Source organism: Mytilus trossulus, chromosome 6, assembly GCF_036588685.1.
Source record: "Mytilus trossulus isolate FHL-02 chromosome 6, PNRI_Mtr1.1.1.hap1, whole genome shotgun sequence".
NCBI lineage: Eukaryota > Metazoa > Mollusca > Bivalvia > Mytilida > Mytilidae > Mytilus > Mytilus trossulus.
Genome location: NC_086378.1, coordinates 847,006 through 919,094, shown reverse-complemented (window position 1 = coordinate 919,094; position 72,089 = coordinate 847,006). Strand labels below are relative to the sequence as shown.

At 32.1% G+C, this 72,089-nt stretch overlaps 2 protein-coding genes across 2 annotated transcripts in view; both read right to left on the bottom strand.

Annotated features, from left to right (window-relative positions):
* Positions 1 to 2,544, bottom strand: part of LOC134722248 (uncharacterized) — an 8,511-nt gene extending 5,967 nt beyond the window's left edge. The window contains exon 1 of the mRNA XM_063585858.1: positions 2,437 to 2,544. Within this exon, the coding sequence (XP_063441928.1) occupies positions 2,437 to 2,544 (108 nt within the window). The remainder of the gene's footprint in view (positions 1 to 2,436) is intronic.
* An 11,608-nt stretch (positions 2,545 to 14,152) lies between these two features.
* On the bottom strand, positions 14,153 to 70,550 carry LOC134722247 (synaptogenesis protein syg-2-like). The gene is made up of 22 exons (XM_063585856.1): positions 70,386 to 70,550; positions 67,840 to 67,974; positions 59,275 to 59,406; positions 40,525 to 40,710; positions 39,552 to 39,884; positions 38,649 to 38,939; positions 37,747 to 38,037; positions 37,208 to 37,333; positions 35,724 to 35,891; positions 33,776 to 34,081; positions 33,181 to 33,450; positions 23,789 to 24,070; positions 23,430 to 23,548; positions 21,865 to 22,240; positions 21,033 to 21,131; positions 20,083 to 20,241; positions 19,637 to 19,794; positions 18,405 to 18,530; positions 16,605 to 16,764; positions 16,071 to 16,153; positions 15,231 to 15,444; positions 14,153 to 14,372 (listed from the first exon to the last, which is right to left on the bottom strand). The coding sequence occupies exons 2-22, from the start codon at positions 67,886 to 67,888 to the stop codon at positions 14,260 to 14,262; spliced, it is 4,041 nt and encodes a 1,346-aa protein (XP_063441926.1). The 5' UTR covers positions 67,889 to 67,974; positions 70,386 to 70,550; the 3' UTR covers positions 14,153 to 14,259.
* Between the last annotated feature and the right edge of the window lie 1,539 nt (positions 70,551 to 72,089).

The window sequence follows — 72,089 nt, the reverse complement described above, 5'->3', positions numbered from 1 at the left end:
GATGAGACAATTGATTAAAAAGATGCTAACAATATGAAGAAATCATAGTCTACAGAATTCTTATTTCTACAGGAAAATTATGTAGCATTCTTAACGAAGGTTAACGAAAAATCTGGTATAGTTTTTGACGGTCAACTTGGTTGCTTTCCAATCACAAATAAAATAGACAACAGAGGAAAGCGACAGAAGCAACCCCATAATAGACCTTTGCTACGTCACACTGAAACAAAATTCAAACCCATGATATAAATTTGTCGTGCAATGCATTTTTTATAACAATTTTCGTATAATTGTTGGAATGAACTGAAATACAGTTTCTTAGGAGAAGAAGTATTTTCCGCTATCGTGATTGGAATAATTATACGTTTGAGATATATGACAACATATGGAGAACAATATTGATTATTATACACGAAGTTGTAGTAAAATAGAAACTGACAATAGCGTAAAAAGATACTTCGATGAATGGTTATGATCTGTCTCCTGAAGAAAAAAAAAATGCCAAGCTCTATGCGTTTTCCTCAGTTTTAGTTTGTAACCCGGATTTTTTTTCTCTATCAATTTTTGAGTTTCGAACATCGGTATACTACTGTTGCCTTTATCTAACAAAACTTCGAATGAATTCAACTTGGGGAATACTTCATGCCGATTATTTAATGCAGATATCATATTGTATAAGGAAACATTCATGGATTTATTTGTTTCATTTATATCGGTATCAAAGTTGAGGTAACGAATGATAATGGTGACATTTGTCACATTGACGAGAAAAGATAAAGACTGATGCACAGTTACCTCAATATATAGACAAGATATTTTTTGATGGAAAGAAGTAAATTACACAAGAACAGATCGACATAGTGTGGACAATGTTATCACATGATGAAACACTTATCAAAGAACCCCAAGAAGAGAACCCTTACTTTAGAAGCATATTTTTAAAAGTAAAGTAGAGTAACTATAACCGAATAATTTAGTCTTTCCTCGTAATCAATCTCTTACTTGTGAGGTAAATGAAGTTATTGTAGATCAGTAGAATATTACGACTGGATTTTTCGGGTAAGAGCATTAGAGTCCACTACCAACGTCTTACACCAACAACAAAAAATCATAATTGCGGATATGTGTAGATTACCGAAAATTTAACGAAAAAATCATGAAAGATGTGTATCCGATACCGAGAGTTCAAAATGCGTAGATCTCAGTGATTTATTACTGTTGACTTATATATTGATTATCAATCAAACTCTATCTAGTGACAAGGAACAGAGTGCGTTAAAACATCAAATAGTTGACTTTTTGGTATACATCAAACCATTCGGGTCTCTATAATGTCGTTTGCGTAGGTACCATTTATTATTTTGAAACGAGACTTTCAAGTGATTAGCAGTGGTAATTGTAATAATTTTATCAGAGTAAGTCTTTGGAATACTTATAAAAGAGGGACGAAAGATACCGAAGGGACAGTCAAACTCGTAAATCTAAAACAAACTGACAACGCCATGGCTAAAAATGAAAAAGACAAACAGAAAAACAATAGGACACATGACACAACATAGAAAACTAAAGAATAAACAACACGAACCCCACCAAAAACTAGGGGTGATCTCAGGTGCTCCGGAAGGGTAAGCAGATCCTGCTCCACATGCGGCACCCGTCGTGTTGCTTATGTGATTACAAATCCGGTAAATAGTCTAATTCGGTAGGTCAAATTCATGAAAGGGAAGGGGATTGTAGTTACGACGTAAGGAACATATCCGATATCATTTGTGAAACGGTTATTCCATAACGGTCAACCAACTCGTGATGGCGTCCGTAAAATTTACGAAGGGATGACTGATCTTAATTGTTTTTTCTTGAATTGAGCTGAAGACAAGTATTAGGTGGATAGAAGCATTGAAATCGAAGGAATACACAAATACTGCTCAACAAAAGTAATGATGCACAATTTTGAACTCCAATTCATAATAAAATACAATGAATAGAAAAAACTGTAAAATTATCTAATGAAAAACATTCATTTGCAAATGCATATGATTAAATAATCTGATCAAATTAGAAAGTATCGTGTTATTTAATACAGGCGTCAAACTTATTTTGCGGAAAATGATGACAAAAGTGGGCACTTAATTTTGAAGATGAAAATTAAGTATTCAAATATCTATACAGGCATTTAAAATTTTGAGCAACGTTTAAAGTTCGTTTAAAACTAATCTTTCATATTTGGTTGAAAAAACGATTTGTGAAATAATCGCGCTCTTGCCTTGAATTAATGGTTTTCATTAGTGAATGACAATCTGCAAATCTTAGACCAATTGGGCGATTCTTAACCTTGGCACAGTGTAACCAATTTCCTCAAAGACGGCAAATACATTGCTTACATCGTTTCGTTTGTTGACTAGTATATGATTTGAGAACAAATTAATCATGTCTTACCGATAATTCATCTTCTTCACTTTCAGAGCTACTACTATCATCAAAATCGTTACCATTAAGTTTATGTATGAAAATAATCAGGTATGTGAGTAAAATTCTTCCTTTCATCTTTATATAATGGACCTGCAAAAAAATCAAATTCATGAAACGGAAAACCTAAACAAAAGAGCAGATATAGTGATAACCCTTATTTGGTCTATTTTTAATCAAACATTTCAATTCTTCCAGATTAATGTACATTTTAAGATAAATTGATATGATGATCTATACTTATTTATATATACTGAAGAGGCGCCATCCTTGTTGTCGGTGTAATAAATATGTCAAAATTGATAAAAACAAAATAATCATTATACGCATAAAAAATAATTAATACAAAAAATCAAATCAATTGATGTGTACATTGTCAACATCTTAGCATTACGATATGACAAAATAAAAGTGAACAAGAACAAACAGTGACGAAAATCATGACAATATAACATAAGGCAAAAACTGACGAAAACCATGACAATATAAGGCAACTAGTGACGAAAACTATGACAATATAACATAAGTCAACTACTAACGAAAATCATGACAATATTAAATAAGGCTACTTCTGACGAAAATCATTTACATATTACATAAGGCAATGATTTAGATATAACATAAGGCAACTACTGAAGAACATGATTTAGATTTAACAAAAGGCAACTACTGACAAAATCATTTAGATATAACATAAGGAAACTACAGACGAAAATCAGTTAGATATAACATAAGGCAACTACTGACGAAAATAATTTAGATATAACATAAGGCAACTACTGACAAAATCATTTAGATATAACATAAGGCAACTACTAACGAAAATCAGTTAGATATAACATGAGGCAACTACTGACGAAAAACAGTTACAAATTACATAAGGCAACTACTGACAAAAATCATATACATATGACACAAGGCAATCACTGACGAAAATCATAATGATTTGTTCTTTCTTCTTAGACTTGTAATGTCGCTATCTGCAATGAAAAGCAGTCGTCGATTTAGAGTTCGTGAAGATACGTAGTTAACAGAAGTTAATTGAAACTTATTCCTTATAAGTTAAATAAACTAAAAGATTTTTTTAATAAAATGTAGTCTTTGTACAAAAATCCTTTAGATATTTCATAAGGCAGCCACTAACAAAAGGTCATTACGATTTTTCTGACTAAATCTAAATCAGTGGACAACTGGAGGACTAACAGAACAGACAATGATGACCACAGGAAAAACACCCAACTTTAAAAAAAAATTGTATACATTTCTACAAAACCAAAAGTATAATCATGTTTGGTTTGAACTTTTCATGAACATGGTTCCTTTAAATGGTCCAAATTCTGAAATATTTTTGAAGAAATTTCATAAAATGTATTTTTAACGTTGTCATTTCTAGTTCGAGGTTTTGAGTTACCAAATACCGGTGGTCGACAATTGGTCTACTGCTTAAATAAACTCATCATAGAAACCAGGATTTAATTTTATATTTACTCCATACACGCGTTTCGTCTACACAAGACTCATTCGTGACGCTCGATCTAAAAATGTTAAATAGGCCACAAAAAGAACGAAGTTGAAAAGCATTGAAGACCAAAATTCCTAAAAGTTTTATCAAATAAAACTAAGGTATTATATTCCTTAAGTATAAAAGTCTTAGTATTTCAAGAATTCAAAAGTTTTTTAAACAGTTAATTTAAAAATATGACCACAAAAGTGCTGACTACTCGGCTGGTGATGCCCTCGGGGAATTAAAACTCTACCAGCAATGGCATCGACCCAGTGGTTGCATATAAACTCATTATATATATATCAGTATTTTATGTTATATTTACGCCAGACGCGCGTTTTGCCTACAAAAAGTTAAATAGGCTAAAGTACGAAGTTGAAAAGCAGTGAGGATCTAAATTCTTAAAAGTTTTGCCACATACAGGTAATCTATTCCTTAGGTAAAAAAGCCTTAGTATTTCAAGAATTCAAAAGTGTTGTAAACAGTTAATTTATAAATATTACCATATCAATCACAATTCATCTGAATTAGGGTTTTCATTTCTAAACTGATTCTTTCAAATTTTTCTGCATTCTTTGATTATAATTTTTCAATTATGATTATCTATACTGAAGCATCCATTCTGTTATCTGTTATTTTTGGTCGATTTCTACCTTTTCTTCATTTTTTTGGTGCCTTTCTTTTTATTCTTTCTTTTTTTATTCCAGTCTGTATTTATTGTTTTCACATTTCTCTACTCGGTAAACCCCGTCTAGATCCTTCTTCATTTGGAAAAGCAATTTTGTTTGATGCAAGTGGCAATTTTATTCAAGTGGCATTGGATACAAATAGTAAATGTCCAAATACGACAGCAAAATAATAATGAAGAACTGAATATAACGGTAGAGAAATATAAAATATGAAATGCTAATAATATTCAAATTATATTACGTGTTTAGGAACACGAGGACAGTGTTAGAATAAAACTAACTTTCAAAATATCTAGTGTTCCGAACCTTTAAAGGCTTGAAAAACGAATTACATTGTATTTAATTAATTTTTGTTTTAAAACTTTTTCATCCGACAAACTAATTATTAGTAACACATTGACTTTGAAAAAAAATCATCCGCAGCCTACAGAGATGCCTATATATAATAATTGCAAAAACTATTTCAGAAAACATAAATTAATACATTAGAAACAAAATAAGTATCTTAACTACTTCTGGTAGTAACCTAGACTGTTGGTAGTGGTATCGACCTGCTGGTAAAAAAAAATAAAAGAGTTTTTACCCTAGGTTTTAATCTCTGTATTTACTTTTATAAGGAAGATATCAAGGATGTCCCTTTCACGAGGAGTTCACTTCCACATCGTGGCACAAATAGTAAACTACTAAATCAATGCCTCAGCTATATTGTTTAGTTATTTTGTTTAAAACATCTATAAATTGATATTTTTAACCAGAAAATTTTGAAACATTTTAAAATAAATTTTAGGAGAAAGTGTTTAGATCTACTTACATATGGTTACAACGATCTTTACAGGGTTTATGAAATAAAACTAAAATTGTCGATCCGTCATCTATAAAATACTGAAATAATTAGAGAATTTACAATCAATAATTACCTATTATGATGACACTATGATGCATTATAACTTTAATACCTGTTATTTGTATCAAAGACTATTTAAAGATGTATCGGTATAATAAATAATAAGATGTAAATTATAACCTACTAAACTACTTATTACGTCTTTACATTACATTCTTTTTACTATTTTAATAGTAAAATAGCCACTAGAATTGTAACATAATCTGTTGTCGATGCCACTGCTGGTGGAATTTATATCCCCGAGGGTATCACCAGCCCATTAGTCAGCACTTCTGGGCTGAAATGATTTATCATTGATATGGTCATATCTATATATTAACTGTTACAAAACTTTAAAATTTTTGAAATACTAAGGCTTTAATACATCAGGAAAAGAATACCTTATCTGTATTTGGCAAAACTTTTAGGAATTTTGTACTTTATTTTTTGGATTCTAGCATCACTGATGAGTCTTTTGTAAACAAAACGCGCATCTAGCGTTAATACAAAACTTTATCCTGATATCTATGATGAGTTTATTTTTACATTTTTTTTAGGAAAAAAATGGATTTTCAATCTCTAAAATAAACAACATAGTCGTAATATGTGATTAGTATATCAAGATAAATAAGAGTTAATCATATAACTATAGCGCGACAGTACTCAAATTGCAACGAGTTCCCAGTTTGCACCCGTTATGCATATAAAGTAGCGGATATTTTGGAGGTTTTCTTTATCAATCATCATTATGCATGCTAAATATCGAACTTGTCGAACAGCTGATATTTTGCAGATCTATACATACAAATACCGATAATGGGAACTTCGCTGATATCAGTGGAGTCCGGAGTCTTATTAACAGCGGCGGGTGCCCTATTGTTAGAACCCGGACCCAACATATTTTGTAAAAAGAACCCGAGCGAAAAGATATCATAAAAGATGTCTTCTTAAAGGAGACTGGAGTCCATTATGTGGAAAAAGAAAAAAGGTGCTTGTCTATTGCAATAAATTGTTTTGTTGACCTATACGGATGTCATTTTGAGTTTTGGGTTGGATAATTTCATTCTTCGTTAACTAAATCCATGAAAAGGAGAACGATATACGTTTGTTTTATTCAGGACAACTGAAAGCAGGTAACATAAAATATAAATCTGACACTAGCTCCATCGCATAATTGATACTGACAGTTAGGTTTATAACGTGGCAGATGCTTTCGTCATTCTTTTGTTTTGACGAGGATAAGTTAACGTGTAGATAATTTGTTGTTCTCTCTGGCACTACGGCTTCCACCAGTAATATAAACTGACAGTCACTGAAATTAGCTTTTAACCCCACCAATCCATAAATAAAACCATTTCATCAAGGTTTGCTTTGGTTGTAAACTCTCCAATGTATTTAATGTTGTTTCGCTACGTTTTGGGTCTTTGTTGAAGTTAGTTTTTTGTTCTTGTTTTATAATATTGGAGGTATTTTCACAATGTGCTCACTAGCTCCAAAATAAACGTGATTCTCGTATGATAATGTTGGATTTTTGTTATTTCATATAGGTTATTCTATACCTCTGTTTCATAGTGAAGAATATTCACAAGTTTTGTTTCTATTTTTTCAACGTGCCTTTTGTTAAGTGTCTGTACTTTCTGAAGATATATTTTTAAAATCGTTAACTAGATATAGGAAGATGTGGTGTGAGTGCCAATGAGACAACTCTCCATCCAATTAACACGGCCTTCAACACGGAGCCTTGGCTCACACCGAACAACAAGCTATAAAGGGCCACAAAATTACTAGTGTAAAACCATTCAAACGGGAAAACCAACGGTCTAACTGTTTATACATACTAAGTAGTAGTTTTACTCTTTGAACTTAAAAACAGAAAAAAAACTGAAATATAAAGATAAAAAACAAACCATGTACAAGTATGAATAGAAAGACATAAGTTTGATCAGTTAAAGACGAAATATTCAAAATGAGTCAATCAGATATTGTTTAGTTTCCTGGTTCAAAGTTTTATGCATCTATTTTGTTTTAAGAAAACAATATTTACATTGTAAAGAACCACACTAAAAACACCAGTAGATACATCAAAGGTGTCATCAACAAAATGCTAAACTTTTTTTTTATGTACCTAATATACTAGTTAACAAAAGAAACGATACAAAAGTTTTAACTCCAATTTATCCTAAGATATAATAAATAGGAAAAACTGTTCAATGATCCAATGAAAAACATTCATTTACAAAGCAAATGCATATGAAGAATAGAATCTGTCCAAATAGGAAAATATCGAGTTAATGAACACAGGGTCAAATTCAACACTCTCAGTATACAAAAAGAAGACTACCGGATTCGACAATTTCGAAATGCTAAATCATATGGTTGCCATGACTCAATTGATGGTATTGATAGGTATTCTGACTATTCTTTTATGTACCTCGGTGAACGTGATTTACATTTACATCGCTACTCATCGAGGTAGACGCAGTCATTGTCATCGTCATTATACACCATCTTCTATCTATACCTGTTGCCATTTATAAAAAAAAAAAACGTTCAATATTAATTACATAAGCACGAATCTGTAATCACTACACCTTTACAAACTCAATTCTCGGTATAACTTATGTTTGGAAATAATTATTACAAAACCTCATTCAAACTAATATAAATATTACAACTATGATCATCTAGGATATTGCAAGTCATAGAATTTTCAAACCAATTCACGCTAACATATTTTTTTTTTCTTCGCCAACAAAAGTATCGATACCATTAACTTGGGCAACATCCTTCATCATAAATCAGTTCACTCGAAAATACTTCTGTATTTTAAAGACCAGTCGGTACATATCATTTCTTATACCTATACCAAACAAATTGCCACTAAAATGTTGAATTATTAACACGTGTTGCAGGATCTCAATATTGGCGACATCAAGTCTTAACCTCAAGATTGTACCTGTTTTTGCTTGTTCTCAGTTCATGCATAATCCAGCTTGCCACGTTATTACTGGTGACCTTTACATTGTCAACAACACTTTTCTGCGAAATGAGCAAACCAAAGGCCGGAAAAATCGTGAGCCAAAATCTATCAATTGGAAACGCAACTTCAAAATATTGATGGATTCAGTCATGGATTAGACTTGTCAATGGGATAAACGTAGATACTCTTTACGAAGGGATTAAGGCTGTGAGGTCGTAAATACAAATTAGAATTAGAAAATCAGAATTGTTCTATGAATACCCATGATGCACCAATCTTTACATACCTAAATGTTGTAAAACACCTGTACGTCCTACCTCTATGGCAAATATAAAGTGCCTGCAGACAAAGCCCAAAACAACATCGTTTTGTGTGTATATCACATCACATAAACGGCTTAAAATGGTAAATGAATTCGGTATTAACAATTCACTTAGAAATACAACATACTTTAACCTATAATGGTTTACTTTTTAAATTGTTATTTGGATGGAGAGTCACATCTTCCTATATCTATATACCCCCACGACAATTATCAAGGAGGAAACGTAGTCAAAATCCGCGTCTTGCGTATTAAATTATAAACCTGGAACATTTGTTCTATATGTTCTCCCATGTATTTGTATTATACTTCTGTCATGTAAAGTTGTCATTTTAATGCTATATTTAACATTACCATAAAAGCGGGAGGTTTGGCTAGCCACAAAACCAGGTTCAACCCACCATTTTTTTCTTCTTAAAATGTCCTGTACCAAGTCAGGAAAATTGCCATTGTTATATTATAGTTCGTTTCTGTGTGTTACATTTTGGTGTTGTGTCGTAGTTCTCTTATATTTGATGTGTTTCCCTCAGTTTTAGTTTGTAACCCGGATTTGCTTTGTTTTTTCTTAATCTATTTATGAATTTCGAACAGCGGTATACTACTGTGACCTTTATTGGATACATAAACTTCACCATTATCCTTACAAACATCGTTATTTTACTTGGTCTTCCGAGTGTTCAATGAAATCTCTATCAAATTATTACCATCAATTTTATCAGCTATCAAAGCCAGGTTTCAAAGTTATTGTGAAGTTATCTGATCTAGAGGTGGCGTGAATCTGATGTGGATACTATTAATAAAAGAATCCAAAAATCGTCAAGAGTACATACAATCTAGGACTTACGTCTTGCAATAATATTAAAACAATAAATTGTTCTACACTTTACAAAAGTATTCCTCATTCCCCATTGAAAAGGTTTGACCTGCTTTGTTTCATATAAAGAATGGTCAACGTGGATACAAGTATTAAGTCAAAAGAAGGGACAAACCTCTGATAAAAAAAAGTCACTGAAACTGAGATTATCTAGACGATTGATTTCTTGATCGACATTCCTATTTGAATCAACTGTGCTCCACTTCTTACTGACTTTTTTCTTTATTCATATCAGGCTGATTTTATACAGGAAGATATCCAACAAATCTTATGTGACATTAGATTACTAAAAAGAAACTGATCATCATGTCCAGTTGAAGTTAAACTCTTAGAATATAAAGGCATGTCCTTGAATATGTGAGCACTGCCTGGGAACCACATCAAATATTTCTTCAAGACCAGCTGGAAAATGTACAAAAAAGAGCAGCACGTTCCTAACATGAAACGACAACTACGAATAAGGATGCATGTCTGCAATTTTAGACCAGCTGAAATTACCATCACTAAAAGAACGCTGTACCCAAGACTGGCTGATCATGTTCTGCAAAAGTATACACGGTAAAGCAAACTTACCTTCTAACTTACTGAAAATACACTGAGACTTTAAACAAATCAGACAAATTAAAAGAAAATCAGTTTTATACCAAACCCTATTATAGATTGGAACGAACTACTACCCGATATTTTCATCAAAATTCAGAACCAGCTAAAGCTTTCAGTGAAATTGTCAGTAGATTGCTTTGCGCACTCATGGTTTTTTGATATCCTTGGATGTATCGCAATATACCTATAAAGATCAAGATGTAGAACCGGATCCGATTATTCTTCTGGAGCAGATGTTTTTAAATATTCAACATTTCAAAAGGAAAACCAACCATCTCAATTTTGCTAAATTCATAAATCAAAATCAGTGTAGCAGAGACTCTTGTCTTGGCATAGGAGAATACAGAATGTGGCAGGGTAAAACAATGATTGGAAAAATTGAGAATAGAAATGAAAATGTGTCAAAGAGACAACAACCCAACCATAGAATAGACAACAGCAGAAGGCTACCAACAGGTCATCAATGCAGCGAGATATTCCTGCACCCGGAGTTGTCCTACGGCTGGCTTAACAAATGGAATCTTTTTTCAACTCTGATAATTAAAAGGACAAACTTCATGGAAAGTGACTGTTAAGATCTGAATTGAATTCTTGTGAGATGTCTTAACATTGACCCATTTGGAAATGACTATGAAAATTGACCTATCTGGATGATGACTGTGGAGATCTGAAAGTGAGTGTACCAAGTATCTACTGAATTTGTTGTTATTATGTATTAAAACTAACCATAAAATTTCAACAAGACTTAAAATACATAAATCTTCTGACATTTCATATCTCATTAAGGCCAAATTTCTTCAATAATTGCAATTCTTTTACCAGTGAAGCCTAACATTTTACAGAAAATGGATGGAAGACTTTTAAACAATAACTTGTCCTCATAAATAAACTCATCATAGATACCAGGACTAAATTAAGTATATACGCCAGACGTGCATTTCGTCTACAAAAGATTCATCAGTGAATCTTGAATCCAAAAAAGTTAAAAAGACCAAATAAAGTATGAATTTGAAGAGCACTATAAACACACCAACCTAACAACCAAAACTAAAAGACACTTGTATTAATAAGAAATATTTTATCATTTCAAGAACTTTAATATTAATTTGTAAAATGTTAACACTTTGTTGAAATCTCGTACATTCAATCAGCTTTCAACCTAAAAAAATGAAAATAAATATAAATATTCTATTATTGTCTTTAACTGTCAAATAAAAATATTTCTTTCCCCATATAATTCCAGTTTCTTAACTTTATCAATAACATAGATATAATAATGCACCTTTGTAAAGCTAAAAATAAAAAGAAATTTTGCTAACACAGGAACCCTAAATATTCCAATCAGACATTTTTTACACTTATAAAAAGCCTGACATAAAGCCAACCCATTCTATTGATCATTCTGACTCACATAAACAACTGCTACTCTTAAAACATGTAAATTATATCATTCATTTTGATGCACTTTAGCAACAGCTACTCATACAACACATTTAAAAACTATTAAAAATATGAAAGTTTAGTTATACATTGTATTTGCCAGATACTAAAAGTACATTGAATATGGGTAGGGAAATGCTCACATTAATCTGTACCCATACAGAGAGCCAAATTTTTAATCATTACACCATTGCTTAATATGCTGCTCCTTATTAAGTAGAAATATTCAGTACTATAATATCAGGGTTTCAACAATAAAATAAAGCTAGGATCAAAATGGGGGAAAAAACTCAAAACTTTAACAGAAATTTCAAGAAGTTGACTTTTTTATTTCTTTTTAAAAAAACGGTAATACTTTATGAATAAATCATCATAAACTATAAATAACCTTTACCTTCACGCATGTAAACACGATAAACTTCTCTCAAAAGAAGTAGGTTCAGTAAGACCCCTTTTTGGCCCCAAAATATAGCAGTTTTACAAATTTGTTAAAATGTAAACTTTAAGTTATTTATTGGACAGTAGAATGCTTCTGCTACATGAATATGGGCTGTATTCGCGCGTCTGGCGTATAAAATTATAATCCTGGTACTTTTGATAACTATTTGAAATAACAATGCACATATATCAGGTACTAGCACCACGAAGTCATGCTAAATTATTGAATTCTACACAATTATAGCATTTTAGTTAAATTTAAGACGGTTTTCATGTAAAACGAAAGTGGCCACATTCGTGTTCATCCTTGATATTGAAATGTAAGTTGTATATTATGATAATACATAATATATATAAAGGTTTAGGATGAACACGGATGCGGCCACTTTAATTTTTGACAAAAAACATCTGAAAAGTGAACTTTTTTGGCATATTTGGTTGATTTTTCATATTTAGAGCGTGAATCGGATTGTTTTTATTGTCTTAATCAGTTAAAATCTTTCACATAAACCTCAAGTTTGAAGCCAAAATCGATCCTTACCAGACCTACTCCTTTTATCATTTTATTATCTAAGATTTCAAAAAATATAAAAATGTAAAATAAATGGTCTGATGATAATTTGGGGATCACCAAAAGATATGACTATGAAATGATATGTGTTGAATATAAGATTTAAAAATTAAATTAAAAAATAAGCTTAAATATGGAAAATTGCACTAAAACCTTGCTGTAAATTAAAGCTTCAAATTAAATGATACTGTTTAATAAAAAAAACTTATATTGTTGATAAAAAATAACAAAATATGTACTAAAAATAAACATACAAAAACTGAAGAAAGATTAATCCTTTCATCTTTCGGAATTATTTCAATGACTGAATCATCAAACCATGATAAAATATATATATGCTTAAAAAGAATTCAAGGAAAAAAGATGGGATGTATCATTAAAACCATTTAAAGAATTCAAATAAGGAAAAGGTAGCAGTTTTTTCCAAATTTTGTCTTAAATTTAAAAATAAGCCAGTATGAAACAAATTATGCATCCAAACATTAACAAATCTGATATACTTAAAAAACAATTCAACATACAAAGCAATCAAGTGAACAAATTGTTTTAATAATGATACTTAACAAACAACCAACAGAATCTACTAAGCAATGATCAACAGATCTATGATATGTTATACACATGATTGACTAAGGTAAATAATAAGGTATACACATGACAAGGTGGGTGTAAACAGGACAAGGTGAGTGTAAACAGGACAAGGTGGGTTTAAACAGGACAAGGTGGGTGTAAAGAGGACAGGGTTGGTGTAAACAGGACAAAAATCTCATCACTTTATAAGAAATATACACAGTTTGTATAAAGGAGACAATTTCATAGCATATCAATGAAATAATAGTTTTATTGCTACTCTTAATCAAGAGGGTAACCTTAGGGGTGACAGCAAGTTTATTAACTAAGTGCTTGGTAATATTTATAGAAATCTAATGGACAGTAGGATATGAAGTGATAAACTGCTAATTACACAAAACATAATAAACAATGCATAATAAACTCTTCATCACAAAGATACAAAAATAAATGTAATGCATAGCACCATAACAATGTTGATAATGGTGATGATTATACTGACGAGGGCAGTGATAGTTCAGTATAATAACTGTAGTACCCATATAATAATACAGGAATTATTGGCAATCTGATGAGATGGTGAACATATGTCACAGTACTTATAGAACACTATAATCACAGTCCATAGTCTTTAATACTGGTCAAAATATTGTTTTCTCTGTAATTATCATCCACTAATTGTTTGGACAAAAAAGATCTCTTTACAATCGACTCACAACTTTATACTGTTTCTTGATATCATTTTCAAACTAGTTCTATCGAAAAAAAACAAGATCTGTATATAAGCGCCTCAGATTTTACATTAAATATAAATCCAAGATTTGAAGATAATATTGAGATATTTTTGGAATGATTCTTGTACATAATACGCTGGTTCTACCAGAACTAAATCACAAAGGCAAGAATCACAGACAGACTGCTACACAAGATGGCCCCTCATGTCATCTTCTTGGTATGTCCGAGAGGGGGCTCGAGATATTGGTCCATTATAGGAAGGATTTGGTATAATGTTTGTGGAATAATTTTCTCCTCCTGCAAACAGAAACAGATAATTTCAAATATCAAACAATCTAAAGGAATTACTATGTTTAATATTCAATGAATAATTCTCTCCAGAAAACAGAAATATGGTACATAATAATAAATACATGTTTTAATTGTTCTACTAGAAAAGTTATGTGATATTATCTATACTAAAGCTAATTTATTGTTAATGACGCACATAAAGGATTTTCCCACTGAAGTTTTGAAGTTGTCTTGTTTACAATGAAAAGTGTAAGATATACCTGACACACATGATTTTCCTTATAAAGAAACTACTGTTACTGTTGTGTAGCTTTACTTTTTTTGTGGATACCAATGTTTTAGTCTTAGAAAAAAAATTCATGGATACTCAAATCAAAGGTTTGACATAGTCTGAATATTATTTTTTAAAGATGTGTACTTTTTGGAACATTAAAATTTGTGCTTTACATATTACAAAGAAATTCACAAAAATTGGTATCCCAAAGATAAAAATTAATCTATGGAAGGTTAAAAATATGGATAAAACCAACAAACAAATGTTCATAGCAAAGATTATTGTATAATTTATCTCACAAGGCAACATGCCTGTTAAACAGATGACCTTCATTGGGAACCAAATGAAAGTTCAAACTTTTCCAAAAATTATCAAAACTAAACCCAAAGAAATATTTGCCACTTGACTTGGTATCATTCAGTGAGTGTTCAATGTGTAGTTATAAGTTCTGCTAAGTGTCTCATGATTGTTTTTAATGCTATCCACTATGAGTTATATCCTGATATGAAAAGGTATAACTGAAAGGATACATCATTACACTTTAACCAGTGTTTTGATTTTAAACGTGACATGGGTTAATATTAACTTACCTGGTGGACGAACATATCGTTCATCCTCAAAAGGTGGAGGTAACTCCTCCAAGTCATAGTTTCTGGCAGGTAGAGGTGGGACTGGTGATTGAGAATAATGATTTGTAGCCCCTTTACTGGATGATCTGACAGGAGGCTGAGGGGGTGGAGTTTTACCGCCCAGTCTACTACTGGATGTTGTCCGACTTGATCTGTCAGAAAAATCTGTTGTACTCTACAAAAAGAAAATAATGAAGTCATCATTAGACAACCAAGTTTATCAAATATTTTTTTATAATATTATCAAGTCTAGTCAATGTTAACAATAAACAATACATGCACCACTTATATGGTATATTTAACTACTCATTATTTAGGCTGTTTTCTGCATCATATGGGGCACTAGGAGTAAAAAAAGACATTTGTAAAGGTGCATAAATAAAACAGTTAATGTGTCACCACCAAAATTCAAATTTATCTCTATTTTGTGGTAACAAGCATTGTGTATAAGTTTCAAAGCATTTGGTTAAGGCACACTAGTTAGAGAACAGAAAATAAAAATTCCGTAATTTTCACTTTGTAAAGGGGCATTACTCTAGAATGGTTAAGTGACTGCACTTAAATTTAAACTTGATATGAGTTTTGTGGTAGTAAGCATTGGGTTTAAGTTTCATAACATTTGGTAAAGGCAAATTAAAGTTAGATAACGCACTAATATTTAAACTTGATCTGTGTTTTATGGATATAAGCATTATGTATGAAATTCATAACATTTTCATAACCAATTTCGGGACGTACAGACAGACAAGGGTAAAAATTATTGCCCCCTCTGCTATGGTGGAGGTATAAAACCATACTTACTTTTGGTCGTGTATCATCATCATAGCCATTGTCTATGAAGTCATCAAACGAACCTTTACCTCGACTATTATTCTTATATGGATCTGCAATATCAAAATGGTTAATTGTTTTAGAGCATAATTATATAGATCTGGAATATCAAAATAATTGATTGTTTTAGGACAATACTATATAGATCTTGAATATCAAAAAAGTTTTTTGTTTTAGAACAATATCATATAAATATAAGAAGATGTGGTATTAGTGCCAATGAGAAAACTCTCCATCCAAGTCACAATTTATAAACAATTCAGAAAAACAAAAATTACATTGAACAAAAATCCACCATTTACAATAATATTATACACAGGTAAATGAAAATAACTTTGTAAAAAAGATCTGGAATATCAAAATGGTTGATTATTTTAGTAAATTATCAAATATAACTCATCTGGAATAGTTGATTTTAAGAACAGTATTCAATGGTTGATCTCTTGATGTGTCATGTCTTAAGTAGAATTTCGTATGTTTGTCTGTATGTATTTATAAACTGACCTTCATATCTCCATTGTTGTCTATCTGGCTCATCTAAATAAGTTCTAGAATCAGAAAGGAATGTTTTATGGTTCATAATTGGAGATTCAGATTTACTGGGTGTGTACTGCCTACTCTGATACGCTGGTGGAGGCAGGAACACACGCTTAACATCTTCGTCCTGATAAACACAAAATATTGATCAATGATTGTTCTCTGATTCTAATTGTACTCCACAGCATATAAAGACAAAGATCTACCCTATAATCTTAGCTTAAAGGCAAAGTGCAGAATTTGGTATAAAAGAAATATTTAAGCTAGGTGCAGACTTTCTATAAAAATATACTTTACTAGTGCATTATATATGTTTATATATGTATAAATATATTCTTTTTAAAATTATTTCATTTCAAATAGGAAAATCATTTATATTTATAAGACTTTTCACTTGATTACGTATTTCAGTCTCCAAAAATGATAAATTTATGCTCCTTTAAAAATGAATCCTATATGTAATATATAAGGGAAAGATATCAATGGACTAGATGGAAAGAAAGGGATACAGTGTTTTAATTCATGTCACCTTTAAAATATCAGTGTGTCCCTGAAAACATTTGTGTCATACTGTATTCATCTCAGAGAATTGAGATGAACAGAATGGACACATTTTTGTATGATATAGATGCTGACTTGATGTATTAGTTGTTTATTTTAATTATAGGTTACAGACTTGTAGGGTGCCATCTCCATGTTTTACCCCCATGTCTGAATTGGCCTTAAAACATCTGTATATATGAATCTTTCAACTGATAATCTTTTCTCCTGTAAATCTCAGAACATAAACAAACAAGTATCTATCCCTAAATAACCTTCACCCAGTGACCTTCACCTAGTGCTGCCGTGCCACCTTTCCTGCTAATGCAGTTATTTATTATCTAAACAAGAGAGGACTTTTAGGGTGCTGAAGCCAACTTATGTCAAGTAATTACTTTTAACTAATCATTTAAAACAAACATTATTTATAATTTATTGTTTTTTTTTACCCTACCTACAACTTTTCTAAACTTTAAAATGATATACTGATACTTTTGTATTTAAAATATAATTTTAATTCCTATCCAACAAGCATTAGAGATACAAAAAGGCATAATGGTAAAAATATCCTTTAAAGAGTCCTTAAAACCAGTGATTAAGGAGAAGCCTTTAAAGAGTCCTTGAAACCAGTGATTCAGGAGAAGCGTTGATGATAGTTAAAGTAATGGGTACAAATTATGGTAAACAATGAAGTTACTTCAAGATTTTCACAAAAGATCTAATGCAATTTACTCTTGTGTTGTATTTGAAGCTAGGATGACTTTGTTTATTGTTAAGAGTGGATAAAAGAACACAAACTCTGCTATAGTTACCATTAAGATAATTTATTCTCAATTTGAGGGATTTTTTTTCTTCAGAAAACCTTTTAAAACAGTATACTATTGAAAATGAAGGTTAAGTGATGGCAAAAGCTGGAATTGCCTTTTACTTTTAGGCTGGGTGAACAAAAAAGTGAAACATGAAATGCTTTTGATAAAAAAATAATAAAAAAAATAAAAATAAAAGCATCAACCTAAAGTATTCATTCCCGATGAATATTATGGATCATTTACAATACCACAAGTGAATAGAGAGATATATCAAAGAAGTGGAGAAAGTGGTGCCCTGTATATGCTGACAAAGATCAGACAACTCAATGGAGAAACTGGTCCCTTGTATACAGTGCCAAAGATCAGATTACTCAACTGAGAACTGGCACCCTACATTAGATAATATAGTAAAGTTTACCCCTGATGAGTCGTGTGGAAGACAACAGTTTCCCTTTATCCCTCGTACACTTGATCTTACTCCGACCTTGATCTGGTAACAATTACAATGAGAACTGTTTGTACTTGTACTTTTACCATCATTTTGCTATGGAAACAAAAAGTTCAAGGTCATGCAAGTCATGCTGAACTACATGCAGGTAAAACATTTAACAGTGCTGTTTGATAAACCTGCCAAATTCTTTGTCATTTGGGCTTTCCCTCAAAATTACAATTAATAAAAAGTTGTGAAACCATTCCTTCATTTCTTGATGTTAATGTACAAAAAGCTGTTAAGCCAAAGCTATACTACTGATAAAATTGTGCAATGAAAGCATATAATCCAGATCACTTGAAAAAATCTTTTGTTTATTTCAAACATTTTACATATTGTTTAAAGTTTTAAACTTAAAAAAATTACTAAAATATTTGATAAATTTAATATTCACTTTAAATATGAAATAAAACCCCTTTATTTTAAATAAACAATCAAACAACACTGTAAATTTAGAATATTAACAATTTTGTTAAAAAACAGAAAACAGGGGAGATAATTATCCAAGGGAGATAAATTAAATTGACCCATGCTAGGTATAAAATTGGAATTAAAATTTATATCTCAAATATAATGGCTTCAGATATATCATCTATCAACCTTATTGAAATATAATTTTATAAAACTGTTGTATGAAGTTTTAAGCTAGACAATTATGAAGTCAACAGTGTATTTGACAATACATGAACATGATGAACCAAATACTGTAAGGATCTTTAAGATGGACCTATTACCCTCAGGGTCTCCAACACAGAAATCTTTGTAAACAAATAAAGAAGATAACAAAATTAAAACACTCAGTACCTTTCTCTTCCTCTAAATAACAGAAACACAAAATTAATAACAATATGTAAACATGCTTGAAAATTATCTTTTCTAATTCTGAAACAATTCTGATGCAAATATTTTTTTCTCTCCCACAAATATCTATAACAACTAGCATGTCATTCATGCAACAATTATGGAAACTTATAATGCATTGTCATGCAAAATATATGGTTACTTTCAGACGGGGAACAGGTAACAAGATTCACAATAATTATAAAAAGACTGGACAATGGGGATATTAGATCAAAACTGACACAATCCATTATTATAAACACAGGAAAATCTCACACCAGGCTAACGTCTAAAAAAGAGTTAAAACAGGAATAACCTACCTCATAATTACTGTAGTCATCAGAAAAGCCATCCATATTCTTCTCATAAGTTCCATAACTCCTACCGTCATCTGATGGAGTCATGGGATACATATTGGCTTCCTTATTTGGTCCATATAACTCTATAGTATTGGTATGACTAGTTGTATCACTGTTACCTAGAATTATAAAGTCACAACACTAACATGTAGTTATATGATTGTGATACAGATGTATAGTATTCAAATAAAGTATAGATATGACAAGAGCATCCACCTTAAAACAATTCTCTATAATATATATGTTCGGCTGTAAAGGATTCACATATCTGCACAGTATTAATGTTATCTATATAGTTATTATTTTCTTCCTAACAAAGAACATAACCAGTCTACTGTTAAGAGCTAGGAAAAAGATCCCAATGATACAGACAACCAGTTCAGCTAAAACTGGTACTCTATACTTACTTTCTAATCTCTTTTTTCTCTTCCTAACAAAGAACAGTATCAGTCCAATATTAAGAGCCAGTAAAAAGATCCCAACGATACAGACAACCAGTATAATTATCACTGGCATGTCATCGTCATCTGACTGGGCTAGCTGATTATCTCCTTCCTGTGCGGACACTGAAATGTAAATAACATGTCCATTATAAAGAATAAGAATACATTACGTGATTGATTAACACCTTAATGGTTTTATTTTTTTAATGATGAATTATGGTCACCTAGAAGTGGTATTCCCTTATTAATAAGGATACACAAAATTAGTATCTTGTTTGTGGGAATTGTAGATCTATGCAAAATTTCTGTTGTTTTTTTTAGCTCAGAATTTATTTTCAGCACATTTAATAATGTCAGTTTTACAAGGAGGTTTTTGATTTGTATTGAAATGAGAAATTCAGGTTGATAATTTACAAACTATGTTGTTTTGATTTGATTATGTTCAATTATTACCAAAGGATTTGTATATCTAAGTTTTTCCTTGTAAGGTCTTTTCTAAAATCAAACTTTGCTTTATCAAATAATATATAATAGATATTTCTTGGTACATCTTATTAATCTTAAATGTACTTAAAGTTTGAAGAACTCTACAGTCACTATAACACTTACAGAGTAAAATATTTATAAATGACAAACAAGAATACCCTAGAATCTTACCAATGCTGCTTTAAATGCATAATGCCTTCTGATATTTGTACACCCTTCAATGACCTGTCATAAAGTTCAGTAGGATCTAATGTGGAAGATTATGTCTAATTAGTTCTAGTCTATTCTATGATTCTGTGAAAATTTTTACCGTCCATAGAATCTATACAAATATTGACTTTTATTGGTCCAGAAAATATGAGAAAGTCTTAACTCAGGTAGTCTTTAATTCAATTTAACAATGACTTAGCTTTACGACGTCTACTTACACAAAGTCTTAGCTTGTATAGGTACAGGAGAAGATGAGGCTGGACCATGGTCATTCTTGGCCTTCACTGCAATGGTGTATTCTGTAGCTCTTTCTAAACCTGAAAATAGTCCAACATGTAAATAAAGATTAGTCCTAAAATAATAACAAGACTTCCAATGTCTTCAGCATTGTACATATCTGTCCAAAGGTAATAACTAATAAAACTTTTTCCTTTTTTATGAAAAATTCTTATAAATTTTTAAAGAAAATAAAGCTTGAGAGCAAATACAATGCAATTTCTGACATATATCATTATTTCAAAGAGGCATATCTCTTTTTAAAATATGGGATTGGCACTGATTTTCAAACTTCTTCTTCTTCTCCTTCTTTATATACAGAAAAACATCAACTGGTTGATGATTACTTTCCAGCGCATGCCTGGATTAACAATATTGTTATTATGATTTTAAACTTGTTCGAGACAATGATTGCATAAACCTATGATATAAGTTTCATAAAAATCTTTGTGACCCTTTTTGATATAAACATTGGTCCAAGACATTGGTGATATAAACCTTTGATATTTCATAAATATATGGCAAGCATACATGAGACTGCACTGATTTTTGAACTAGTCTGAGATGATGTTGATATAAAGCAATTATAGTTTGATAAAAAAACTGTCCAGAATTGTACACGTAAGAATGCTAACAAGACTGGATAGGTGGCTGGTATGTCTAAGCCTCCTGAACCACATCACAAGGGGGATAATTAAATAGTTTACCATAATTATTGAGATGAGTACTAAAATAATTTGAAAGTTCCTTGATGACTTTTGATTGATTGCCTACCTTTGATAGAATAGATAGTACCATCTTCCTCTTTAAGCTCTATGGTTGTCTTGGTATTCATGTTAGATTTACGTATTATGACAATAAAAGTCTGTGTTAATCCACCATTAAATCCCGGTTTCCATGCGACCGTTATACTGTCGTGTGTAGAGTTGATGAACTTTAAGTCGTACGGAGCATCAGGAATACTGGTTCCATCCACATTTATTGTAAACATGTCTGTGACTGTCATATTTTTATTGGCCACTTCACATATGTAACTTCCATAGTTAGCTTTCACTACATTTACTATCTTCAGTTCTCCTTGATAGAGGTTACCCTCTAGAAATTTACTGTAAACTTGAAACTGGCCTCCATTAGAAATCTCTCCATTATCCTGTAACATATCAATATTCACTCAGATTATAGAAGTCTTAAATTTAACAAAAACAGTAAAGTTCACAATTTTTTTTTAATAGACAAAGTAATATTTCCGATTAATACAAGGTCTTTAAAAACAATGTTTGTAGCTATGCCGCCCCTTCGTGTTTCTAGAAAGGCTGCCCCTTTGTGCTTATAGTAGTGCTGCCCCCTTTGTTTTTAGTAGTGCCGACCTTTTTGTTTGTAGGAAAGCTGCCTTCTTTGTTCTTGTAGGAGAACCGCCCCTTTGTTTGTAGCAGTGCTGACTTTTTTGTTTGTAGGAGTGCTGGCCCCTTTGTTTGTAGGAGTGCTGCCCCTTTGTTTGTAGCAGTGCTGACTTTTTTGTTTGTAGCAGTGATGCCCCCTTTTGTTTGTAGCAGTGCTGACTTCTTTGTTTGTAGCAGTGATGCCCCCTTTTGTTTGTAGCAGTGCTGACTTCTTTGTTTGTAGCAGTGATGCCCCCTTTTGTTTGTAGCAGTGCTGACTTCTTTGTTTGTAGCAGTGATGGCCCCTTTGTTTGTAGGAGAACAGCCTATTTGTTTGTAGGAGTGCTGCCCCTTTGTTTGTAGAAGTGCTGTCCCCTTTGTTTGTAGCAGTGCTGCCCCTTTTGTTTGTAGCAGTGCTGGTCCCCTTTGTTTTTATAGTGCTGCCCTCTTTGTTTGTAGCAGTGCTGTCCCTTTGTTTTTATAGTGCTTGCCCCTTTGTTTTTAGCAGTTCTGCCCCTTTTGTTTGTAGCAGTCCTGCCCCTTTTGTTTGTAGCAGTGCTGGTCCCCTTTGTTTTTATAGTGCTGCCCTCTTTGTTTGTAGCAGTGCTGTCCCTTTGTTTTTATAGTGCTTGCCCCTTTGTTTTTAGCAGTTCTGCCCCTTTTGTTTGTAGCAGTGCTGCCCCTTTTGTTTGTAGCAGTGCTGCCCTCTGTTTGTAGCAGTGCTGCCCCTTTGTTTTTATAGTGCTTGTCCCTTTGTTTTTAGCACTTCCGCACCTTTTGTTTGTAGGAGTGCTGACCCCTTTGTTTTTATAGTGCTGCCCTCTTTGTTTGTATGAGTGCTAACCCCTTTGTTTGTAGCAATGCTGACCCCCTTTGCTTTTAGTAGTGCTGGCCCTTTGTTTGCAATGGGGATGACTCCTTTGAATTTGTTACAATACTGACACTTATTTTTGGACTGACCTTTTTCCATTTGAAATGGACTTCTGGTGATCCTTCAGCTTTACACATCAATTCAATTGTGTCACCTTGGTCCCCTGCAGCCTTGGCATACTGTGGTGACTTATCTATCTTGGGGTCAACTGAAATTGAGAGAAAAGTTGTCTTCTTCATTGATCCCTTGCTGTCTAAGTATTATTTGGTTAAAACTATTTTTTAAATAATTGTATTTTTTAGAACAACATGAGAGTGTGGTAACAAGAGTATTCATTTCTTTTATAAATTATTTCTCTGTTAACTTTACAAACTAAAATAAGTTTATGGTAACAAGAGTGTTCATCCTATATCATATCTTTTTATAAATTATTTCTCTGTTAACTTACAAACAACAATAAGTTTGGCCTCTTTGGTTGATGGAGAACCTATTCTGTTGTCTGCTGTACATGTAAACATCCCAGAATCCTCTTTGGCTAGCTCGGTCACGGTAAGGTAACTTTTACCAGAGGAATCATATGTCTGCTTAGTTTTAGTCATATCAAAGCCTTGTCTAGACCATGTGATCATGTTAGGGACCAATGGATTGGCTTCAGCCTCACATTCAAAATAAGCTATTCCACCAACACCTTTACTGACTTCTTCTGTAATAGTGGTAATAGAGGCAGGATCTGAAAACAAAATGACAACTTAGAGCTTCACACCTTATAACAAGTAAAAGGGAGGTAAATAGTGGTAATAGAGCCAGGATCTGAAAACAAAATGACAACTTAGAGCTTCACACCTTATAACAAGTTAAAGGGAGGTAAATAGTGGTAATAGAGGCAGGATCTGAAAACAAAATGACAACTTAGAGCTTCACACCTTATAACAAGTTAAAGGGAGGTAAATAGTGGTAATATAGGCAGGATCTGAAAACAAAATGACAACTTAGAGCTTTACACCTTATAAAAAGTTAAAGGGAGGTAAATAGTGGTAATATAGGCAGGATCTGAAAACAAAATGACAACTTAGAGCTTCATACCTTATAACAAGTTAAAGGGAGGTAAATAGTGGTAATATAGGCAGGATCTGAAAACAAAATGACAACTTAGAGCTTCACACCTTATAACAAGTTAAGGGGAGGTAAATAGTGGTAATAGAGGCAAGATCTGAAAACAAAATGACAACTTAGAGCTTCACACCTTATAACAAGTTAAAGGGAGGTAAATAGTGGTAATATAGGCAGGATCTGAAAACAAAATGACAACTTAGAGCTTTACACCTTATAAAAAGTTAAAGGGAGGTAAATAGTGGTAATATAGGCAGGATCTGAAAACAAAATGACAACTTAGAGCTTCATACCTTATAACAAGTAAAAGGGAGGTAACTAGTGGTAATAGAGCCAGGAACCAAAAACAAAATGACAACTTAGAGCTTCACACCTTATAACAAGTTAAAGGGAGGTAACTAGTGGTAATAGAGCCAGGAACCGAAAACAAAATGACAACTTAGAGCTTCACACCTTATAACAAGTTAAGGGGAGGTAAATAGTGGTAATATAGGCAGAATCTGAAAAAAAAATGACAACTTAGAGCTTCATACCTTATAACAAGTTAAAGGGAGGTAAATAGTGGTAATATAGGCAGGATCTGAAAACAAAATGACAACTTAGAGCTTCACACCTTATAACAAGTTAAGGGGAGGTAAATAGTGGTAATAGAGGCAAGATCTGAAAACAAAATGACAACTTAGAGCTTCACACCTTATAACAAGTTAAAGGGAGGTAAATAGTGGTAATAGAGGCAGGATCTGTAAATAAAATGACAACTTAGAGCTTCACACCTTATAACAAGTTAAGGGAGGTAAATAATGGTAATAGAGGCAGGATCTGAAAACAAAATGACAACTTAGAGCTTCACACCTTATAACAAGTAAAAGGGAGGTAAATAGTGGTAATAGAGGCAGGATCTGAAAACAAAATGACAACTTAGAGCTTCACACCTTATAACAAGTAAAAGGGAGGTAAATAGAGGTAATAGAGGCAGGATCTGAAAACAAAATGACAACTTAAAGCTTCACACCTTAAAACAAGTTAAGGGAGGTAAATAGTGGTAATAGAGGCAGGATCTGTAAATAAAATGACAACTTAGAGCTTCACACCTTATAACAAGTAAAAGGGAGGTAAATAGAGGTAACAGAGCCAGAATCTGAAAACAAAATGACAACTTAGAGCTTCACACCTTATAACAAGTTAAGGGAGGTAAATAGTGGTAATAGAGGCAAGATCTGAAAACAAAATGACAACTTAGAGCTTCACACCTTATAACAAGTTAAAGGGAGGTAAAAAGTGGTAATAGAGGCAGGATCTGAAAACAAAATGACAACTTAGAGCTTCATACCTTATAACAAGTAAAAGGGAGGTAACTAGTGGTAATAGAGCCAGGAACCGAAAACAAAATGACAACTTAGAGCTTCACACCTTATAACAAGTTAAAGGGAGGTAACTAGTGGTAATAGAGCCAGGAACCGAAAACAAAATGACAACTTAGAGCTTCATATCTTATAACAAGTTAAAGGGAGGTAAATAGTGGTAATATAGGCAGGATCTGAAAACAAAATGACATCTTAGAGCTTCACACCTTATAACAAGTTAAGGGGAGGTAAATAGTGGTAATAGAGGCAAGATCTGAAAACAAAATGACAACTTAGAGCTTCACACCTTATAACAAGTTAAAGGGAGGTAAATAGTGGTAATAGAGGCAGGATCTGTAAATAAAATGACAACTTAGAGCTTCACACCTTATAACAAGTTAAGGGAGGTAAATAATGGTAATAGAGGCAGGATCTGTAAATAAAATGACAACTTAGAGCTTCACTCCTTATAACAAGTTAAGGGAGGTAACTAGTGGTAATAGAGCCAGGAACTGAAAACAAAATGACAACTTAGAGCTTCACACCTTATAACAAGTTAAGGGAGGTAAATAGTGGTAATAGAGGCAGGATCTGTAAATAAAATGACAACTTAGAGCTTCACACCTTATAACAATTTAAGGGAGGTAACTAGTGGTAATAGAGCCAGGAACTGAAAACAAAATGACAACTTAGAGCTTCTCACCTTATAACAAGTTAAGGGAGGTAACTAGTGGTAATAGAGGCAGGATCTGTAAATAAAATGACAACTTAGAGCTTCACACCTTATAACAAGTAAAAGGGAGGTAACTAGTGGTAATAGACGCAGGATCTGAAAACAAAATGACAACTTAGAGCTTCACACCTTATAACAAGTTAAGGGAGGTAAATAATGGTAATAGAGGCAGGATCTGAAAACAAAATGACAACTTAGAGCTTCACACCTTATAACAAGTTAAGGGAGGTAAATATTGGTAATAGAGGCAGGATCTGAAAACAAAATGACAACTTAGAGCTTCACACCTTATAACAAGTTAAGGGAGGTAAATAATGGTAATAGAGGCAAGATCTGAAAACAAAATGACAACTTGGAGCTTCACACCTTATAACAAGTTAAGGGAGGTAAATAATGGTAATAGAGGCAGGATCTGTAAACAAAATGACAACTTAGAGCTTCACACCTTATAACAAGTTAAGGGAGGTAAAAAGTGGTAATATAGGCAGGATCTGAAAACAAAATGACAACTTAGAGCTTTACACCTTATAACAAGTTAAAGGGAGGTAAATAGTGGTAATATAGGCAGGATCTGAAAACAAAATGACAACTTAGAGCTTCATACCTTATAACAAGTAAAAGGGAGGTAAATAGTGGTAATAGAGCCAGGAACCGAAAACAAAATGACAACTTAGAGCTTCACACCTTATAACAAGTTAAAGGGAGGTAACTAGTGGTAATAGAGCCAGGAACCGAAAACGAAATGACAACTTAGAGCTTCACACCTTATAACAAGTTAAGGGGAGGTAAATAGTGGTAATATAGGCAGAATCTGAAAACAAAATGACAACTTAGAGCTTCACACCTTATAACAAGTAAAAGGGAGGTAAATAGTGGTAATAGAGGCAGGATCTGAAAACAAAATGACAACTTAGAGCTTCACACCTTATAACAAGTAAAAGGGAGGTAAATAGAGGTAATAGAGGCAGGATCTGAAAACAAAATGACAACTTAGAGCTTCACACCTTATAACAAGTTAAGGGAGGTAAATAGTGGTAATAGAGGCAGGATCTGTAAATAAAATGACAACTTAGAGCTTCACACCTTATAACAAGTTAAAGGGAGGTAAATAGAGGTAACAGAGCCAGAATCTGAAAACAAAATGACAACTTAGAGCTTCACACCTTATAATAAGTTAAGGGAGGTAAATAGTGGTAATAGAGGCAAGATCTGAAAACAAAATGACAACTTAGAGCTTCACACCTTATAACAAGTTAAAGGGAGGTAAAAAGTGGTAATAGAGGCAGGATCTGAAAACAAAATGACAACTTAGAGCTTCATACCTTATAACAAGTAAAAGGGAGGTAACTAGTGGTAATAGAGCCAGGAACCGAAAACAAAATGACAACTTAGAGCTTCACACCTTATAACAAGTTAAAGGGAGGTAACTAGTGGTAATAGAGCCAGGAACCGAAAACAAAATGACAACTTAGAGCTTCACACCTTATAACAAGTTAAGGGGAGGTAAATAGTGGTAATATAGGCAGGATCTGTAAACAAAATGACAACTTAGAGCTTCACACCTTATAACAAGTTAAGGGAGGTAAAAAGTGGTAATATAGGCAGGATCTGAAAACAAAATGACAACTTAGAGCTTTACACCTTATAAAAAGTTAAAGGGAGGTAAATAGTGGTAATATAGGCAGGATCTGAAAACAAAATGACAACTTAGAGCTTCATACCTTATAACAAGTTAAAGGGAGGTAAATAGTGGTAATATAGGCAGGATCTGAAAACAAAATGACAACTTAGAGCTTCACACCTTATAACAAGTTAAGGGGAGGTAAATAGTGGTAATAGAGGCAAGATCTGAAAACAAAATGACAACTTAGAGCTTCACACCTTATAACAAGTTAAAGGGAGGTAAATAGTGGTAATATAGGCAGGATCTGAAAACAAAATGACAACTTAGAGCTTTACACCTTATAAAAAGTTAAAGGGAGGTAAATAGTGGTAATATAGGCAGGATCTGAAAACAAAATGACAACTTAGAGCTTCATACCTTATAACAAGTAAAAGGGAGGTAACTAGTGGTAATAGAGCCAGGAACCAAAAACAAAATGACAACTTAGAGCTTCACACCTTATAACAAGTTAAAGGGAGGTAACTAGTGGTAATAGAGCCAGGAACCGAAAACAAAATGACAACTTAGAGCTTCACACCTTATAACAAGTTAAGGGGAGGTAAATAGTGGTAATATAGGCAGAATCTGAAAAAAAAATGACAACTTAGAGCTTCATACCTTATAACAAGTTAAAGGGAGGTAAATAGTGGTAATATAGGCAGGATCTGAAAACAAAATGACAACTTAGAGCTTCACACCTTATAACAAGTTAAGGGGAGGTAAATAGTGGTAATAGAGGCAAGATCTGAAAACAAAATGACAACTTAGAGCTTCACACCTTATAACAAGTTAAAGGGAGGTAAATAGTGGTAATAGAGGCAGGATCTGTAAATAAAATGACAACTTAGAGCTTCACACCTTATAACAAGTTAAGGGAGGTAAATAATGGTAATAGAGGCAGGATCTGAAAACAAAATGACAACTTAGAGCTTCACACCTTATAACAAGTAAAAGGGAGGTAAATAGTGGTAATAGAGGCAGGATCTGAAAACAAAATGACAACTTAGAGCTTCACACCTTATAACAAGTAAAAGGGAGGTAAATAGAGGTAATAGAGGCAGGATCTGAAAACAAAATGACAACTTAGAGCTTCACACCTTAAAACAAGTTAAGGGAGGTAAATAGTGGTAATAGAGGCAGGATCTGTAAATAAAATGACAACTTAGAGCTTCACACCTTATAACAAGTAAAAGGGAGGTAAATAGAGGTAACAGAGCCAGAATCTGAAAACAAAATGACAACTTAGAGCTTCACACCTTATAACAAGTTAAGGGAGGTAAATAGTGGTAATAGAGGCAAGATCTGAAAACAAAATGACAACTTAGAGCTTCACACCTTATAACAAGTTAAAGGGAGGTAAAAAGTGGTAATAGAGGCAGGATCTGAAAACAAAATGACAACTTAGAGCTTCATACCTTATAACAAGTAAAAGGGAGGTAACTAGTGGTAATAGAGCCAGGAACCGAAAACAAAATGACAACTTAGAGCTTCACACCTTATAACAAGTTAAAGGGAGGTAACTAGTGGTAATAGAGCCAGGAACCGAAAACAAAATGACAACTTAGAGCTTCATATCTTATAACAAGTTAAAGGGAGGTAAATAGTGGTAATATAGGCAGGATCTGAAAACAAAATGACATCTTAGAGCTTCACACCTTATAACAAGTTAAGGGGAGGTAAATAGTGGTAATAGAGGCAAGATCTGAAAACAAAATGACAACTTAGAGCTTCACACCTTATAACAAGTTAAAGGGAGGTAAATAGTGGTAATAGAGGCAGGATCTGTAAATAAAATGACAACTTAGAGCTTCACACCTTATAACAAGTTAAGGGAGGTAAATAATGGTAATAGAGGCAGGATCTGTAAATAAAATGACAACTTAGAGCTTCACTCCTTATAACAAGTTAAGGGAGGTAACTAGTGGTAATAGAGCCAGGAACTGAAAACAAAATGACAACTTAGAGCTTCACACCTTATAACAAGTTAAGGGAGGTAAATAGTGGTAATAGAGGCAGGATCTGTAAATAAAATGACAACTTAGAGCTTCACACCTTATAACAATTTAAGGGAGGTAACTAGTGGTAATAGAGCCAGGAACTGAAAACAAAATGACAACTTAGAGCTTCTCACCTTATAACAAGTTAAGGGAGGTAACTAGTGGTAATAGAGGCAGGATCTGTAAATAAAATGACAACTTAGAGCTTCACACCTTATAACAAGTAAAAGGGAGGTAACTAGTGGTAATAGACGCAGGATCTGAAAACAAAATGACAACTTAGAGCTTCACACCTTATAACAAGTTAAGGGAGGTAAATAATGGTAATAGAGGCAGGATCTGAAAACAAAATGACAACTTAGAGCTTCACACCTTATAACAAGTTAAGGGAGGTAAATATTGGTAATAGAGGCAGGATCTGAAAACAAAATGACAACTTAGAGCTTCACACCTTATAACAAGTTAAGGGAGGTAAATAATGGTAATAGAGGCAAGATCTGAAAACAAAATGACAACTTGGAGCTTCACACCTTATAACAAGTTAAGGGAGGTAAATAATGGTAATAGAGGCAGGATCTGTAAACAAAATGACAACTTAGAGCTTCACACCTTATAACAAGTTAAGGGAGGTAAAAAGTGGTAATATAGGCAGGATCTGAAAACAAAATGACAACTTAGAGCTTTACACCTTATAACAAGTTAAAGGGAGGTAAATAGTGGTAATATAGGCAGGATCTGAAAACAAAATGACAACTTAGAGCTTCATACCTTATAACAAGTAAAAGGGAGGTAAATAGTGGTAATAGAGCCAGGAACCGAAAACAAAATGACAACTTAGAGCTTCACACCTTATAACAAGTTAAAGGGAGGTAACTAGTGGTAATAGAGCCAGGAACCGAAAACGAAATGACAACTTAGAGCTTCACACCTTATAACAAGTTAAGGGGAGGTAAATAGTGGTAATATAGGCAGAATCTGAAAACAAAATGACAACTTAGAGCTTCACACCTTATAACAAGTAAAAGGGAGGTAAATAGTGGTAATAGAGGCAGGATCTGAAAACAAAATGACAACTTAGAGCTTCACACCTTATAACAAGTAAAAGGGAGGTAAATAGAGGTAATAGAGGCAGGATCTGAAAACAAAATGACAACTTAGAGCTTCACACCTTATAACAAGTTAAGGGAGGTAAATAGTGGTAATAGAGGCAGGATCTGTAAATAAAATGACAACTTAGAGCTTCACACCTTATAACAAGTTAAAGGGAGGTAAATAGAGGTAACAGAGCCAGAATCTGAAAACAAAATGACAACTTAGAGCTTCACACCTTATAACAAGTTAAGGGAGGTAAATAGTGGTAATAGAGGCAAGATCTGAAAACAAAATGACAACTTAGAGCTTCACACCTTATAACAAGTTAAAGGGAGGTAAAAAGTGGTAATAGAGGCAGGATCTGAAAACAAAATGACAACTTAGAGCTTCATACCTTATAACAAGTAAAAGGGAGGTAACTAGTGGTAATAGAGCCAGGAACCGAAAACAAAATGACAACTTAGAGCTTCACACCTTATAACAAGTTAAAGGGAGGTAACTAGTGGTAATAGAGCCAGGAACCGAAAACAAAATGACAACTTAGAGCTTCACACCTTATAACAAGTTAAGGGGAGGTAAATAGTGGTAATATAGGCAGAATCTGAAAACAAAATGACAACTTAGAGCTTCATACCTTATAACAAGTTAAAGGGAGGTAAATAGTGGTAATATAGGCAGGATCTGAAAACAAAATGACAACTTAGAGCTTCACACCTTATAACAAGTTAAGGGGAGGTAAATAGTGGTAATAGAGGCAAGATCTGAAAACAAAATGACAACTTAGAGCTTCACACCTTATAACAAGTTAAAGGGAGGTAAATAGTGGTAATAGAGGCAGGATCTGTAAATAAAATGACAACTTAGAGCTTCACACCTTATAACAAGTTAAGGGAGGTAAATAATGGTAATAGAGGCAGGATCTGTAAATAAAATGACAACTTAGAGCTTCACACCTTATAACAAGTTAAGGGAGGTAACTAGTGGTAATAGAGCCAGGAACTGAAAACAAAATGACAACTTAGAGCTTCGCACCTTATAACAAGTTAAGGGAGGTAAATAGTGGTAATAGAGGCAGGATCTGTAAATAAAATGACAACTTAGAGCTTCACACCTTATAACAAGTTAAGGGAGGTAACTAGTGGTAATAGAGCCAGGAACTGAAAACAAAATGACAACTTAGAGCTTCTCACCTTATAACAAGTTAAGGGAGGTAAATACTGGTAATAGAGGCAGGATCTGTAAATAAAATGACAACTTAGAGCTTCACACCTTATAACAAGTAAAAGGGAGGTAACTAGTGATAATAGACGCAGGATCTGAAAACAAAATGACAACTTAGAGCTTCACACCTTATAACAAGTTAAGGGAGGTAAATAATGGTAATAGAGGCAAGATCTGAAAACAAAATGACAACTTGGAGCTTCACACCTTATAACAAGTTAAGGGAGGTAAATAAAGGTAATAGAGGCAGGATCTGTAAACAAAATGACAACTTAGAGCTTCACACCTTATAACAAGTTAAGGGAGGTAAATAATGGTAATAGAGGCAAGATCTGAAAACAAAATAACAACTTAGAGCTTCACACCTTATAACAAGTAAAAGGGAGGTAAATAGAGGTAATTGAGGCAGAATCATTGTCATAACCCACATCTCACTTTAAGCATGATTTTTAGATACACACATAGAAAGTTCACTTGTTAGAGCGCCTGCTTTCATATGCTAACATATTTATGGGCAAATGAGAAAAAACAACTCCCTGATTTAGATTTATATATGTAACCAGGTGCGGATCCAGCCATTTTAAAATTATATATTCCAACCCCGGGGACCCTCCCCTGGATCCGTCACTGGTAACAAATATATTTAAGTTATGATATGTCGCCCCATGTGTGTTAACTTACATGTAACATTAATAGTAAAGTTGTGATATGTTGCCCCTTGAGTGTTTTCTGACTTCAGTGAGTAGGACCCGGAATCACTCTTAGCTATACTAGACAGTTCCAGTATGCCATTACTGATGTCCACAGCTGAGGAAGAAGCTTCCACACCATCCTTGTATAAACTGTATGTAAGGTCAATAGGATTTCCCAGGGCTGTCATGTTCAAGGTCGCACTCTGTCCTTCTACTATCTCTATGTGATGGGTAGCATAGGCATTAAATACGGGTTTAACTGTAAAAATAAAATATCGACATTAAATACAAGTTTAACTGTACAAATAAAACATAGGCATTAAATACAGGTTTAATTGTGATATTGAACCTTCTTTGCAGATTTCATAGATATCCATTCACTAAAACTAAATCTATTGTCCATACAATATATTTGTTTGTTGTGTCTTTGGACAAAAATGTTGCAGAAAATGACACTTCGACGAAGCTGACAAAGACATATCATTACCAGAATCCAAAAATGTATTGTGTTGGTATAAAAATCAGAGGTATTGCGAGAAAGGATTACAAAAGATAACATCATAATTTGAATTTTGTAAACTTACATTTAACATTGAGTGTGACTGCATCTGACCATCCTTTATCCAGGACCAGGTTTTTAGCTTCACAGAAGAAGGCAGCTCCATGATCGTCATATGAAGGACTTGCTATCTCTAGGATATTTGTTGTAGTATATCCACCATGGTCTGATGGAGTGTTTCCCTGGTTAGTCCCTCTCATCCTGGTACCACTCTTCACCCAGATAATGGAAGCTGCAGGGTTACTTGGTCCAGAGGTACATGTCAGGCGTAAAACTTGACCGGATTTAGGTTCAGGAGGCGAAAAAGTGATATTAACTGACATGGGTGGAACTGAAATAACAATTTAAAACATTTAGATTTTATAATAATCGTATTTAGTATTTTTAGAATAAGGAGATGCATGATGATTGTCATTAGGATAATGATCCACAAGAGACCAAAGTATGAAGAATGTCTGCTTTCATTATAACTTGTAAGTTGAATAAATATTGTACTTACAATACACAGTAATGGTCTGTTTTCATTATAACTCATAAGATAAGTGTGGACTTAAAATACACAGTAATGGTCTGTTTTCATTATTACTCATAAGATAAGTGTGGACTTAAATACACAGTAATGGTCTTTTTTCATTATTACTCATAAGATAAGTGTGGACTTACAATACACAGTAATGGTCTGTTTTCATTATTACTCATAAGATAAGTGTGGACTAACAATACACAGTAATGGTCTTTTTTCATTATTACTCATAAGATAAGTGTGGACTTACAATACACAGTAATGGTCTGTTTTCATTATTACTCATAAGATAAGTGTGGACTTACAATACACAGTAATGGTCTTTTTTCATTATTACTCATAAGATAAGTGTGGACTTACAATACACAGTAATGGTCTGTTTTCATTATTACTCATAAGATAAGTGTGGACTTACAATACACAGTAATGGTCTTTTTTCATTATTACTCATAAGATAAGTGTGGACTTACAATACACAGTAATGGTCTGTTTTCATTATTACTCATAAGATAAGTGTGGACTTACAATACACAGTAATGGTCTTTTTTCATTATTACTCATAAGATAAGTGTGGACTTACAATACACAGTAATGGTCTGTTTTCATTATTACTCATAAGATAAGTGTGGACTTACAATACACAGTAATGGTCTGTTTTCATTATTACTCATAAGATAAGTGTGGACTAACAATACACAGTAATGGTCTTTTTTCATTATTACTCATAAGATAAGTGTGGACTAACAATACACAGTAATGGTCTGTTTTCATTATAACTCATAAGATAAGTGTGGACTTAAAATACACAGTAATGGTCTGTTTTCATTATTACTCATAAGATAAGTGTGGACTTAAATACACAGTAATGGTCTTTTTTCATTATTACTCATAAGATAAGTGTGGACTTACAATACACAGTAATGGTCTTTTTTCATTATTACTCATAAGATAAGTGTGGACTTACAATACACAGTAATGGTCTGTTTTCATTATTACTCATAAGATAAGTGTGGACTTAAATACACAGTAATGGTCTGTTTTCATTATTACTCATAAGATAAGTGTGGACTTACAATACACAGTAATGGTCTGTTTTCATTATTACTCATAAGATAAGTGTGGACTTAAAATACACAGTAATGGTCTGTTTTCATTATAACTCATAAGATAAGTGTGGACTTAAAATACACAGTAATGGTCTGTTTTCATTATAACTCATAAGATAAGTGTGGACTTAAAATACACAGTAATGGTCTGTTTTCATTATTACTCATAAGATAAGTGTGGACTTAAATACACAGTAATGGTCTGTTTTCATTATAACTCATAAGATAAGTGTGGACTTACAATACACAGTAATGGTCTGTTTTCATTATTACTCATACGATAAGTGTGGACTTAAAATACACAGAAATGGTCAGTTTTCTTTATAAGATAAGTGTGGACTTACAATACACAGTAATGGTCAGTTTTCTTTCCAAAGGAACAGATGTAGCTTCATTTGATGCTGTACATTTAATTTCTGCTTGGTTATCTGAAGGTTTGGGAACATAAATCAAATCTGATGTCACCACATTTCCTACATTCACCTGAGGTTCAGAGGTCAATTCTTCATTACCTAGAAAATAGAGAGCAAGCATATCCTTAAACCAGAACCATTCTCTTTTAAATTCAATCATATAAAACTATTTCATTATAGCATTTGGATTTTATTTAAAACTTTGATAATAATGATAATAGATCAGAGACTGAGAGCCGTGGTGTAGTGGTTAGTACATCGGACTACTAACACAAAGGTTCCTGGTTCGATTCCCGTTTGGGATGAAAATTTCAGGAACTCAATTTTCGGCTCTCCCTTGACACCATTTGCGAGTATGGTCTTGAGGAAACGATGATTGTCCGTCGGACGGGGACGATAAATGGCTGGCCCGTGTTAAAAGAGAGCCACATCTCTTGCACGTTAAAGACACCCTTGTAGATTTCGAAAAAGAGTAGGCTAATGCCGCTACAAGGCAGCACTCGCACCCGCAAAGTGGAAAGGGATTAATATAAGTTGCAAAACTTGTTTCCCAATCCACTATAAATAAATATGTTTAAACTAAATCAGAGACTCAGTTATTTTTTACTACATACCTTTGAAACACTCAAATGTGGCAGATGGATTTTATTTTACATTCCTTTGTGTTTTTCTATGTGGTAATGTTACACTACTGTCTCAGGTTGGCGCCTTTTTAAATGTTAAAACCTGTTGCATTTTTATGCACCTGTCCTAAGTCAGGAGCCTATTGTTCAATGTTTGTTGTTTGTTGTTGTGGTTCATACATGTTTCTCATTTTTATATAGATTAGACTGTTGGTTTTCCTGTTTGAATTGATTTGCACTAGTCATTTTGGGGTCATTTATAGCTTGCTGTTCAGTGTGAGTCAAGGTTCAGGCCTTTAATTGTTGTGACTCAGATGGAGAATTGTCTCATACCACATATTCTTATTTATATCCTTGAACCACTTTAGGGTGGCAGGAGGATTTTATTTTACATACCTTTAAACCACTTTAGGGTGGCAAGTGGACTTTATTTTACATACCTTTGAACCACTGCAGGGTGGCAGGAGGACTTTATTTTACATACCTTTAAACCACTTTAGGGTAGCAGGAGGATTTTATTTTACATACCTTTAAACCACTTTAGGGTGGCAAGTGGATTTTATTTTACATACCTTTAAACCACTTTAGGGTGGCAAGTGGACTTTAGTTTACATACCTTTGAACCACTGCAGGGTGGCAGGAGGACTTTATTTTACATACCTTTAAACCACTTTAGGGTAGCAGGAGGATTTTATTTTACATACCTTTAAACAACTTTAGGGTGGCAAGTGGACTTTATTTTACATACCTTTGAACCACTGCAGGGTGGCAGGAGGACTTTATTTTACATACCTTTAAACCACTTTAAGGTAGCAGTTGGATTACCACCACTGGATACACATTTCAGGCTTTTGGCAGAGCCTGCAGCAACAAAATCATTGGGGTTATAACCCTCTATAGTAGGTCTTCCGGGGGGGTCTACAATATAAAACACATATTTACAATGCTATACCTTTGTTTATTATCTGTGCTTCATGGTCAATGTTATTTTACTAATTTATCGTGGTTACTGTCATTGGAAAAATTCTATAACAGCTTGACATTGAATTTGGTTACTGTGGATTCATTTATTATTAATATGTGGGTACCAATTTTGTGGATTAGAGAAAACTTACATGTTTGTGGATATTTAATTTAGTGGTTTTGCCAAAGTTTACATATAGCAATGTATAAGCCTATAGAAAAGCTGTCATTCATAGAACATTTAATTTCCAGATAAACCAATGGTTAAAGGTAACATTCAATGGTAATGTATTACTCATCTTACTATCACAAACTTACTAATATGATTTGGTGGCAGTCATTGTTGACTTGATATAAAACATACTTACACAAAACACTTAGTTCTATTGTGCTGACCACAGTACTGTAATTAGCTGCCTGGCACATAAACAACACAGTAGGCTCCTGGTTTGTTAGGGTAACAGTTAAGGTTGATGTAGTGATGTAACCTCCCTGATCAGAAGCTTCCACCTGTTCGTTAGCCCCAGCCACGGTCAGTCCTTTAGACAGCCATGCTAGATTAGTTGGAGGGTTAGTATTTGAGGATGTACATTTGAGTTGTATCTGCTCTCCTGCCTTCCCTAACTTCTGTCCTGTGATGGTCACAGACTTTGGAGGAACTGAAACAAACAAATGTCATTTATACTCAAATCAGTCATCCTAGTGGTGGTAATTGATCCCTGGACTGATGGAGGACTAGTCAATCATTTCAGTCAAGATGTGTCTAAGGTGAAAAAATCATAAAATAAATCATTGAGTGTTGAAAAGTAATTTTGTTATTCTTGACTCTTTGTTTTAAAATCACTGAAATAGTCAAATGTAAGCCTGACCAATTGAAGTCAGCTTTTGGACAACACAAGTTTAAAACATAGACAAAGTCTACAGGGAAAAAACCCTGAAAAGGTCAAATGTAAGCCTGTTTTTCGTTTCTCTCTTTTGATATAGATTCGCCTGTTGGTTTTCATGTTTGAATGATTTATGTTAGTCATTTGGGGCCTTTTATAACTTGCTGTTCGGTGTGAACCAAGGCTTTTTGTTGAAGACCAAACTTTAAGATATAATGTTTTTTTTTATAAAAATTGTGACCTGGATAAAGAATTGTCTCATTGGCACTCATACCACATCTCTTACTGACTGATAAAACCATATCCATTTCTGGTATCCTTGGTCATGGTTCAATAGATGACACTTATCAAGAGGAAATAATCCTGATCTTCATACAAATACTTACAATGGACAACAAGAGTGACTTGTGTTGTCAGAGGTAACTGTGTTGCCTGATTGGACGATTCACATCTATAAATAGCATCATTATCTAAAGGATCAGCAGTAAATGTCAACTCATTTGTAGATTTTCCATGACCAATACTAAAGGAATAGTCTAACTTCTTATCATTCTTAAACCAAACAACTTGTGGAGCAGGATTCCCTCCTACTGACTCACAGATCATACGAACTGTATCCTTTGCTCTTACAGGACTCTTAGACTGGTACCCTGTTATAATAGGAATGGCTGGGGGATCTGCAAAATAAAAGTAAATGAAAAGATATACCCTATTCAGTTTTGGATTTGGGGATATATTACAGAAATGTGAGATGCAGATGAAAAACTGAAATAGAGACAATTTACCTTTGCTTTTGTTTTATTAATTGATAAATTATCACATGAAGCTTTCTTTTGCATTAGACTAAGAGTATGGTGTCTGGATAATTGTATTTTAATAGATCACACACAAATCACTTGAGTAAGGCTTATCTGCCCCTGGTTGCTTACTACTAGCTCTATCTATTTGAACCTATATAAAACGGCATAGAATGGGATAGATATTATTAAGGAATTTTCATGCCATAAGTAATGGTATAATGGTAAATCAAAGTTATTAACCTCTATCGAACAATTATTGTAGAAGAAATTTACCAAACAAATAATTTTTCATAAATTCTTCATTTGGTACCAAAGCCATATCAATAAATGAACATTATAAAAATCCTCTGAGTATAAATTTTCTACAACAACAATAAACACAATGTTTTCATATGAAAGTTGCTTTCTCCCTTAAATCTATAACAGGTCCAATGTTATTTTACTATTGTCTTTTGTTTACTTAGATTTAAGATTTATATATACACTTACAAAGAATATTAAGTGTCACCATAGTCTGTAATGTTGAGATTGTGATAGCTTCATGTGTAGCTCTACATGTGTATACTGCTCCTTGTTGCTCGTTCCTCAGATCTCCTCGTATTGATATCACACTTTTTGTGTTCTCCCTTTTATCAACTGTGATTGGTTCAGTAGTATTAATGATATTTGTGGTAACAAGTCGTCCATTTTTATACCATTCTATTCCTGCACCAGGTCTGGCATTCTTAGCGTGACAAGTTAACTGTAGTAGCGGTGTGGATTCATTCACATCCACTTTAGTACCATTACTATAGCCATCAATCTCCACAATGTCTGGCGGAACTGAAATTATTATCATTAATGAATTAAATGGAGTAAAGCTGTAAACTTAGATCTCAACTGCAGTATATTTACTGTTCTTTTTCAGATATATCCAAAAGGTTTGCAATGTAGTTCACTGTTTTAATAGTGAAAGCCTTACTAAGAAAATAATCACCTGTTATTGTCATTGTAGTACACTGTAGCTCTGGACCATGAGCTATTTAATTTTATAATAATATAATCAGCATAGTTTAAGCTCTGAGAGAAGCCTTGGTAGCTGTGTGGTCTAAGTAGCTGAACTACTATATAGATAGTCAGTCAACACTGTGGTTGTGTATTAGAATCCCATATTGGTCAAGTGCACTTGACTCTAATCTCAATGGACTAGGATTGTTAGTTTGTTAGTTTTCCTACCAAAGGTCAGATGTTTTCTCAATGTACTCTGGGTTCCACATAAATAAAAAGCTGATCACCACAAAAATAGCACAATAGTATTGAAAGGGGCTTTCAGCCCCAATCAATCAATAAATCAATCAAGCTCTGTATCTATCTTCATCAACATAATATCTACCTGATTTTGTCAGGGTAGCTCAAGCTCTGTGCCTATCTTAATCAACAACAGAAGCTCTGTATCTATGTTTAGCATTATAATTACATGTACCTAGTATTGTCAGGGTAGCGTAAGCTCTGAGTGGAGGATTGCCATCACTGGGTAAAACCTGGCATTCAAAGCTTCCATCATCTGACAACTGAGTATTGACAATATGTAGATTAAACTCATTGATGTCCCCATCTGTGTTGGTTATAACAGAATACCGGGTAAAGGCAGGAATACTAGGATCAAATCCTGAAAAATAAAAGTGGTATACAGATTATATATAGGATACTATAAATTCATTAAGTAAGTTACAACTAGGAATATAAGGTCGAATCCTGAAAACTCAAAATATGTAAATTTGATGTCAGATGATGACAGGTAATATACATATTTGTTGTTATGTGATAGTGGATTGTAATTTGCAAATTGAAAACCACAAACATCAATGTTAAGGTCAAAGGGGGAATGTTTGGAATAGATGTGTGATTTGTCAGTCCCATCCTGCTGCCTAAGTTTTCAAGGAATATTTGATGGAATACACAGCATCAATCAATTATTACAAATTTTCTACCCCAAAAGTGTGTTTCTGCATTGTCATTTCACTGAACTAATAAGTATACACTTTTTAGGGGGCAGCTGAAGCCCACCTCTAGGTGTGGGATTTGCTAACTGTGTTGATGACCTATTGGTTGTCTTCAGCTGTTTTCTGCCTTTCGGTCGGTTGTTGTCTCTTTGACACATTCCCCAATTCCATTTTTAATTTTATAAGCAATATGAAATCATTTGCAGTATTAATAAGGGTCAATACAATATGGTTTAGGAATGCAGGGTGACTAGGTCCAAAGTTTTTATGCATTTCCTTAATTATCCGGTGATAAAATACAGAATGTTGACAACTTTCTCTAAATAATAAAAAGACGGACTAATAAATCTACTTTGTTTAATTATAAGACATCCATTCTTGTTTAACCAAGGATTGGATTGGATTGTTAACACCATAAATATAATTCCCCTCAATTCAATCAAACTTCTGAAACATTTAATATCACTTCACCTGACGGCAAGATCGAGGGTCAAATTCCATTCAAGGAAAAATATCACCTTGGTAACTGTAAAATGTTTCAATATGTAGTATTTAATATCTTCTTGTCCTAAGGGCTAGTAAGGTTAGATGTTTGATCAGATTTCAGGGGGAAGTTAAGATTTGAAGTTTTTTGTTTTTTGTTTAATACTAAAAATATGCCTGAAGAAATGAAATAATTTAATTCTGAAACCATCTACTGTGTATTCATTTTTATTTGTGGAAATCTAATTTAGGTTGATATTGTCGGTAAAGAAAAACCAAGATTTTTATGTTCAAAGAGTTGTATACAAATGTACAATTTTCCCTCAATTCCATAAAATGTGTCCTTACGGAAATCAATTAATGTTAAGTTACAAATTCATTTATATAGTTATACAAACATTTTCTATATTTATATCTAGATCTTACTACACCTATGATAATGGCATGTAAACTGATATTCCTAGATTTCACTGACTTATGAGGGCCCCAGACACTCATAAAAAGACTGTTAGAGGTTAGAGCAATCTCAGACCCCACGTGTTATTGACAAACTCCCAGGCTAGTTGTACAATCAAGTACTGCAGTGGACAGTAATGGTCACTATGACACTGATTCCTGGGTTATCTATATAACTCTCAAGTGTGCACTGATTCCTGGGTTATTTATACAATCAAGTACAGCAGTAGACAGTATACGTAATTGTCACTCTGACACTGTTAACCCGATTATTGGGGTATCTAAACTCTCCAGTGTAACCAATGAGTAAGATATTCAGTTGTTTTTAAGTTGCACATATTTTCAAAAAGTGCTTTTTACAAAGAGTGTAGTCTAAGACAAAATACACTCAGCTTGGCTGCAGATAATGACACTATTCCTTACTTTTCAAAACAAATTGTTTTTCTATTAGAAATATCTTTTGACCAGAGAACCATAACTCATTATTGATTATGGATTATGAATTATTGATAATGGATAACATTATATCTCTTGTCTATCTTTTATCCCTGACCTTGATCACTGTGTAACCTTGAAAAGAAAAGTGATGCAATGTATCCTTATAATGATATTGAATGCATTGTTAAGAATCTAAGTTGGTAAGTTTTCCAACTGTTTTCACTAATCTGTCAGCTAGTGTTTCACTTTTTAGATCTGCAATGAAATTGAACCATTCTGTTAGAATGATAAGATTGTTAACAGTAAGGAAGGGTGTCATGTGTAAATAATTAATCGATAGATGCAGTTTCACTTTCTAATAATTAGTATAAATCATGTACAGTTATAACTTATCACTGTATCAGTATTTGACAATATCTATCAATTGCTATTCTATCACCTCTTATTTCTTGTACAATTTAGATTGTAAATGCAAATGGCATTTTTGTGTGAATACTAACAAAGAAACCTAATCTATTATTTTTTTTTAAAACAAAATTTATGAAAATTAGCTACTAGTATTATGATAGGCTTTCAGAAAGTTGTGGGAAATATTGGTCCCAGCTTTACACTTTTCTTGCTACAAAAAGAAAATTCGTATATTTACTAATTATAATGGGTTATCTCCACTTACATGGGAAAGTAAAAAAAAAATCAAATCATATAAAAAGAATACCTATTTAATAAACAGCTGTATCATGAGACATGATACACCAGGCCTGTTTTCAATTAATAAAGTTCAATGACTTCTGAATGTTATATTAGAAAAAAACCAAAAGGGAGGTTATCTTAATAGAGTTTTAATAAAGTTTAATGAAAACTGCTAAAAGAACTTAGAGATTATTATCTGAAATGAAAATTACCCCTTTATTATGAATTAAAAATCACATAACTGGGAAACGTAAAATCTAAGACTTATAAAAATCAAATGGGAGCTTACAACAATAGATATATATATATATAAACAATTTACCAAAGTTTCATGGAAACTGCTGAAGGTATTTTCGAGTAATTGTCAGAAAACTGGAAAAAAAATCCCCCCTTTTTTAATGAATAAACAATAAAATATAACTAGTAAATATAAAATCTGACATTTATAAAAATTTGTGAGATAAGTATTTTTCATTTTCTAAATTACACAACATCTACTGGTCGTTCCATCCCTCTCCAGGTTAACTCTTATATGGACTCCTCATATATGAATTTACTGGTACTATAAACATGATAATAGCCATTTACTATACTGACAAATCAATCATTGTACAAGCCTGGAATCAGATAAACCTATCACAATAGGAAGTATATAGCAGTGAACCCACAAGATGCCTAACACCATCACTCCTATAGTGTGAATGGAGAGAGAATACATTATTGTATACAGAAACATCTATACATGTATACTGACAATTCAATGATTGTACAAGCCATCAGTATAAACCTATCACAATAGGAAGTCTATAGCAGTGAACCAAACAAGATTCCTAACACCCTCACTCCTATAGAATAAGAATAAGAATAAGAATAAGAATTTTATTAGTTTGAAATCCAAACAATAGGATTGTTACTTAAATACACAACAAAAAAACAAACAAACAGGCATATTAAAATTACAAAACGATAGTCAATAAACAGTTACACTACAAACATGTAGCATTGAAAGAAAAACAAAAACATAGATCAATAGTATTAATTATAATACTATTTTTGACAGCATGCCTCCTCTTTAAAGTTATGTATTAAAATATTATGCTTATGTATCAAAAAATATGTTATAATATACATTACACAGTTCATATATTGATATTATAATTGTTTCTCTCATTATACATTTCACTTATGTAGTTAACAATGATAAGTAAAATATCACATTCTTCGCAGGAAAATATAAAATCAAATTTATTTTCTTCACTCATGGAATTAAAACAGGGGACAATATTAGAAATTTCATTAAACATTTTGATCCTAGTTTTATTAATTTCTGAACATGTAATGATGAAATGAAATTCATCTTCCAACTCTTTATGGCATAAAGGACATATTCTATTTTCTAGAGCTGTTTTGTTGTATCTTCCACGTTCAACAGCCAACATACTATTACTTATTCTTATTTTAGCATAATTTTTTGTAACATTTTTATCTAAATTCAATAAAAGGTACTTTTCTAGTTCATACTTAACTTTAAATTTTCTGTAGGTTCTTAGTTTATTTCCATTTATTGAATTTTCATCATTAAAGAGACAATTTTTCCAAAATATAATGTAATTTTCATTGAGCTTCTTCACGACGGCTAATAGTAATCGTTTTTTAGAGAAGGTACATTGATTTTCCCAAACATGAGTGAAATTTAATTTTGAAAGTAGCATTTTAACTTTTGAAGCAAATCCATCATTTAACTGCTTGTTAGCTTTATAAACATTATATAATAAAGACTCATTTTCATTTGACTTTAAAATATGTAACCAAAATCCTATAGAAGACTTAAGGGCCTGTATACCAATAGGGTACATTCCCAATTCAGCTAATACAGCTGTATTTACTGCCTTTGAATTAACATTTAGAAGACCTTTCGCAAATTTGATTTGGAGTTTTACTGATTCCATAGATAAATATTGAGATTCAAGAGTTTTGTTGTTCTTCACAATATTTAGCGACCATATCTCACTACAATACAGTAATATTGGACTAACACAAGAATTAAATAGTTTCATATGGGAAGAAACATCCATCTTATCTGAGTAGAGTATTTTTTTAATACAAAACAATGCCTTAGAAGCTTTTTTACATAGGAGATTTACAGCATTAGTGAAAATTCCTGATGGCTTGAATAGTATACCTAAATATTTATATTCTGTGCAACATTCAATTAATTCATTATTCAATACAAACTGGTCTTTTGTAAGTTTTTTACCACTTTTATTAAATATCATTGTTTTTGTCTTGTCAAGATTGACAGTCAAGTTCCATTTTTCACAATAAGTATTTAACTTGTTTAGACAATTTTGTAAACCTTCTGAGGATTCTGAAATTAATACTAAGTCATCAGCATATAAAAGACTAGACAATTTTATGTCATGTAATGTTACAGGATCACATGTGTTATCAAACATTGAGGTTAAATCATTTATATAAAAAGAAAATAAGGTAGGACTTAGAATGCAGCCTTGTTTTACTCCAACTGAGGAAGGGAACATATTAGTAACGCCTTCAGTGACTTTAACTGCAAATAAAACTTCTTTATACATATCTTTAAGGATATTAAAGAATGGTCCATTTATGTTATATTCAGCAAGTTTGTGCAACAGAGCTTCTCTATTTATAGTGTCAAAAGCTTTTTTAAAATCAATAAAACATGCATATATTCTTTTGTTTGATTTAAAAGCCTTATCAATAATAGTTTTTAAAGTTAGGATGTGATCACTAGTTCTGCATCCTTTTTTGAATCCAATCTGTTCACGACAAATAATATTATTAGTTTCTGAATACTTTTCTAAACGGTTATACAAAACTCTTGTGAAAAATTTTCCTAAGCAGCTAGAAAGTGCTATACCTCTGTAGTTTGAGGGGTTATTAAAACACCCTCCTTTGAATACTGGTTTAATATAATTTTCTCTCCATTTAGAAGGATATATGCCAGTAAAAAGAATTAAGTTAAATAATTTAACATACATGTTGACGTTCATAGTACAAGATATTTTTAACATTTCATTTGTTACTCCATCAGAACCACATGCTTTCTTATTTTTCAAGGCTTTCATAGCAAGAAGCACTTCCTCTGCAGTTATCCTAACATTTAGTTTTTTGTTGCAATTATTCAAAAATTGATGATCATCACATGATTTAAAACCAGAATTTTTGTCATGAGTAGTATTCATTAGATTTTTGAAGTATTCAAACCATTCTTTAGCTTGAATGTTTGAACTAGGATCATTCAATTCTTTTTTCTTTAAAGTTTTAACAGTTTTCCAAAACTCATCTGAAGAATTATTTGATTCCAAAATTTTTGTCAGCATTTTATTTCTAAATTGTCTATAGTTTTTCCTTATTAATTTGTTAAGTACCTTTTTTTTGGACATAACTTCTAATCTTAGTTGCTTATTCCATGGTTCTTTACACAATTTCCTAGTATGGTGTTTTAAAGCTCTAAATTGTGCTTCACATTCATTATTATAGTAGGGTTTTTTAACTTTTCGGAATTTACTTTTGTTATTCCTGAGCGTGGATTGTTTTGGACCAAGAAAAGCAGCATTATACAATAAAGATGATATATTAGAAACATTTTCATTAATTTTTTCTTCTACACTGGACAAGTTATTTTGAACAGGAATTTCTGCTAAGTTTTCTATTTCAGAAATAATTGGTTGGAAGTCAGTTTTTAATAAGTTTAATTTAAATGTATTTTCATATTCATTACTCCATTTTATGCACTTTAAAGGAGTTTTTAAGTTTTCTGGGGGTTGCCTATTTATTTGAGACATGATATTTACTGTTATTGGACAATGATCTGATACTGTTGGGTCAAATTTATTTATTGAAAAATTTATGATACTTGGCAAGAACCCGGAGCTGCAAATACAGTAGTCATCAATAGAAGTTCCATTATGATTAAAAAATGTAATTTTTCCCTTGGAATCTCCTAAAGTTCTTCCATTTAAAATTCTTAATTGAGCAGAAATGCATAACTCTATTAATTGTTTACCATAACTGTTGGTGTTTTGTGTTATCTCAGTACTTCTTGATTTAAGCACAGCATCTGCTATGTAATTAATAGGTAAAAAATCATCTAGACTGTCATCAATTTCATTTGTAATATAATCAGACTCACTAGCATTGATATGGGCATTCAAATCACCAATTAAAGCAATATTACCCTCTAAAGAAAATTTGGTAATATCTTGCTCTAGTTTTTCAAATATTTGTTTATCACAATTAGTTCGCATAGTGTATGATGAGTTACTGGGCGGTATATACATGGAGCAGATGAATAGATTTTTCTCAAAGCCAAAATAATTTTTGTCAAGTTTAAACCACATCATGTCACTCATTGTTTTATCAATTAATTTAACACCTTGCAAAATTTCCTTTTTAATAAAAGTGGCTAAACCACCCCAAACTCTATTAGTTTTAGACTGTCTGCAGTTAGTAAAACATTTGTATCCATTATAAAATAAAATATCCTTTGAGGAGGCATGTGTCTCTGATAAGCATACAATATCAGATGTCATTATATCACTAAAATTTTCATCATCTAGTTTACATATCCTGTCTCCACTTAATTTTCTAAATAAACCATTAACATTACATGAAGTAATTGATACATTCCTTGACACTTTAATACACATATTTTTGAGTTACAAAACAAATAAACAAACATCATGAACAAGGATAGGGTTCTCATTAACCTAATTATCTAATGCAATTAGCAAATGTATAATTCTTTTAAAATAGATCAATTGTTCATTGTTGTACCACAATGAGATATATTTTGTAATAGTTATTAATTAGAACTGTTTTATTCATAATAGAATTTTAAATTAAAGCTTGTAAAATAAACAGCTAGAGTTATCCCTCTTTACCTAGCAAATAGATCAATGACTAAGAGAGAAAAACAAAAATATGAAATAAATTTACTAAGAAATCTAGAATTTACATCTTTTTAATTCTTCTATCAATGTAAAAAGAAAATGGGACTTTAAAGTATTTTTTCCCTTACTTAAAGTACACAAGACCCTCTGGCCTAAATCAACATGTATATATTCACAAGTTTGCCTAAATCAACATGTATATATTCACAAGTTTCTTAAAGTTAAAAGGAAAAAAACATTCTTTTTAACAATAACTATTATGATTGTTTTCACACTTTTTGTGCAATGATTAAGAATTTAATGACAATTAAATACATTTGCAAATGCAGATGCAATACTGGTCGCTAAGTCAGAAATCTGACTTTGGCTAAGGTCTCTATCCATTTTATGTCTGTATGATTGGTTGTATTGAGATGTACTGTTGTCATAATTTCTGTAGTTGTTAACTTCTCCATCAGTATTGTATGAATTGTTGTAATCAAATGATTTTCTTGTACTATCATTTCTGTAATGGTTAAGTTCTGTCTTATCATCTTGAGTATACCAATTATTGTTATACAATGGTTTTCTAGTGTTATTACCCTTGTATTGGTGACTTTTATTGTAGCCTGTATTGCTGAATCTGTGGTTGTAATTGTCCCTGGTACGTCCTCTATAGTTTGTACTGTGATCAGACTGACTCACTCTCTTGGTCTCTGATTGCCTTTGTGGAAACATGGTTTTTCTTATATTTCCAGCAAGAACCGCAGTGCCTTGATATATAGACAAACGAATGGAGTCAGTGTACAAATTTTCCATAATATCTCCATTGTCAGCTGTGAAATTATTATTTTCACATATCAGTAGTTTAGGTGTTGTTGCAAATTTAAACTTTATCATTGCATTCAATGCTCCACTCTTTCTGTTTAACGAGGTGTATTTAGTTGGGATAACTAAAGAAAGCACAACACTATTTGCTTTACCTAAAGCTTTGTTTACCATTTCTTCATATCTAGGGAATATATCTTCACTCCTATAGTGTGAATGAGAATTAATTACTGTATACAGAAACATCTATACATGTATACTGACAATTCAATCATTGTACAAGCCATCAGTATAAACCTATCACAAATTAGGAAGTCTATAGCAGTGAACCAAACAAGATTCCTAACACCCTCACTCCTATAGTGTGAATGAGAATTAATTACTGTATACAGAAACATCTATACATGTATACTGACAATTCAATCATTGTACAAGCCATCAGTATAAACCTATCACAAATTAGGAAGTCTATAGCAGTGAACCAAACAAGATTCCTAACACCCTCACTCCTATAGTGTGAATGAGAATTAATTACTGTATACAGAAACCTCTATACCTTTAGGTGCACACCATTATATCTTTATGTATGTTTGTTAAACCTATTGGTGAAATGCCAAACTTCTCAACTCAATTACTCTCCTTAAAGTGTTTTTAATGATAGAAAATTACAACTGTACAATACCTCAAATTACAGTGGAAACTTTAGGAATAATACAGGAATTCTTGTAACTAATTATGTTGAAATCAATTGGATTCAATTTATGTTTAAAAATTTGAAAATATATATAATTTTATTCTACAATAAATGTTTCGAGTGGTCGTGTGACAGGACTTGTGGATTTAATTAAAGTGTATAAGATATGTTAATACACCTGGTTCGGCAGACTAAACACCCCCACTGATACAACAACACCTGCAAATGGAATTTAACTTTTTATCTACCTCTAATATTTGCTTTTCCAACAGGAATCTGTAAAATGTTTACTATATTCCATCTGGGGTTCATTGAATAAGTTTGCAAAATATTTGCTTGCATAATGATTAAATATAATAAACACTGGAGTTAGTAATAACATACTTCTCACTAACTTTGAGATCCCTCCTCAAAAACAACATACAAAAAGCCTCAATAAAAGGATCAACCCTCAAAAATAACACACTAAAGCCCCAACAAATTTAGGATCAACCCTAAAAAAATAACATTCTAAAGCCCCAACAAATTTAGGATCACCCCTCTACAATAACATTACAAAGCTTCAACCACTTGTGACCCCCTCAATATATTTACGAGCCTCAACACAGATCCCCCTTCAATTACATTATTGAAAGTCCTCCCTTCAGCTCAGTATTTTTTCACATTTCAACAATATTTTTCTTCAATGGTCAAAATTACAATTACTGTCAGAACTGTACATATCAAAATTATGTAGTCAAGTGACCTATACTGTCAATGTTTATGTATAAGATTAAAAACCTGATAAAAAATATCTGGGAAAACATGGATAACAGAAAAAAAGGAACCTGTTAAATTGTATAATTGTCGTTCTTTTATCATTCATATTTCATTAACATAAATCGTCAGAAACATGCATGAAATATTTGTCACTGGACATTAAGATATAGATCGTGTTTTGCAATATGTGATAAAATACATCGATGGAAAAATTACAAAAGTAAAATCACAAAAAATTCTGAACTCCGACCTACGTTGCATAGACAGTGTATACCATGGAAAATAAATATTTTTTTACTTTGAAAATTTTTAATGCATTGGATCTGTTATGTTCATAAAAAACACCATGAAGTAAATTCAGAATAATAAACCATGAGCCATCAATTAACACCTTGTAAAATAACAGTTAATTCCATATAAAATGGAGAAAAAAATCACACTTAATTCACCGTAATTATCAATAACAAATAATTGTTGTCACTTCTGTCAAAAAATCTATAAGTTCAATACCGCAGGGCACTCTGTTACAATGGATGTTTAGCTGTAAATCTTAATTAATGATAGAAACATGAGTTATCTCCCCTGAGCTATACATTCATTAGGAAAACATACTTCTCCTTAATTATAATCAGACAAAAGGATTAAAAAAAATATGAGAAAAATCATTTCTGAAGACAACATTAATGTCCTCTCTCTATAATCTGGACACAAATATCTAAATTCACAAGCATTTGGGCCACAATTGGAACACTAGCAGTTAAATATTAGCATCATGAGTGTTATGTAGAGCTATGTTTTAATAGTAACAATATTAGAAGCCTGGTATCTTTGAGTTGGTGTCTCTGAGATTTAAACTTGGTTTTGAAAATTATTACTAATTACTGACTTGATATTATAGTGGAATAGTAATTTTATGGTCCTCTGAGATACTATTTTTTCCTTGGTATGCCTCAGGCCAATAGATGCATTTCAGGGGACAATAAACTGACTATTCCACTGCAGGTACCCAGTCAATAAGCATAAATTGTTATATATCTAGAACTTCCATCTCTGAAACATTCATAGGGGTAAGCTCCATTGTTTATATAATTATGTACCTAATAGTAGATAAGCAGCAGGGATATGTCTTCTGACTGGGAGAATATTCCTGTATTAAATAGAGGTCAAGAAGTTTGCTTTTCTTGCACTTTCAATATAAGCCATCTGAGGTACAGAAAAAAGCCTGTATTTTTTTTATTACTAAAAACTAAAGAACACCTGGATATCTTGTTTAATTATAAGGGAACTAATTAGGAGAAAGGTGAATGCTCCTTATTACCTCAGATAACAATCAAACTTACAGCATGGTGTTTGTAATGACTAAGTTTACATTTTTCTAAAGGTTTTCATCAAAACGGCACATTCATGATGATTTTTATCTTTTCAAATCATATTCTTGTGACTCAAATTCAATTTAAACTTAAAAACATTTTAATTTGAATTTAAATTCTAAAGTAGATATGTAATCATGTGAATTTTCTCACCAGAAACAAGTATTTAACTTCAAAGGTTTTCTTTTAACACAGGTAAAAAGTCACCTGGTATGGTGATGATTCGTGTGATGGACACACGTCAAGCTCATGCCATTTGTTGGCCTTTGCAGCTTTAAAAAAATTCAATAAAAATACAATCACTACTAAAAAAATCCTATAACAATCTTTCTGCTGTGTGTTGAACTTCTTTACAGAAAATGACATTATTTATTTTTGACATTGTTTCTAGTGTTCAATGATGATAAATAATTCTGCAACTGAAGTGTGAAAAAATCAATGAGGAATTCCAATGTCAGATACCAAATTATTTGAATTAAAGAATCTCTGTGATAAATATCTGGTTGACTGACATGTCATTTCACAATAATTCCTTATGGAAGAAAGAACTAAGAGCTGAGTGGCCATGATAAATTCTTGTGAAGAATAAGCTTGACCTCAGTGTTACACCAACTTTTGTCAGATAATTATGAATTCTAAGGTCATCATGTACAATTTCATTACAATCCAATAATATTAGTTGAAAGTTAAATTCATTTATATGTTCTACACAGAAAAACTATCAGGACACAAATCAAGTGTAAAAACAAAGTGAGATTAGTAATGGGTTTGTAGTCTTTGTAGCCACAAGAATAAGAACACAGCCCGATCAAATAAAAAGTTTATTCTAATAAATTCTCTCAATATCAAATTGGTTTATCTAAATCACAGTTTAGATCTAAGGCACTATAAAAAATCTTCACAGTAAATATGATTGCTCAAATCCTCTCAGAAAACAATTAAAACCACTATGATTTGACTATCTAATGTTGATTATCTTATGGTATACATTCAAACATTGTATATAAAGCAAGAAATGGACAATTATTGTTTAAATGAAGTTTAAAGATTTATTCAACAAGTTGTTATCTTTCGTTTGTGCCAATCTTCAACACCTTCATTAACAAATAAACAAGGAGAGTTTACTCTTACATAATTTTTATACAATGCTAATTACTTCTTTATTTCAAAATAATCTAAAAAAAAACCAATTTAATCATAAACTGGACTTAAATATGTGATTATTATGGAATAGCTATCAACGATAATTAAGAGAATAACTCTAAATTAGCACGTTAACAGACTTGATGATTATATTTTTAGCCCTATTTATAGATTTCACAATAACAATTATCTTTTGATATCGGAACAATTAGTTAATTTGTATCATCAGCATCAGAGAGTCTGAAAGACCATGTAATTAGAGGCAATATTTATTTTGCTTCAGTGGAGTGAAGAGAAAAAGTAATCTATTGAGGAATCAAGTTAGAATGGGATGATACCATGTGCTAAGAAAATACCAATATCTGCCTGCAGCATTTATCCAAATCACATTTTTGTATGCCAAATTCATTTTCCTATTAATTTCCATACAGCTTTTCCAATCTTTTGATTAACTGGCACATCTCATATATCTGATTTGGTCCAAAATGTCCTCTTTACTTAATTGCTATTCTTCTAGAAAAATGTCTTGTCACATAAATATCCACGGGGAAAAGGAGACGTTTATTCCTGATTGTTCATTTCACTAAAGAAAAAACAGAGCTAAAAGGTAACATAAATAATGAATTTACTAAGTGATATAATATAAAAAGTGCTATGGAATTCATGCCACGGTTAGCGTATCAGACTACTAACACAAAGGTTCTTGTGTGATCCTCATTCCTGGGAGAAATTTTAGGGACTGAATTATCGGCTTCCCCTTGACACTATTTGTAAGAATGATCTTTAGAAACGATGATAGTTTGTCAGAATGGAATGATAAATGGCTGACCCGTCTTAAGAGAGAGCCATACATCTTTCACGCTAAAGACACTCTTGTAGATCTTGAAAAAGAGCAGGCTAATGCTGCTACAAGGCAGCACTCGGACCCAAAAAGTGGAAAGGGATAAATATAAGTTGCAATAACTTGTTTCCCAATCCATGATAAATAGATATGTTTAAACTATACCAACATGATGCAAGACTCTCATAAGTACAAATGTAGCCAAGGTTGTTAAAAAAAACCTCTTTAACTTTGTAAATTGTTTTAAGTCCCTAAAATTGTTATCATCTGACCTCTATTGTCTCTTTCCCATGACATATTTTTAAGTTTTAGACCACTTTGTGTTTTCTATTTGTGGTAAATATGTCCTCAACAAGTACATCTATACAATGTATAAATGAACCTGATTAGATTGACATTAAGGAAATAGGTGTTCATCACATTTTTGATTAATTGATTGTTGCTTGCTTAACATCCATTAACTTTTTGATCAAAACATTACTTTAAGCAAATTCATTTTATTAGAAATATTAGTATTAAAGTTTTTTTAAGGAGTTAATAGATTTGAAAACTCAGTCTTTCAATCCCAAACTTAACAATGAAGGACTTGATTTCTTTTAAGACTGAGCACATCAATAGATCATGTTATTTTTGTGATTATTGTCTGGTAGTTTATATATCTCTCTCAGTACCAATATCAGTAAGAAATCTGTTTATCTCTTTATATCCTATTAAGAAATCACTTTAACATTGAGATCATTAATTACGAATGGAATGAAATCATTTGTCTACAAACTACTAATCATAATGTCAACCTCCTAGTCTGTCATTAACAACCTTATTTATACAACAACTTTCTACAAAGATTTCTGCAAAGAAATTCTAAGGAATAGTTTACACTGAGTCTGACTAATGAATGATTATATTTTCTAACTAATACACTGATAAATGTTGAATAATAGTAAAACAAAATGTGTCACTTAGCAACTTCATTATCATTAGAACAACTGTGACCCTGAAATCAAGGTCACATCATCCCAACTATACCATCATCACCAACCTCTGAAATCAAGGTCACATCATCCCAACTATACCAGAATCACTGACCCCTGACATTAAGGTCACATCATCCCAACTATACCATAATCACTAACCCCTGAAATCAAGGTCACATCATACCAACTATACTAGAATCACTGACCCCTGAAATCAAGGTCACATCCAAACTACACCATAATTACTGACCCCTGAAATCAAGGTCACCTCATCCAAACTATACAACAATCACTGACCCATAAATCAAGGCCACATAATCCCAGCTTTGTCAAGATCACTGTCCCCTGAAATCAAGGTCACATACTCCCCACTATATCATGATCAATGACCCCTGAAGTCAAGGTCACATCATCCCAACTATACCAGAATCACTGACCCCTGACATTAAGGTCACATCATCCCAACTATACCATAATCACTAACCCCTGAAATCAAGGTCACATCATACCAACTATACTAGAATCACTGACCCCTGAAATCAAGGTCACATCCAAACTACACCATAATTACTGACCCCTGAAATCAAGGTCACCTCATCCAAACTATACAACAATCACTGACCCATAAATCAAGGCCACATAATCCCAGCTTTGTCAAGATCAATGACCCCTGAAGTCAAGGATGCATCATCCCAACTTGACCACAAAAACTTGAACTTAAAATCAAGGTTGCATCAACAAAAGAGTAAAGGTAGGTTCTTCAGAAATAAACAAAACACATCAGCTATAAAAATATGTGACATGACAAAAACTCAATGGCATGACAAAGCTGTTTTATAAGACTTATAAATCAGAAGAACTGCTTGAAAACATTTAAATTTATCACTTCCTATCAAATATGATCAGCTGCCTTCAGAAAACATAATACTATCATATTCAGACCTTTTCTTTTGACATTTAAAACTTTCAGTTTCTAACATTCTACATAAAATTTATACTGCAAAGATCAGTTTTTATGACAAGAATATGAAATAAGCTGGTGAATAAATGTTTGAATAGACTTATTAAGAAGGGATATAATTACGATACTGTTGTCAAGTCATTAAAGATTGCATATTTTGGCGTTAATATTGAGTCACTGATAAGGTCTTTGCGTCGGAACTAAACACATTTATTCTAAAAACAGTTGTTGGCATGACACGGGTTATGTTCTTCTCATATATGTTATGATGGTATGATACTAAACCCCTTACGGGAAGGATTGTGCCTGATGTTCATATGATGAAATCATAATCTTTCAGTCAGTTTAATTGAAGTCTGGAGCTGGCATGTCAGTTAACTGCTAGTAGTCTGTTGTTATTTATGTATTATTGTCATTTTGTTTATTTTCTTTGGTTACATCTTCTGACATCAGACTCGGACTTCTCTTGAACTGAATTTTAATGTGCGTATTGTTATGCTTTTACTTTTCTACACTGGTTAGAGGTATAGGGGGAGGGTTGAGATCTCACAAACATGTTTAACCCCGCCGCATTTTTGCGCCTGTCCCAAGTCAGGAGCCTCTGGCCTTTGTTAGTCTTGTATTATTTAAATTTTAGTTTCTTGTGTACAATTTGGAAATTAGTATGGCGTTCATTATCACTGAACTAGTATATATTTGTTTAGGGGCCAGCTGAAGGACGCCTCCGGGTGCGGGAATTTCTCGCTACATTGAAGACCTGTTGGTGACCTTCTGCTGTTGTGTTTTTTTTTGTTTTTTTTTTTATTTTGGTCGGGTTGTTGTCTCTTTGACACATTCCCCATTTCCATTCTCAATTTTATTTTATACATATGCAAATTAAAACAATTTAGTCATTCTGTCTTGGTTTTCTTTCTACTTTTGATGGATAGTACCACAAAATACTACAAAAATTAAGTATTTATGATAATTAGAAAAGACTTGTTTTTATAATCTATTTTTATATATTAATGGCCAATTAATTTTTTTTCTGGATCTTAAAATCTATGTCTGCCATAAAAATTGACCTGAGCCATTTGTCTGTCCTGATAAATGATGATAGATTGGAAGAGGGATCGACCACATCTGAATACAAAGTAGGATTCAATATATCTATAGGCTGACAAATAAACAAATCTCCAGGTAATCAAGAATGTATACACAATAACCTGAATGAAGAAAAGAACAACACTTCTACAGTACACTACGCATATTTGTGAATTAAAGTGTTGTTAGGTTGCTTGTTGAATTGTTTTTTACATTTGACAATACTTGATGTAAATATTTAGATAGGCTGTCTGATTTCTACTTTTTCTATACATCATAGACAACACCAAATGCTGTGTGATATTTGAACTTAGAAGAGATTAAATTATAGTTTTAATTTTTGAACATGTGAAAAATCAGTTTTAATTTGACTCATAAATCACTGCAAGCAACGTAATGTAGCATTTAAAAAATTGAAAAATTGCATCACAATTTTATAATTTTTCAATGAAATTATAAATTTGTTGATGAGAAACACTAGTATTGTTGATTTTTACTGTACATACATTATGTACCATATAAGCCATAAGTCTGATGCTCCAGACTAGTCAAATGTTATTGGAACTAGTAAGTATTTGTTTAGACACATAATTAAATTGTTGAAATATTAGTCTTCAGACTAGTAGTTGAAATAGACCATTTATATCAGATTATTAGTGTCTTTATTGTAGATCTTCATCTTGATATTTGATTTAAGGTGGTATGGGTGTCTTTCGCCATCTTGGATTGTAAAAAACAGAGAATCTAAGGTCCATATTTTCTATCAAATTAGCAAAATTTGATGCAAGCATGCAGATATTTCATGTGTTTTTACATTTAAAAGATCCAATTTATAAGAATATAACTTAAAAAATATAAATATATGTACAAGTGTAGAATATTTTTGGTTGTTTTTAAATATTTTGAAATTGTCATTTTAAGGGGAGGTAACTCTTAAACAGTGCACTTTCTGTTGGATTGTTCATGGAATTTTCCTACTTTGTAATTTAGCCGGAAAAAACGCACGGTGACCCTATCTTTTCTTTTGATATTATCAAAGCATTGTTTGAAAGCTATATTTTCCTAATTTATTTTACAATTCTATCATTTCGTTTAGTTTCTATTCACAAAATGGTGTTTTTTCCTGTATAATCCATACAAAATGTGTCATTTTGTCACGACCCGTAGCTTGAAAAAATGCACGGTGACCTATCATTTTTATAATATTTTTTAACATGTATCAATAGATACTACATTTTGGCAAAGTATGAACAAATTCTATCATTTTAACTTTAGACTCCCATACCACCTTAAGGGGTTATTAAAAGAGTAGTTGTATAATCTCGGATTTACTCTTAAGGTTTCATAATAAATACAATGTCTTTAATGGTAGAACAATTAAGTAGCTATAAAACAAAGTGAATATATAAGTGTTGTTTTAATTTTATCATACATTGTCAAACAAATTGAATTTCCCATATGCAGTTTTAGTAATATGATGGAAAAGTACAAGTTGCAAGGAGTTGCAAGGAGTTGCAAGAGTGAACATGTTCTACTGCACCCAACCAAAAATAAAATTCAATGTTTAGACTGGTATCTACAGTAACCCTGTCACATAACAAAAAAGTTGTAAGGGTAAACATGTTCTACTGCACACAAACAAATATAAATCCAATGTTTAATTAAAGACTGGTAACTACAGTTACCCAGTCACACTGTAATGATTTATAAACTACATATATTATAGTATAAGTAAAAAGGTAGGTGTTAATATAATGGAAACTCTTATTTCAATTTAAATCTCAAAATCTTCATAAATTGAAGTACTTTATTATTAGAAGTCCATTAATGATTTAAAAAAATGATTTGACATTTAGGAAAGTTTATTACACGAGACAGAAACTTCATGCATATTTTGCTCATCAGATCATTAAATGACTTCACTTACCTATTAAAAGTTATATAGCCAATGCTTTATGACTCCATAATTCAGAAAAAACTGGATGAGTGAGGGTATATCATATGAATCAGGATAGGGGAAATATTTAAGGTTAATTTTTAATCAAATGGACAAATAGTGGGTGTACTAACAAATTACTGATTCATTATCAATAACAGTATTATTGCTTAATAAAAAAATATCCATTGTCATTTATATTAATTTCATGACAAATGGGAAAATGCAACTAAAATTTAAAAAAAAACCCAGGTTAAGATAGTTTCTGAATCAATCCTATGCTTCCTTCATTCCTTTCAGCATTATTAAATCACCATTGATTACCATGATGCAGAGAAGCCTCATTAGTAAGAGAACACTTCCCCTGAGGGGAAACCTATTGCTGACAAGGTCAGATAAAATATCTTTTTACAAAGATTCCAAACCTCACTTATCAATCAAAAATTTACAATATATCATCTTGTAAATTATAATTTGATTATTAAAATATATGCACATGATTTGGAAACAATATTGTTTAATGGTATTATCTGGGCCAGTATATATATTTAGTGATACGTCAACTTTTTTAGGGGGAAATATGCAAAACCATGTGACATTATAACATAGAACAATTTTAATAGAAATAACTATATAATTTATATTGGATTGCTGTAATATTTACCTAATGGTTCTCCATTATATATCCACTGAATTCTTCCAACTTGGTTTTTCACTTTACATTCAAATGTAACACTGGTTCCCTGAACAACTCTTTTATCTTGTGGAGTAACAGTAAATTCTTGCACAGCAAAAACTGAAAGGAGACAGCAGAAATATTTATATATGAACTTGCAACCATCTGATTAAATTTAATCTCCTCATAACAGTTCACACAGACTACCATATATACAGCCAAATCTCCCCAAAGCTTGTTCATACTGATTCTCATAGTTAAACCCAATATCCTCATAACAGTTCAAACAGACTACCATATTTACAGCCAAATCTCCCCAAACTGGCAAAGCTTGTTCATACTGATTCTCATAGTGGAATCTAATCTCCCCAAAACAGGTTCATAGAGATACACATAGTGGAATCAAATCTCCCCAAAACAGGTTCATAGAGAATTACATAGTTTCATATCTGCCCAAAAGTTCATAGAATCACATAGTTAAATCAAATCTCCCAAAAAGTTCATAGAGATACACATAGTTAAATCAAATCTCCCCAAAACAGGTTCATAGAGAATTACATAGTTTCATATCTGCCCAAAAGTTCATAGAATCACATAGTTAAATCAAATCTCCCCAAAACAGGTTCATAGAGATACACATAGTTAAATCAAATCTCCCCAAAACAGGTTCATAGAGAATTACATAGTTTCATATCTGCCCAAAAGTTCATAGAATCACATAGTTAAATCAAATCTCCCCAAAACAGGTTCATAGAGATACACATAGTGGAATCAAATCTCCCCAAAACAGGTTCATAGAGATACACATAGTGGAATTAAAATCTCCCCAAAACAGGTTCATAGAGATACACATAGTGGAATTAAAATCTCCCCAAAACAGGTTCATAGAGATACACATAGTGGAATTAAATCTCCCCAAAACAGGTTCATAGAGATACACATAGTGGAATCAAATCTCCCCAAAACAGGTTCATAGAGATACTCATAGTGGAATCAAATCTCCCCAAAACAGGTTCATAGAGATACACATTGTGAATCAAATCTCCCCAAAACAGGTTCATAGAGATACACATAGTGGAGTCAAATCTACCCAAAACAGGTTCATAGAGATACACATAGTGGAATCAAATCTACCCAAAACAGGTTCATAGAGATACACATAGTGGAATCAAATCTACCCAAAACAGGTTCATAGAGATACACATAGTTAAATCAAATCTCCCCAAAACAGGTTCATAGAGATACACATAGTGGAATTAAATCTACCCAAAACAGGTTCATAGAGATACACATAGTTAAATCAAATCTCCCCAAAACAGGTTCATAGAGATACACATAGTGGAATCAAATCTCCCCAAAACAGGTTCATAGAGAATTACATAGTTTCATATCTCCCCAAAAGTTCATAGAATCACATAGTTAAATCAAATCTCCCTAAAAGTTCATAGATTTACACAGTTAAATTAAATCTCCCCAAAACAGGTTCATACTTATCCTCAAAGTGATATCAAAATCTCTCCAAAACAGGTTCATACTAATTCTCAAAGAGAAATCAAAATCTCCCCAAAACAGGTTCATACTTATTCTCAAAGTGAAATCAAAATCTCCTCAAAACAGGTTCATACTTATTCTCAAAGAGAAATCAAAATCTCCCCAAAACAGGTTCATACTTATTCTCAAAGTGAAATCAAAATCTCCTCAAAACAGGTTCATACTTATTCTCAAAGAGAAATCAAAATCTCCCCAAAACAGGTTCATACTTATTCTCAAAGTGAAATCAAAATCTCCCCAAAACAGGTTCATACTTATTCTCAAAGTGAAATCAAAATCTCCCCAAAACAGGTTCATAGAGAATTACATAGTTTCATATCTCCCCAAAAGTTCATAGAATCACATAGTTAAATCAAATCTCCCTAAAAGTTCATAGATTTACACAGTTAAATTAAATCTCCCCAAAACAGGTTCATACTTATCCTCAAAGTGATATCAAAATCTCTCCAAAACAGGTTCATACTAATTCTCAAAGTGAAATCAAAATCTCCCCAAAACAGGTTCATACTTATTCTCAAAGTGAAATCAAAATCTCCTCAAAACAGGTTCATACAGATTCACATGTATATATTGAAAAAATCTCCCCAAATCAGTTTATACAAATTTACAGACTGGCATTTCAAATTAAATCTCCCCAAAACAAGTTCAGAGATATACATATGAAAACAAATCTTCCCAAAACAGGTTCATAGAGATAATATACAAAACATTTCACATACATTTGTACTACAAACTATATACTTCATATATGTTGAATCAAACATGAGAAGGAAATGACCAGGCATATTCAGTGAAACATCAGAAAATAATTTCTAACTACTTTTTGTGTGTCTTTTTTTGATTTTGATTTTATATTTTGTCTTATATTGTACAGATTGATTGTAAGGATTGTTGACATAGTTATAACCTGGTTTTATTTATTTACTTGGAGATAAAAGAGATTTAAGTCAGTATATTGAGGTACTTGTATATATTATTATGTTGACTATAGCTACTAGAATACAGTCAAGTTTTCCCCCTTATTTGTCTTGGTAGACTACAAGTAACAATATTGATAAATCACTGTTATTACTGGTTATAACAAACTTCAAGATCTAATTATATCAAAGACACAATTTGTATTACTTATTTCACTATATGGGTTTAAAGCTTTTCTTTAAAGATAAAATATTTGCTTGTTAAAATATTTGATTTAAGTATGAGAGATTTGGTGAAATGTTTGCACAAGTTACGACCTTTGTAAAACAACAATTAGTATATTAAAGTTTCAAATATCAAGACCTTTTGGAGAAAATCTACAACTACAATCAAAATTAAATGTAGAGAATTGTCTATGGAGATAATCTAAGGTACAAATCATACTGTAAAAATCTTGGGACTCTGGTCCAAGGACATAGTTATCGTCCTTTAGTTTTCGTTGTCTACGAATATAGTCCCTAGTGTAAACAGTGTATAACTTGCATGTTTTATTTGATTCACTTTCCGTATTTATTTCTTGATATTAAATGCATGAAATATTAAGTAGGGGGATGTAATAACATGTTTAAACAAGAATGTGTCCAAAGTACACGGATGCCCCACTCGCACTATCATTTTCCATGTAGGCATAAAAATTAGAAAGATAATATCATAGGGAACATGTGTACTAAGTTTCAAGTTGATTGGACTTCAACTTCATCAAAAACTACCTTGACCTAAAACTTTAACCTGAAACATGCACTTTCATTTTCTATGTTAAGTGGACCATGAAATTGGGGTCAAAAGTTTAATTTGGCTTTAAAATTAGAAAGATCATATCATAAGGAACATGTGTACTAAGTTTCAAGTTGATTGGACTTCAACTTCATCAAAAACTACCTTGACCAAAAACTTAAACATGAAGCGGGACAGACGGACGAACATACAGACGGACGGACGGATGGATGGACAGACCGACAAACGAACAAACAGACAGACGAACAGACGCACAGACCAGAAAACATAATGCCCCACTACTATTGTAGGTGGGGCATAAAAATTGGGTGCTGAATCTTTATGTTAAGTAGTGATTTGGTTCAGTTCAAAAAGGTCAAATTTCATTACGTCTGAAGCTGTCAAACTGAATTTTACACCCCCTTAACACAGAATTGTCAATATTTTGAGTTAGAGCTGGTAGAAGTTTCTATAATTTTGATATTATTTGCCTCACTGGTAGTACACTACACTGTAAAAATCTTTTTGAGAAAGAGCAGGTGTGATTTTTTTAATTTGAATTTATTGTCTAAAAGAAATGCACTACGAAATAATTGTGTTCTCAGCCCCTCTGATCAAGTTTGTTTTCTTTTTGGCTGACCTCAATCACCAAAGAGATTTTTCATTTTGGCTTGTAGCTGTTATTTTACAATTTCAATGTGAAGCAAATTTAATAATTTATCTGCACAAACCTTTGACTGGCATGACTGGTATTTAATTAACTTTGGTCTTATTTAGGAGATATCTATAGGTTTTACAGTAACCTTGTTTACTTTCAGAGGGGCAGAAGATACCAAAGGGAAAATAAAACTAATAAACATGTAAACATGATATTGAAACAAAAATATATACATCACAACATATCAATCTTAAAACTTGTTCCTAACAAAACCAGGTGTATTAGAAGGGTAATTTTAGAGAATTAAGGCATATATAGTAAACTAGTTAAAAGTTTTCTAATTGAATTTTGTGCCTAACAAGGACTAATCACCACAAACATGATAAAAGATCTATTAATTTGACATAATAAACAATTTACAAACTAAAATAAACTCCCCAGCTGGAACCAATGATAGAGAACATTTGGCACAAAACTCTTGTAATTCTTCTACATTGATAATCAGGATAATGGCTGATGTAAAAAGATGGTAAACTTCCAATAATTGATTTACTGTAAATTCCATCTTAATTCACAAATCAGAGGTACACCAGTTTTTCTTTTTAATTCCAGATTCAAATTTACATATATTGACCTGTGAATGAAATTGATTATTTAATGGATTTCAACCCAATATACATTTGATAACAGAGTTTTATCCTACATCAGCAATGACAGTGAAGTGAATTCCTTGTTTGTTTTGGTTGTATTATTTACACAATCAAAACAACAGACAAGTAAAATGAGTAAATAAGAACCACTTAATCTGTGAACCTGACCTCAACAATTCCACTTTCAATGTTAGTACAGAAGGTGTCAATCAATGACACAGCATATATAGATGATATATTGGATAATCTGATTCAAATTAAACAACAGAAATGAAACATTTATTAAAGAAGATATAAGGTCAATCTAACCAGTCTCCTATAGTATGGCTATAGACACTACTGTAAACCATCTTTTTTTTGCGAGCGATTTATTTCGCGACTTTCGCGAGTTGAAAAATAACGTGAATATAAATCGCCGTGAATATGTCAATCTTTGATTTTTCCTTAATACACTTCATCAAGAAAATCAGATAATCGCGAAATTACATAGCCGTGAAGGGGTCAAGAAAGGCTAAAACGCGAAATAAAGTATCTGCGAAAATAAGTTGGTTTACAGTACTCAGTATCATTTCATTCATTCATGTACTGCTCTTGTCTAAGTTGACTCATACCACAAAACATCAATACTAATCATGCTAATAGGTGGGAGCTCTGCCCAAAATGTACAAGATGAACAACTGCTGAACAATATTGTAGAGCTTACTACTAAAGTTATTATAGATCAGCAATTGTCAATGGATTAGAACCCACTCAGCTTTACTCTGCACACTAGACATGCTAGAAGGCTCATAAGACGGAGTATGCTAATTCAATTGTACTTATAAAGATTCAATATGCTATTCACTCAGTCAAAGGAGAGAATCTATAAAACTAAGTTATCTCCTTTTATAGATTTTAAGTGAAATAAACTTTTACCAATGTTGAATACACCAATAATTCTGAAACTAAAGTATGCCAATGTTAACTTTACATTTCCAGGGTCGTAGCTACAGATGAGGCAGATGAGGCAACTATTTAAAACACACCACATTTTGTATTTGCCTGTTCCAAGTCAGGAGACATTCAGTGATTGCCCTTTGTTGCTGTACATCATATTTGTTTTTGTCATTATTTGTAAATTCAGGCTGTTAGTTTTCTCATTTGAATTGTTTTACATTGTTCATTCCTAGACCTTTTATATCTGAGTATGCAGTATGGGTTTTAATCATTATTGAAGGCTGTATGTTCACCTATACATTGTAGTTGCGAGTTTCGGAGTTATATGGTCTCTTGTGGAGAGTTGTCTCAATTGCAATCATACCACATCTTCTTATATTTTTATTGTAAGTTGAACATGTACAATTAAAAGATAAAAACCCTAATCAGCAAACATATTTAACAGTTTAAGAAAACTGTTGATTTCATTTCCTCAGCAGATGGAATGTGTCTACAGCTCTTATCATACATGTATATACCAACTACTATTGACTGTGTGTCATCATGGTCATGTAATCCTAATCCCCCTTTCCACACCTCTACAAAGTGCCACAATGTACAATACATGATATCATTGTATGTGGTATTACCATTCCAGATACTATATGTATGGTTAAAAGATAGAATAAATTATACCAATAGCATGAATAGAAAATCCTTTCTCGCTACAATGACTTGCACTGATACAAATGCAGAGGTCAAACCTGGAACAGCTGGGTACAAATTTGAACGCATAATACTTGATACTTTCTGAATTTGGATTGGGATCAAATTTATGACATAATATAGGTTTCTGACACAATATAAATGTGGTCAGTCAAAGATCTTACAAATCTCTTGTGCAATATTGTGCAATTGAAGTGTCCAAAAATTACAAAAAAAATATGAACCCTTTACAAAAAACTTATGTATCCCCCCCCACTTTTTGGAACAATAACTCCTAAACTCAATCCCAGCCTTTCCTTTGTAGTATGGAACCTTGTAGTATCAGAGAGATGACCATACACTGTGAGTTAAACTCGAGTTATTATCTGGGCTACTAGAAAAAACTGTATCATTTTGGCCCCTAATTTCTACATATTTGGGGCAATTAACCCCAAACTCAATCCAAATCTTCCCATTTGTTATATGGAACCTAGTGGCACAATGTCAGAGAGATCCATACAGTTACACACAAGTCATTGTCCGGAAACTAGAAAAATGCTTGGCCCTTAATTCCTAAACTGTTTGCCTCATAACCCTTAAAATAAATCCGAACCTTCTACATATATATGGTATAATTTCAGAACAATTGAAATACTTATAGAGTGGGGCACTCATATTCACCGTGGACACAATTTCGCCGTTGTATGGTTTTGAGGAGTAAAAACTTCAAAGGATGGTTGAAATGGAAGAAATATGCCGTTAAATTATATTTTTATTACAAATATGATTATTTTTGAAAATGAGACTAAATTTCAGCACTTACACAGCAAAGGACCGAAAAAATGGAGAATGAATTTCAGCCAATTTCCTGAATGACAAAAACAATTTCAAAGACACATTCCTTAATAATTCTTTGACTGATAACCTAAATTTCAGTATTTTACACCTTTCAAATGTCTGCTTTTCGTCTTGATGAAATTTATTTGATAAATATTGTTTATAGCTGCAGTTATTTGGTTTTAAATATATGTAAAAAGGGCAAATATGTGACCCCCGTTGACAAAAAACTAGGAAATTTCTAACACCCTTTAATCAAACTTTTCAGATAATTTTACTCAAAACAAACACTTTTAAAAGCTAAGAATACTATGCATTTGAAGTTATCTTCATATAGAAATATATGTATCAGTATGCTTCAAAAACATAAAGACCTGAACATAAACTGAAGAAAACATGGAAAGATATGGCGAGAATGAGCACTCCACTCTACACATATTATTGTCCTGAAAAGAGACAAATGATTGTTTTTGGCCCCTTTTGAGACCCTAATTCCCCAAAATCAATCCCAATCTTCCTTTGATGGTATTGAATCTTCTGAAAAAGTTTCATAGAGATCCATTCACTTAAACTTAAGTTTAACAATCTCCCAAAAGAGCAAATATTAATGGAAATAAAAACCCTGACCACATGCACACACTGTATGCACACCTTCAATATATGTACAAAGTGATGTATCTTAATTTATATTTCATTACTTCTATTATTTGTTGTCTGATGATTTAAACTGGTTTGTAACTGTAAAACATGTACAAGATACAAAAAAAAAATATATAATCATGGATGCTAGTATGTCGATTCTATATTGTTGTGTGTAATTGTTGAACACATACAAGATATAATCATGGATGCTATTATATATTTTGTATTATGTCAATTCTATATGCTGCACTGGTTATGAACAAACGGCTATTATCATTTCCCAGCGTGTTAGGTTGTTATACATGTACATGACTAAGAAAAGTAAGCCAATAGAATTGTTACAATCAACATTCCATGTACATTGTACCTATCTTTTTATATAATAATTCATTGTTTTGATGTTTCCTGGTGAAATAAAGGCTAAAATTATGCTAGATTTTATTTCAGTTTACCCAAAAAATAGCCATCAATGGTCAGTTTTATCCAAACTATACATGTCATATATCAATATAATGCTACATGTCTGTCTTGTCACTTGTCAGCCTCATCTTCTCATATTAAAGCATGATAGAGGTTATATGTCAATCTTCAGATATGTTTGGCAAAGCAATTTACATATTATTTGTATTTGTAGATACTAATCTAATTTATGTAAATTACTCCAAAAAATATTAAATTGTGTTTCTATATCTGCTTTAGTTAAAATAAAGGTTAATTTTACTAAAAGCAGATTCTGATTATGATTGGTCTATATTTACATAAACCCTCGGCATAAACTATAATGTTTCCATCAAATTGTTTTGTTTTAAACAGTTTCACTCCTATGTCCCTAATTTGGTGAAATACAATTCATATTATTATTGTGCTTATACATGTAATATTCAATTATAAACATAAACTCACCTGAAGAAATAAAACATGTAATCCAAATATAATACACTGTATAATCCATGGTTATCACTATAACATAATTCACTTAAATCTCAATTATAAACTGTGGAATCCTGGAAAAACTTGGCTACAACTCACAACACAATTCTGAAAGAAGAAAAACACAAAAATAAAGTACATTTAAAATCTAGGCAAAGGCTCCTTATAGTTATCATTGAGAAATCTTACATTAAATTCTGTAGTAAATTCTCTTTGTATACTTGTATCTACAGTTTGAAGATGATCAAAGTTTGGTAATTGATGACTTCCTGCAGAAAGAATACACAGCACACATATCTATAGCCTTACCTTAACATTCTTGCATGCGCACATGTCAGTACACAATACTACATGGTAATCACTTGTCTTATTAATAAATCCACAATCTCTGTGTAATGCCAAAATATGCATCAAGGCTACACCTAATTAATTATATGTTCTTAGGCCAAGCTTATATCACCTGGTTTCAGTTTCAGTTCGTGAAAACCTTTTCTAATGTGTTATTTGAATATCTGACATGTAAAATTGCTTCTTCACTAATTAATTCACCTCTATCAGCATCCACCATGTGAGATTCTCAATAACTTTATGAAATCATGGTAGTTATCTAACCAGTGTAGAAGTAGGTTCAATCTTATCTTATAAACTCTCAAAAGGAAAACAGATCATTAGCGACAAAAGTTAATCTTAGAACGAAAACTGAGCAATAGAAAAAAAGTTTAATCTCAAAAGGAAAACTGTGAAATGGAAAAAAGCCATTGAAAAAATTCCCAAATTTGATAGGGAAAAAACTGCAAGAAAAAATTCACAATTCCAAAAAAATTATAAAGTAAAAAATTCACAGGATTTTCTTTTTTTGTATTTAAAAATGATTTTTTTATGATAAATTGTGTCAAACATTTAGATAATTTTATGATTCAAAAATTTGAAATGTTTAATATAAATTGTTACTGAATCAAATTACTTTCTCTGAACTACCAAAGAAAGTTGCAATGTTTATGTTTTTTTTATATTGAATAAACATTCTTTGATTTGTGACTGTGGACAGGTTTGGGGTATACCAGATTGTTATCAGGTTATTTACCTAATTAACTGCCACTATATACAATGATATAGATTGTCTGTCAATTGTCTACTGTCTGAGTACACATTTGTTACATTGTAAAACCACAGGAAGAAACAAATATGTTGAAAATAAAATTAGGTTGCTTCCAAATAATATTTCATTTAAATTATCAGTAAAAGTTCCCACTTTCTATAAATATATATACATGTAAATATAGATTTAATAAGATAGAAATCCTCCCGAAATTCGTAAAAAAAAAAGGAATTTCAAACATCAAATTAACTATTAATTTATATGTTCTCATAACTGATATAAAGTCACTTTAGTGTGATCTTATTTCATGTGACATTGGTCTCTTGTGGAGAGTTGTCATTTTGGCAATCATACCACATTTTCTTTTTTATATAGATGAAATAAGGTTTCACCTGAAATCATTTCATCTAAACAATGATAGATGAAGTATGTATAGTAATACTTTAAACATGCAAATGCAAGATAAAAGCTATATGTTATTAAATTCAATATTCAAAGACAAAATATTTCAAGTTAACAATAAAGTGTACCTAAACATTACAACTTATCAACATTCTGTTATTGCAATTAATAATTTACTTACCACCAAACAGTGTAAGAATAAGTCAAATAAAATATATGTAATCCTTTGTAAAATGCTTTTAGATTTCGAAAATGTGTAGGCACAAAAGGCATAAATAAAATCTGTGCTTGTATAGACGTAGCCACAGTTGATGTCGATATTCAATACTACAGGACGATCTCTTTCTTTCTTCAGAATGTATTGGAAAAACTATGAATGCAGTTCGTGTTTACTTTAAATCCTTCAGTAAAAATCAAACACTCAACCATGCAATGAAAAAGAATTTTCACAGGTATGTTTACAAGCTTACCTTGGGTTACCTGTAATTTTACATCATTTTGTCATGCAAAGAAATACCATGGAGAAATTAAGGTTCCATACAAAAGATTGCTATTTCCTTTTTGTTGATCTAACTTCTATAGTTAAATTTAAATGATTGTTATAAAAGGCTAACATCATTAACTAAATAATGAAAATCTCCCATTTACGAAGTACATTACAACAGGGGCTTCAAGACAGTACTCAAATTACACTATTAAACCTCGTACATAATCATCAAAAGTCATGGATATGAATTTAAATTGGGAATTAAAAAATATGAATTCAAAAATCTTTTTCCATTTTCATTCTTAAATCGCAAAAGATTTGTAATAATTTGTTTTCTGTTTCGTGAAAAAAAATTTGAAGAAATCATTAAAATTGTATGATTATTGAATTATCACTAATTGTCTTCATTAATAATTCATTAACATGATAAATGTAAAAAGTCCTCAGATATGGCTTCAGATGTTTAGGTGTAAAAACTATCAAGTCAAAATCAAACAAATATATCCAATATCCCTATTTTTAAAAACAAACCTGACTAACTGTGTTATTCCATTTTCTAATAAATTCAAGAAAAACTAGCAAATGTTAAAATTATTGAATATAACAAGTGGATAAAAAATTATGCTATCAGCTAATCTGCATAAAATGTATTAATATTATCTGAATAATGGTGGAATTATGATAACACCTGTACTCTGCCCAGAGATAATGTCACCATTGTAAGGTGTCAGAGGTGACACTGTTATTTAATTATCTAAATCACTCTCCATGTTTCCATCAAGAGGTGAATATATAATCAGGTATTAACCTTAACAAATGTTTCCTTATCACTAATTAATTATTTCTACTATATATAGATGGAGCCTTTCTGATGCAGAATACAAGTTTAAAAAAAAAAGATAAGATCAGTACAAACCAGAAAACAAAAACAGCAGTTAAAACTATAAAGAATTAATAAACCATAGTACATTATAACTCCAAATTATGCTTAGTATACATGCTGTGTACTGTACTGTACATAATTTTTTAAAAAAATCCTCAATAGAAACATAGCCATGTTTATATAGCAAAGACTTAGTTTGGGTTATTCTAAAATCTGGACACAATTGCAATTTTCTACGCGCGTTATTCAGTGTGCACCAAATTTTTTATGTTATTTCTTCATAGACAGAAAAAATATTACTGTCATTTCTTATAATTTAATTCCAAATTTCATTTTAAACCATAGAAAACCATGAAAAAAATGTTGATGACGTCACGGTCACATGACTGAATTATGTCTATGGGCTCATAACAAAATAACGTCAGCCAATCAGGAGACGTGTTACATCCAAAATTAAATTATTTAATAATAATAGTATATAACAATGGTCACAATGGTGTCTCTTAAATTGTAACTGTTAAGTTTAAGACACTTTTCAAATATCAAAACGTCCACCATAATTTTTTGGAACACTATTATGACTAAATTGGTCTACTCTTCTGGGATCTCAGGTCTGACAATTATTTTTTTCAACTCAGTTTATTTTATTGAAAAACGTTTTTTTTTTTTAAACATAAACACTCAATGTCAATTGTCATATTTCCCCCCTCATCTTGTATACTTATTAGTTGTCTGTAACTTTACTGTAAACAATTTATCATAGAATTAAAAAAAAAAAGCATCCAAAAAAATAAAAACAACACGAGTGAACACTGGCTGACTGGACCCGATGTAGTCTAGAAACTAATTATTCACATAAAATATATGATATAGAATTGTCCATTTCCCGAACCTGGTTGCCATAAAGTGTACCACTTCAATAATATAAAGCCTAGTTCTAGATTTCCATGTCAGTCTTCTTGTCTCCGTATGATACATGAAGGGGACATGTCTCGGAGCCCTCCGAGTCAGAGAACAACACAAGGGACTTAACTCATGATAAAAGGTTTGTGCTTAAACTGGACTCCCTCCTGCTATCGGGACACTATAGCTATGAACCTTGTTTTTTTGTATTTACAGAATTAGCAATAAGGAAATTATATTAACTAACTTTTTAACAGAGATATTTTACAATGATGTGTGTTTTGACAACTACATAACCTCAAACAAAAACTTTTTTGTTGACGTCTTTTTTCAGATTTAATTTTTAGTTATCTTAGTCCGAGATTCTGTGATGTAATTATATGCTAACCGTGACAGTTTTGGCTGCTGGGTACCAATTATTGAGAAATAAAATTGAGAAACAGAATGGA

Coding starts and splice junctions, on each gene's coding strand:
- LOC134722247 (XM_063585856.1), bottom strand. CDS start 67,888: ATGGATTATACAGTGTATTATATTTGGATTACATGTTTTATTTCTTCA. Junction 35,892..37,207: donor TACCTTAAAGTGGTTTAAAG/GTATGTAAAATA, acceptor TCTATTTTCTAG/GTAATGAAGAATTGACCTCT. Junction 18,531..19,636: donor ATGACTACAGTAATTATGAG/GTAGGTTATTCC, acceptor TTGTTTCCATAG/CAAAATGATGGTAAAAGTAC.